Source organism: Rhopalosiphum padi, chromosome 2, assembly GCF_020882245.1.
Source record: "Rhopalosiphum padi isolate XX-2018 chromosome 2, ASM2088224v1, whole genome shotgun sequence".
Lineage (NCBI taxonomy): Eukaryota > Metazoa > Arthropoda > Insecta > Hemiptera > Aphididae > Rhopalosiphum > Rhopalosiphum padi.
Window position 1 is genome coordinate 14,065,211 of NC_083598.1, and position 72,089 is coordinate 14,137,299.

The 72,089-nt window shown below is 26.9% G+C and overlaps 2 protein-coding genes across 2 annotated transcripts in view; one reads left to right on the plus strand and one right to left on the minus strand.

Moving 5' to 3' along the window:
• The window catches only part of LOC132922908 (uncharacterized), a 12,091-nt gene extending 5,805 nt beyond the window's left edge, over positions 1–6,286 (minus strand). The window contains exons 1-2 of the mRNA XM_060986652.1: positions 6,155–6,286; positions 1–137 (exon numbers count right to left, since the gene is read on the minus strand). The exon at positions 1–137 is cut by the window's left edge and continues 479 nt beyond it. Of these exons, the coding sequence (XP_060842635.1) occupies positions 1–117 (117 nt within the window). The 5' untranslated portion in view covers positions 118–137; positions 6,155–6,286. The remainder of the gene's footprint in view (positions 138–6,154) is intronic.
• Positions 6,287–12,474: 6,188 nt separating this feature from the next.
• LOC132920395 (hexosaminidase D) lies at positions 12,475–42,766 on the plus strand. The gene is made up of 6 exons (XM_060982757.1): positions 12,475–12,808; positions 38,584–39,319; positions 39,408–39,656; positions 39,737–39,978; positions 40,097–40,342; positions 40,435–42,766. Exons 1-6 carry the CDS (start codon positions 12,801–12,803, stop codon positions 40,841–40,843), a joined length of 1,890 nt encoding a protein of 629 aa, XP_060838740.1. The 5' UTR covers positions 12,475–12,800; the 3' UTR covers positions 40,844–42,766.
• Positions 42,767–72,089: the final 29,323 nt, after the last annotated feature.

A 72,089-nucleotide genomic window follows, 5' to 3' on the forward strand; every position in this document is an offset into this window, starting at 1 on the left:
CGTCCCGTTCGGGTTGGCGTACACCACTTTGACGTCCATGTGACCGCCACCGTCGCTGCCGCCACTACCGCTGTCGCTGCCTCTGCCGTCGCCGCCACCTTTGACCACGTCGAACATGTCCGGCGTTGGCGGTCCGTCTGCGGGCACACGCGTAAATAAATATAAAAATAAATAAATTCATCAATATACCGAGTTCGACAAGTTTTAATAAAGTCGTAGGTGGTACGATCAACCTATTTTCAGGTGACTTCAGATTGCGGTTTATTTATTAACACGTTTATGTATTTATTTATATGAGCAACGAGCGCGGAACGTATGAAATCATGTATTGTGCGTGAGCGTGATTGAAAATTATTGTAATAAAACGACGTATATATTGTCTCGTAGTAATGTCAGATTTGATTTTATTTAATATTATTACATTATTATTCTAAAAAATTTAAAATTTGTATTTATAGTTTTTTTAATTTTTTAAGGTTATTACATTTCAGCATATTTAATGTACAAACGTCCAAAAAAATAGCTGTAGTGAATGGTGACTGGTGACAATAATAAATTATTATTGCTATTAAATCGAGACACTTAATAGTCTACTACGAATTCTTTTAATGTTTGAACTTTTTTTATTTATATTACCAAATTATGTTCTAATTTAACTTTTAAAATGATTTTTGTTTACACAAAAAATGCATATTATAAAAACTTTTTAAAATCCACATGTAAAATAAAATTTATAATTAATCGTGTAAGTCATTGGAATTTTAAAAAAACAAAATAAAATATTATTATTTATTTGAGATCATCAAATTAATTATTTATTGTGAGTAATTTTAATGGTTCATAAAATTGGAACAGCGAATTCTGTATAGACTGCACAACCGTTATCCAGTCTCGGTAATATACCGTACATAAAGGTTTGTATGGTAATATATTATAGTTTATGTATAGCGTTTTGAAAAGATTAAAGACAAAAGACGTGAAAAGCTTTTAATTTAAAAGTCAATACTATAATAATACTGTGCCAGTTAGCAGTGACCCTCTAATATACCTTTATTCTATAATGATGTAAAATATTTTTGATTTTTGATTTTGTCGTTATTAATTGCATGCTTTATACGAGTAGCACATTTTACCCTTATTACTCTAATTACGAAAATAAAAACTACAACATCATATTTTTACTGTTCAACATTCAGGCATATATAAATAATGACATGAGTATAATTTAATTGGTTCTATGCATTTAGAATTTAACAAAATATTGTAAATCCATACATTTCATCCTTTTAACCCTTAATACTTTACTAATAATTATACTGAATATCAACCATGAAATAATTACACATTTCTGAGATTTTGTCAATATCTGAATTACTAACATACTTATAAAAACAATTCTGATTTTATTTAAATTTGATATTCTTTAATTTCTGTATAAACAATTTACAACTTAAAAGAGGTAGTGTGTTATTAAGTCAACCGTCCAATTTTTTGACTTAAAAAAATAATTCTGTAAATATAAACGAAAAGAAGTCAAATATTTTAATTGCATATAACTTTAAAAGAGCACAAAGAAAATTTTGAAATTTATATACGCTTATTAAATTGTTATATAAATATTTAGTGAACATTTCAAATACTATTTCTATTTACAAATATTAATTTATGAGTTATAAATTATAAATAACTAACAAAATAACACGTATATGTATTATAGATACCTGTTATAATAATAATATAAATCTCCTTCCCTTCTAAAAAAAAAACAATATATTCTTACTAGCTACTTAGCACCGCAATTTAGTAAGGATCAACATTTGTATTCATAACGTCTGGTATTACACTTCGTATTATTCAGTTAAATAAATACGTATAAGGTACCTATAACGAATAACGACAACAGTTAACAAATGTATGGTAAAGGTCGAAGAACTTTTTTTATTCTTTTAGTTTTCATCAAACTTAGATTATACAAAATGTTGATACTCTTACAACTTTAAAAAGTCTTAAGAAAAAGAAGTTCTTCAAAGTTTACTTAAATAAATTCGGTTTTCTATGCACACACACCGACATACTTATGTTTGCTAACTAACATTTAAATATATGCAAACTAATGCTATTAGAAAGGACTTTGAAAAAAAAAATTGAATACCTACAAGTAGAACCAACATCTGTGGGGTTTGTACAATTATAATTTAAATACGCCAGCATGACACCATCACCGTTGCGGCATATATTTTAGCAATGACTAAAACTGTTTAAATATTGTATAAGAAACGCAAAAGTAAGTACCGAAATTATTTATTATTAATATGCATAAATGAATAGCGTTAACAGTAAAATATACATGGTCAGTACACTTTGTAGGTCATACCTATTTCGAATTCATATCATAATTGTATAGAATTCTTAGTTTTAGATTAAATGTATTTTACTCGTTTTCACCATACAGTAATTATATTGTAGTTGTTTAAATATTTTCGTTCTCATGAGCTAACTATATTGTTAGCTGTGCAATAATAATATTTTATCCGCATACATCCCAGCGTATATCGAAAAGTGGTTATTTCTCGAGTTTAATATTAATATAAACACAGTAGATACATCATGTACCAGGTATGCGACAAAACATTTTTAGGTCGCATTAAATATCGATTTATAATCTTTTTTTTAATAAGGATTAGGCCCGATGGAGTAGATAAATGGCATTTTTCGTATTCATTGAATTTCCTAACCCACCTACGTTATTTTTATCCTGTTATATTATATTTTACATTGAACTACATACATGTATGAAATGCACCATAAAAGCAGACCCTAACAACATTTATCAGACACAATTACAGGTATAGAATAAATATAATCCGTAGCCGTCGCCCGTCCCCATACATCCCAACTAGTTAAGATCGTTTACGTGCAAAATATTAAATATTGTTACCTTTCCGAACGTATACCTATAATACTACAGCAGGTGTAACACCGAGGTTATGGCTTGACCGAAAATAATTGAAAAATATCACAATGCCGTGATATAATATTTTGTTTATAATATTATAATAGAATGTGCCATAGTTATATTAAATAATATTTCAAAACCGTATAAAGATATTAAATATTTAGTATTAAAGAATTTCGGGTTTATCGTGTCGATTAAAGGATAACGTGGACTTAAATTCAACCAAAACTTTTTGGTAAAATTAGTATACCAACATGTTATTATTATTATGTATATATCTGTTGTTATTACTGACTATTGTCAAAAGTTTATAACTTATAAAGTTATAATTTCGTAAACGTGCTGAGACAATAGTGAGAATAAAAACCAAGAAAAATATTAAATGTTATACAGTTTTATATTGACGAAATAAACTATAAACACTTAAAGTAACACTAAAATACGATTTTCTTTTTAAAATAATTTATACATAATTATTAACTTTATTAAAACTTGTGTTTACAAATTCAAAACATTTTTTTTTTTTATTTGCAAACACATTTGCATGTAAGTCAATAATAATACAATTATAATATACGTTGATAGCTTAAGTTTTAAACTTTAATTTTTTTTTAAAGTCTTGTTATTTTATTCAATCGGAAAAATAAATATCGATTAAATAAATAACAAATATTTTATCTTCGCATAAAGTTTTCCCTTGTCAATATTATCGTACATATTTCTTAAGATAAAATATTTAAAATTTAAAATTTAAACAAATAACTTAGTAAAAAATTCCAAGTATTAAAAATATTTCTTAATGTAAAAGTCTGAATAATATTTTTAGGGCATTGTGTTAACATCCAGAGCATAATAATCTTTCGCATTCCTTTGGAGTATTGAACTATGTTATTTAAAAAAATATATATAATAAACTTTACACGAACAGTTTTAAAATAATATTTTACGTAATAGTTATTTAGTCTAATTTTTAATGGATAATAATAAAATTGTATAAAATATTTCAAAATTAATAACAATTCGCAATGAATATAAACAGTAAATTATTTATATAGTTTAGAATTTAATAATGTATAGATATGATATAATATTTGTGTGTCAAGCTTCAACACAATATTGAATTATGATTCATATTTTAAGTTTAATTAAAAATTTTAAGTCAATTTTAATATAATTTTGACTTTGGACTTTGGTATATATATAAACATATTATATACTATACATTTGTTTTTTAACGAGACAAGATTCATAAGATATCGCTTTGTTTCATTCATCTTACAAAATTGTGCCGTTATTTTGTGATAATCATTTTGAAAGCAATAATGAATCAAGTATTGCTCATAATTAAAACTGCGGTAAGAGATGCTTATTTGATTATTTTCTATGGTTATTGGTAGTGTATGTAACCACATTAAATTTTTAATTTTCTGTTTCTATAGACTAAAATGTGACTATGTGAGGAACCTTTAATGTGATAAATAACATAAATAGATTACTGACTAAGTCAGTCTGATTTGCGTCTTAAATTTGTTGGCGCTATTGTCTCATAATATTCTTGAAACGGACGCGTTACATCTAAAATATGTTGTCGCACTACACGACACTTAACGCATTCGATAACAGCAACGCAAAAATGGTTTGGTCGAAAGTCATTGAGAATCGGATGACGTGTGGAAACGTAGACTGACTAACAAAAAATACTATTACCGTGGTTATTTCCATGCGGGAATTGGGAAATATAAACCATAATATTATGGACAGTGGTATAGTATTAATAATATGAATATGGGTAAACGTAAATTTGGTACGGTCTTTATAAATGCAGAATACTGGTACGGTCTACAATAGTCAAGGTTTCCCAAACTTTTATCAAAAAAAAAAAAATAATATAATATCAACAATTATTTTTATTTTCATTTTACCGACGATCGATGGGAAACCACAACTTACGAGTGACTGCGAGTGAAAATAATACCTTTAAAAACCCGTTTTGAATCAAATATACACAATACCTTACCGCCTAAAAGTTCAACAAAAAAAAAAAAAATACTTTGCAAGACAAACTACACAACGAATGTGAGAGGTTCTTAAATAAAGAAATTCAAATAGGACAATTTCTAAATAATATAGCAAAGTATACAAAATAATTATTATTAATCATAAATTATATTATATTATATTTATTGTATCCATATTTTATATTTATTTTACCTGCTTGCTACTTTGTATGTACTTATTTGTGTTTTTTGTTAATTTTGACACCTAAATCTCCCCCATAATTACGTCACTGTAAACCTACTTGCAATTTCATCAATTCATCAATTTTGGCCCAATAAAACGATTTAGGTAGGTACCAAAGATTACGAACAAACTGAACCGAGGGCGGTGTATCAAGATATGACGTGCATATAATTTATATTCATCCTATTTAAGTTATTTTTTAGAGATATACAGTTATTCATACATGTCTACGATCATTATTGTGGGTATATTATTAAGAATTTATTGTATATTTTGTATATTATAATATGAATGATCTAGATAAGGTTTTGTAGATAAATTTATAAAATCCACGTGAAATATTGATAAAATATTCATGTAATACACTGTATGGTATTTTTTAGACGTTCGTTTTCTCAGAAGCTCCACCTAAAAATTCCCATTTTTTTCTATTGTATAATATATTAAATGTTTAAATTAATAATTTATGATATATATACGTTTTATTTTTAATACGCGTGATCTATACACATGCGAATATATTAAGAATAATATATCAAAAATAATGGAAGTATAATATAAAATACGAAAAAGTAAAATTTTGAAATATTTAATATCGTACATTTAAATGTTCAATTAACCTTAATCACGCTTAATTAAAAAAAAATAATTTATGGTTTTTTATAAATGAAGTTTAATTCAGACTAATTATTAAAAATATCATACTTTAAATTAAATAGTATTATTTTTATTATTCTCATTAATATTAATTGATATATATATATATAGTATACAATTTATTAGATTAAGGATTATCTATTTATATGATATACATTTTTAACTACTAATTTATCAAAATAAGGATAATATTAAACTATTCTTGGAGATCATAATATATAGTATACACTATGCAAATATGTATATTTATACTGCTTAAATCAATAAATTATTATTATTTAAAATTATTATTTGACTTACTTTACTTAATCAGAATTGTTCCCGTTGTAACTCAGTCCCATATGGTTGATTCGCGTGATAATGCACCAAAATGCATATTATATGTTGGAACATATTTATGAAAATGCTGAAAATATTCCTGGGGTACTGTTTAAGTTGTATGTTGCCAATAGAAACCATGTGGACAACTATAGTTCGTAACCTTCGTTGTATGAAATTTAATCGATAGTCTAATAACCCGGCCAAAGCTATGCCATAGACAAATTGAGCTAACCGGAGTTAACCGGACGATTTTTTGTACTTTAAAAACAATACAATTTTATTTATATTGCCTCAGTATTATACAAACAATGATATGCATTTTAAACGTTTATTCGATTATGCATATTATTAGGTAGAACGTTGGACGATCTTCAATTCGAAAAATTCAACATTCAAATAGTTAGTTTAATTAACTCTATTCAAGAATAATTTTAATGCTATGCCAAATAGCTATAATATAGAGTGAAAACATAGTATTACAATGTTTATAAAATACCTTAAATATTTAAGTTTAAATGTATGTTTTCTTGAAACACTTGAAATAAAGTGCGTATGCAGCACAAATTGACTAAAATATTCCTAAATAATTATTTGCGGGTCATAAAGGTTAAATCACTGTATATTGTATAATAAAAATGACTTAATAATAAACGTTAGAAAAAAATGAAGGCTGCATATACACCACCAATAAATAATAAATTGCATTTATAATTATAATATTATATAGGTACTATTATAGTCCATACAATTATGTAAACTACAGCCATTCGGTATAATTTATTAAATTCGATTGCGTGAATCAATCTATACATATTATATGATACTATATTGATTATATAATATTCATACTTTTTATTACTTATTTGTTTTGAAATATAATCATCTATCATCTTCTTATTGTTATTATAGATACGTAACTATTTTTGATACATTTTTTATAATAAAAAAGTATTTTTTAATTTCTGAACCGAATAACGGGAGCTGCATATATTATAGTATAATGTATTGTATACCGATTTCAATGAACGGTGCTGTGTGATTCAATACTTGAAAGTTGTAATTATTTTCATTCAAATAACAGCGAAGAACAATCACACATTAATATAAAAATGTGAATTGCACGTTTATATTTTATTTTATTGAAATTCCAATTATTTTTAAAAAAATATCACGAATTCATTTTTTTGATATTTTTTGTATTAAACTTGCGAAGGGTGAAAATTCAAAATTTAAATTCTACAATATAACGCTTTTATCATACTTATTGATTAGAACACTATTCAATTAAAGGTAAAAAAATCGATATTTATTTTGATGCTTTGGTTAATTTTTGAAATAAAGTTATTTAACTAATATATTGATATTGCTTATAGTTTTTGGTATTACATTCTAAATAATTGTACGTTATGGTATCAAAGAACCATCTACAAACAAATATAACTGTACCAGATCGATTGTCGAAGTATGTTAAAGTGGTATGTAATGTAAATGGATCTCAAAATATTTAAGAACTTTAAACAAGTAAAAAAATAAAATAATATAATAACTAACCCAGTCTAAGATTTTTTATTTTACTATTTCTTTAAATATTTATAACAATTAGCCTAAAATTAAGTACATTTAATAAAAATAATATTTTGAGTAATAAATCTATACATTATATAAAGCGAATAACGTGTATATGTGATATACTATGTCAGCATGTTATATCCATATAACGATATCGAACTTTTCACGATATAGATACCATTTTATGGACTTTGCCCATAGCGTGGTGGACACAAATTTTAACCGTTTCAGGGAATGAAAACATTTCACTGCGTATTTTTTTTTTAATTTACACTCTCCTACATAGTATTAGGTATTTTGTGAAATGATCATCGGAAACGGGAAAATAGTAAAAGTGTCTACAGGATAAAATCTTCACACCCGGGGATTTATTAACTTTTATCATTATATTTTATCGCTTAGCTTGGAAAAATATTTGTTCTATAGTAATATTTTATAAACTATATGGATATAATATATCCCATGTATGATATGTGTGTTGTTATAAAATATATACAATTTAAAAAATCACATTGTGGCAATGGCACTTTTTTCACTCCCCTTGGCACTTAGAGTGCTTTTGGAAAATAGTATTGAGTTATTATAACAAAATAATATACTAATATTATAAATATAAATTGAATGAATAAAACTGTATTACAGTCATGGCATAATTAAATAAACAATTAATAACAATTATAAAATATATATTGTGTTTAAATATTGCGCCGTTACTAATGAAGAATGTCTTTTCTCTCAATGGTTAGATACTATATTATAATTTATTGATATCCAACTAACCAAACAATAAAACTATAGGTTTTTAATTATTTTGTACATTAATATAAGTATACCTATTATTTAATATTTTTTCATAATTAGGTACTCAATGGTAGAATGATATTGCTAATTTTTGATGAATATTTTATGAAAACTAAAGGTTACCAAATAGTGTTATTATATGAAAAAAAAATTACATTAGAGATAAAAAGAGTGATTTTGATTTCATGAAATGTGCAAACCATGTGTCCATCAGATAAACTTAATAACGTTTTACATGTTATAATCTAATTCATAAAATGAATATTCATTACATGAAAAACTCGATTACATTATATGTGGTCATGAAGATGCGACATAAATATGTATATTGTATACATTATAGTACCTATACATAACAAGATCAAACTATAGCTAGCAGTTGTGCTTTTAAGTAGTTCGAGGTTGTCCATTGCAGATATTTTCTTTTTTTCATATTATTTTAATGCAATTTTTCTATTTAGTTTTTTTACAAATTGGAGAAATGAATGATTTTTTTTTGTATTTCTTAATTCTTTATAGAAACATTTAGGTATTTTTATTATTTATTGTTGTAAATTCATTCTGTTTTAATAATTCTCATTTTATTCATCAAGATAATATATATCATGTTACTATGATAAATTATTTTTAAATTAAAATCGATAATATATTAACCACGTGTGGCGTGTAGGTATATAACTTCTAGCTTATAGTTTATATTTGTATTAATAATTAAACTAATTGAAACATTTTTTCAGTTTTAAGTAACTCATATGTCGAGTATTTATTTATCTAAGAAACAATAATAAAACGTAAATCACATGTATTGATGTGTATAATATTATAAATAATTGTCATAAATATTATAGTATTATAGGGTCTAATAAGCTTTCAAATACTTTTAACGTGGACACAATGACGTTGTTTTAGAAACACAATAAACGAAATATATTGTCGTTATATATAATATATTCAATATAGAGTATCAACTACGGTTTAATTGTATAAAATATAATGTATTAATTAATTTATCAAATTTAATTTTATATAATATTGTCATATTACCATTTAGAGTTTGTGAAAATTGTGTTCATTAAAAAAATCGCTGTAACTAGTTTTCGCCCATTCAACATTTTTTATCTGAAAATCGACGACTCGCTCGCGCGGGTGATTGTAAACCGCCAGAATACCGGTTAAGATAAAAAAGTAATAAAGGTCTAATGTAAACTCCGCCAGATTTTTTAAACTACAAATGCGTGTAAATCCTTTCATAGTCATCTGAAAAATTCATTTTATTAAAGTCAACCGAATGTTCATATTTTTAGTAGTTCTTATTGAATTTCAAACCCAAACGCATATAAAACTAAATGGAATATCTCAAGTAAATAAGCTAAAAAATTCGAAATAAAAAAAAAAAAAAAGACAGTATTATAGGATGCTATAAATAGGTACACTAATGGAGTAATACCAGACTTAAAATATTTACAAAGTTTTATCATATCATTTTAGTTTACATATTGGATTATTAGGTATAACGATTATTTATTATGATTTAAATATTTAATTTGAACGAGATGATCATATTATAATTTTTTTTTAATAATATATCATATTAATTATATACTTGGCTGTTCCTTTCATTTAGGACAAAACTGATTCAGGCAAATTCAACAAAATAAAATATTATTATCTGAGTACTTAAAAGACTCGGAAATTGGAAATGGATGAAGTATTTTTATGGTTCAAGTTATTTGCCACCCTGCAATGAAGTTTCAGATGGCTTTATAGATCTTATGTCGATAGCACCTGATACGGTTAGTTTCATATATTCTCAGATTATATTTAGGAAAATTATATTGACTCTAACAGAAATTTTTCACTAATCGTATTGGCTTGTAAACTAAATGGTAATCCCAAGACGATAATGAATAGCGCAGAAAGAACCTATAAACATTATAATAGCTAATTTTATACACCACATCTATACATACATGTGCGCAAACGATTTGTAAAAAAGGTAAATATGCGCAAATGAGTTGTAGCCAAAAAAATATGTCTGATGTCGACTACGATTATTAGGTACCTATGTGACTAACGACAGTGTATATTACATATATTAATATATTATTATTTATTATAGTGTTCCGCCTAAATCTAAAGGATTAACGAATCGATTATTGCCAAACAACTATATATAATGCTATAATATCTAATGTATACGGCCTCGACTGGAAGTCTAGATTTCAATCAAAACAATAAGGTGGAACAGTGAGAGTATAACAATGTATTTTAATTCATGATAATACCATGTATTAATGTATTATGCAGTGCCTAACTATTAGTAGATTGTTTATATAATAGTATACAACGCCAGTAATACGGTCGACGAGGGATTTGGCGTCTTAATACGACACTACTTAGATAGATAAACGGGAAACGTAGCTCGTATACCTACACAACGCGAAGAACAACTTGTCGTAATTTTGACTGAAATGAAATTTTTCAGCGTAAGTATGGAGATTTGCAAATTGTTGAACGCCAAACGCTCAGACTGTTATGGTGTTACCACAGAATGTGTTCAAGGTGACTGACTGGGCAAATCTTAAACCGGTGCCGTCGCGAATAAAAGAGCGAAGGAAAAGGGTCGACTGCGATAAAATGAAATGACGGACGAAATGTAACAAATTAGGAAATAAACTTAGACGTATAATACGAGACGGAAGCCCGAAAATTGTTCGGTAGTCGGTAGAAAAAAACCGCGATGTGTGACATGAAGCGTTTATGCGGTCAAGTCACAAGTCTCCGCGTCTCACGTGCATGTCAAAAATATTAAAAACCCCTAGTGAAGAAATTGCGATTGATTTTCGTCCAAGTGGCACCCCCCCATATAGGTATTATTATTACAGTAGTAAGAGTTTGCGTACAAGTCTTAGTTTTTGAAAAATCAAATTAGCTATTAGGCGGCATCGGCTAGGTTGACACTGATTTATGATATTATATTATACGTCATAACAAGCCGTCTATAATGTCTATACGAGTAGTAAAACGTTAATAATAATCGTTAAGCCGGTCTATATTATATCGTTATATTAATATCTGTGACAAATTAATTAACAAAATATCGTACAATATATCCACGTCAGTACCGAACAAAAAATAAAAGAAAAAGAGTCCTTACGCGTTGTAAACGTTTAATTTTCCGAGAACCTTTTGTACTATACAGCACACTGGAATATTATGGCTTCGCCAAAAAAAAAAAAAAAAAAATGTCACGTTACACGATGTTGTACGTATTCGTGCAGACCGACTAAACCGGGCACGACGGCATTGCACGATATTTGGGATACGTTCATTTCCCGGGACGTCGCTGCCCGGACCCGGTTACCCGGTATGTGGTAGCGGCGGCACGCATAACGCACGCGCGCATTGCCGCATATTATAATGAGAGCGAGCGAACGGACAGCTGATAAGAGAACATCGAGAGAGCGCGCGTCGTCCGCAGCCGCCGCGCCGCGGGTCTCGTCCGAGTCGCGTCCCGGCGCGTTTTAGTTCGGCGCACAGACTACCAGATGGCCTCGCCGATACGCGTCCGCCGGTGAATCGATAGGAGAACCGCGATATTTACACGCGGAAAAGACCCACCCGCCGCGGCCGCGTAAAATCGTGCGATGCGATGAAATAACAATAATATTATATTGTTGTAATCGGCCCGCGGCCCACGTATAATACACGAACGGTCGTACATCATTCGTACAGAGCGGTCGCGTCGGCCCGTTTGGCGGGTGGTCAGTGGCCGCGCGTGGACAGGATACGTTTTTCGTCGGCTCGGGGTGGGGCGCGCGTGGTGGTATTCTACAGAGTACGTCGTCGTAGTCGTCGTCGTCGTCGTCGTCGTTGCCGCCGCCGCCGCCACCACCGCCCCACCGCCACCGCGCCGCCGTAGTAGTAGTAGTAGTAGACGACGCCGCCGCCGCCCGTCCGACAGTCGCCGTTCTACATAGCCGGACGTCTGTCGTCGGTCGTCCCATTCGCGTGTCGCGGTCAGTGCAGTGTGTTCAGTCTTGTTCGAGTGTGCTTGAGCGGTTGTTCTCTTCGCAATATTTTCGGCGTCGGGTCGGTCCAGGCCCACATCGCAGTTTCCGGCGGCCGACTCGCCCGCAACGAGCAGCGGACCGTCACCACCCGTCGTCGGGTTTTCAAAAATCGGTCCCATCGCGTCCCGGCGCGGATGGACTGACACGCTGTGCCGACATCGCAGCGTAGGCCATCTGAAGATATGGACAGGTAGCTAATGAGATATTTTTTATGCCGCACAGGTGTCTAGTGCGTAATAGCATTATAACATTGTACGGCCTACCGTTTAAATTATAATAGTATCATTGCCCGTCGCGAATCACCAGTCTTGCCCACCTGTTTACCCGACATAAAAATATATAGACAATAATAATACAATTTTTGTGAATAATTATATCGAATCGGACACGGCCGCGTTGTTATGCTGGTGCAGTGTGTATGTAGTGCGATAGGTATTCCATATCATTATTATATAGGTATATACGGTCGGTTATACCGCACTACGGCGGACAAGTGCCGGTTGCCACCCTCCGCCTTACATACCCCCTGATGAAATATTTGTTAACTCCGCGAATGGATGACGATGCCGAAATCGTGGCGCGGGGGTGGTAAAATATAAAAAAAAATGGTCGCTGATAATAACGATTCGTGATAAGCGGGGGGGGGGGGGGTTGTCGGGTTCGTCTGCACGACGAATAATGGTTTCCGCGAATTACACCGCCGAGTTTCGATGACATTCCACATTCTACCCTCTACCTGTTACGAATTGTGTATATATTATTAGGTACTGCAGGTGCCATCCAGTTTGGTGGAATCTGTTTTTATTCCACCCTCCAGTAATTCTATACCGGTCGGCGGTCCGCGCGACGGTACAGTGTCGTGTTTACGGACAATAATAATAATATCGTTATTTTCATATAGCAGTCCAAACGATGAATACAAACGTACACCTCCGATTAGATTTTTTTTTTTTTTGTAACCGTTGCCGCCGTGAAAGTAGCGCGCGGACCGGTGTCGTTATAGTTGTAGTATATAGTATACCTAGTCCTACTTGTTCATTCCACTTCGCGCGTTTTCTCGACGTCCGTCGTCCGACGAGAATGCGTTTAACTTGAAACACATTCGACCGGCTCACAGAGGATATGGTCTTTTCTGTTATACAAATTACAGATGATTAAATAAAATAATGAAAACAAATGTACCCGTCTTTGGCCTAATCTTATTATATCCGTGTGGGAATCCTGTTTAGTATTTATTATTATGTTTCTCACTATACTCCTACGATACCTATGAATGTACGCCACCTCCGCGTACAGGAGATATACACCCAGAGTGCTATGCGTATAATATATGTACATCTGTACAGGTGGTGCGTGGCGTAATAAATTGTCTTTTACCGTTCTAAACGTCGTAAACTGTGACTGTGGCGGGGCTTAAAATATCGTGCACGTTACGATAAATGTGTAGTGTGTTACATAGTTAGATCTTAGTTTGGATGCGCTTTTATTTTTTATTTTAATTTTCAATGTATATTCTGTACCTGAGGGTACATACGAGTACGAGATTATTTCAGATTAATGAGATAGGTACTTGAATAGATCGACCGAAAAGCCACTTAGTCATTGCCAATGCACTCTATTTGTTATTTAAACTTTTATTTGACGTACTATTATTATATACCTATCTAATTAAAGGTTTTTATTAATTTTTTTTTTTAACCCTAATCGATGAGACTCTAAAAATCACTGTTTTTTCTGATTTTATGGTTGTTTGTTATAAATCATAACTTATGAGTAATACGCTTGGAAATTCGTGCAATTTTTCTATATTAAACGTGTATCACCTGCACTACCGTTCACGAATAGTAGTGACCAATAGGCAATAAGTAATGATTAACTGTCTGGATCCGTATGAAAAACTGAAATAGATATTTAATACGAAAATATAACGGTCTACTGCGTACCAAATGTTCCGATTGTCAATCGGCTGTGCCTATGTCACTCGTGTATTTAATATTTCGATTCGGTAAATAAAAAACCCGTACCATTTTCGCAAAGAACAAAAGCGCGTCCCTTTTGAACTGGCATTGACGGTAATGCTTCGGTGTCGTCTTTATTTGATTTGGATTTTTGACAGTTAGCCAATAGCTGAAAAAAGTTGCCGAGGTTAATGCCCCTATAGTAAACGCCAACTATTGAACTATAGTTCGCGATTTGTACGATATTAATTTCTTTTAAATAATTTATAGATATAGTATACATCAGTACGTGATTGTTCTTTTTTTGTATTACTCAGAAGTCTAAAGACTTCGATTTTCTATATAGTCTAATTATAATGAATGTATTTTTTCTTGATTTTAAACATTTTATATTTTCTAGGTCATTAAAAGCGTAATCGTTTATATTTATGATTATTATGTTTTTTTTAATAATTTTTATTTAGAAAATTTAAATTCTCCATCCCAAAAAAAGTATATTATAATTACGGTAAAAATTATTGAAATGTATAACGTATACGAAAATAATGTTCCACTAACACAGAATTGTAAAATTTATAACGATATTATTGGCGTATAGGTATTCAGTCTATACGTCTAGAAATATCCCTATTCCCTATACATATTGAAAACGTGACGGATCAAAATTCGATTACAAAATACAAAGTGTGTGAAAGATATTATAAATAAATGGAGTTACAAAAACGTGCAAATGAATAATGATATATAATTTGTAGTTTTTAGTTATTTTGTTTACTATACGATGGTTCAAAAAAATCGTACAGAAATTGTGTAAACTAATTGGTATTATTAGAAAAATTACTAACTTTATAGTTATGTGTCATTAAATTGCACTTTTTCTCAATGGAATATGTATTATTGTAATTAATTATCTAAATATGTTAAATGCCAACAAGTCTTAAATCGAAGCTATTTATAAATAGTTTAAATATAGTTTGATTGCTCTAAATGATAAAACGCGTTCACTAGCGGTTAATAGGCGTTTAATATTTTAATTAATATTATGATTCATGATATTTTACAAAACCCATAATTATTCATGGTGTTATTTATTATTTACTAAAAATTAAAATAATTGATTTTTTTTTTTATTTCAGTGATGTATTAAATCTATATTTATAAATAATAGAGCTAATGTATATTGTTTTTTCACGTTTGAAATGAGATTGAAAATAGAATCATTAAGCCTGTGTATATATTTATATTTATATTTCTATAATGAAATATGTATTTAAATTAAATTTCAATATTTTTATTAATATTGTTACCTAGTAATCGGTAGATTACTGATTTTATTATGTCTATAGACTATAACACGTGTCATAATATTTATTTTATTTGAAACAGTACGAGAAAAGACAAATTATCTATGTGACTCTCCAATATAATATATAGATGCTTTAAACATTCTACTTGCTTTTATGAAATTGCAAAAGTAATTGATTACGTTTAACAAATTAGCAATTTTAGAAATGTGTGTAAAATCATAATTTTATTTTTAAAAGTAATAGTATTCTGAATTTTATACTTGGGATTCGGAAGTTGTAGGAGTTACATATTATTCTATATTCTCTCAATTTATAGCAGATGCTGAAAATCCAATTTATACATTTATGATTTTAAAAATTGAAAATTTACTATTTTGCATATTTCGTCAATTTTAGGGAAAAGTAAATATTTTATTGATTTTTACACATATATTATGCATATTTAATGTTGTCTAAAAAAATGATTATTTTCTTTCTTGACCTATGTATTTTAAATAATAATGAACGCATTCAATTTTATTTTTTTACCGTAAATATAATCGTATAATCGTTGCAGTCGAATATTACTTTGATGACAACGATTAGATGTATATGTATGATTATCATGCAGATATATCGAAATACTATTTAATAGTCGATAAATTATCGACTTACCTTATCGTAAATCTATTTCTTGTTATTCGTTAGTTATGTTTTTGTTTATGATTTACATATTTTTTTTCTAATTAATAAAATGTCAAAATAATAAATACATCAAATAATTTTCCGTTATATTTTAAATGATACCGGTAAATTATTTTTCTCTTTATTTTACATTTTTTTTTTGTACATATTATAAACAACATTACCTAGATGTTTTATTTTCTGAAATTTCGAATATTTGATATTTTTTATGCACATTTTACAATTCTGTCGTGTACCTATATTTTATCTTTTTCATATCCTATTACTTCTGAGCTCTAATTATTATTTTTTTTTTAATTGTGTTGAAGTAAATAAATAATATTAGTTAATACAATAATATATCAGCTATTTGACCTATAAGAAAGTTACATATAAAAAAAAAAAAAAAATTATAACAATATTTTCGAAGGAAATAATAAAACGATATAATATAATGTATTTGTATTATTATTTGAATTTTGATGTACACACAAAGTGCACAGTGAAATTATTGTTGCATGCGCAATACCTAATACGTAAAACGTCACTATATAGCATGGTAGGTATCATAAATTTACATGATTACCATTTCAATTATTTTCCCCTTGGGTTCTATTCGTAGATAATTAGCATTGTAAAATACTTCCTAATAAACATTAGTTCCTAATTGGTCAAAATGTAAAATTACAGTTATTCTATCAAATGTACGCTTAACCCACACCTTATAGCGTTTGTATATGACACATATATATTTGTGGATGTCATGCTGTAATTAACCATAAAACAATGGCAACAAGAACAAACTTGGTTCGGATAAAAAAGTATACAAATTGCGAATGAAAAAAATTGGGACGACCGTTCTTGATATACGTTATTTATTTTCCATGGGGATTAAAATATTTACATTTATTTTTCGTTCGTTTTATATTAGAATTTCCCATGAATTTCCCTATAGTATGTAATTATCTAATATGTATGTGACGTGTAGTATATAATATTTTTTCTATTAATACTTATGAAAATCTCGGTTAATAATTTTATTTATTTATTTATTGTAACCAAACATATATACATATGGTTAAACTCAATTTTTGTTTTTTCTTCTAATTTTACATAGAACACGTCATTACACAGTATTATGCATATTTATTTGTTATATATTATAGACACAATACATTTAAATTATATGGTTGTCATTGGTAATAGACAATAGCTAATATTGGGTAGGTTACTCAGGTTACTAAGTAATTTGTATTTTAAATGAAGTTAAGTTATTTGTAAAATTTGAAATCTTTTTAACGATAAAACGTTAGTATTAAACTTATCAAAATGTTACATTTATATGCAATTAACATGCAATGTTCTTATAAGTGTAATATTAGATATAATATTTTATGATTCGTTTTCGTCATTTTCAGTAATATATGTCATGCTTTTCTATTATATGTCTATTGTCTATGCAAGAGTCTATTTGCTAGCTTTCGGTTTATTTAATATTATACTTTAACAATTTTCGCTATTGGTAATACTTCTATATATTATTTATATTTTTACAATGTAAATATGTTTAATTCTAGCTTCGGAGAAACAAAACAATAATAATCCTATATAATCACATCTACTTTCTCTTATGGGGATATCATAATACGAGTACTTATCTAAAATACTACCATAATATGTTACCTATATTTTAGGTTTTACATATCGGTATACAATAATTGTTATTTGTAGCTACATTAAAATATAATACAATTAGGGCCCGAATTTAAATGCCCTTAAAACTTTTTACTTATATTTATTACTAATAATAAATATTGATGTTTACTGGTGCTTAGTAAAATGGTTAACTATTAAATTAAATAACAATTAATAATTAAACTTCGAATCAAATTTATTTTAAAAAATAAAACATGACCAATTAATAATTATTAACATTTTCTAATTTAATTATTTAGTCCAGTGTTTCCCAACCTTGGGGGAGTGTACAAATTGCCAGAAAGGCGCAAGAATGCAAGATGTCATAACGAAGTAAAATTTGTATTTATTTAATTATTTTTATTTTATAATGCAAGGAAAAAATGAAATATTAATAATGACCGTGGATTATCGGTTATCGATAAAGATGTTTAACCGTTAAACGACTAAACACTCATAATCTTCGCCAGGGTACTTAATACTAAAAAAAAAAAAAAAATATCCAAAGAAAACTGCCTTTACATTAATTTTTAATTTCATTAAAATATATTATATTCTATTACTAACTATTAATTATATTTTATAGTAATTTATTACTTTAATTATTTACATTTATTCACATTGATTATTCAATTATATTATTTATATTTTATAATTATTATATAATCAATAAAAAGATAAAAAGTACTAATTACGAGTATTGTGTAGTTTATTCGTTAAGTATACAAAAAAACGTGATCAATTTTTTCAAATTATAGGAGAGGCGCTAGATTTGAAAATCTTCAAAGTAGGCGTAGAATCGAAGGGGTTAGGAACTACTAGATTTTAATCAGATATTTACAAAGTAGTCGGTAGGTGACTTTTATTGATTATTATACTAAAAACGTTAAAATTGAAGCAAAAAAAATTAAAACATAATAGATTGCGTTTTTAGTTTTGTAATTGAATGGAATAATATTTTATTGTTATTTGTGAAAGGAGATTATCAGATTTAAACATTTATTATTTAAGTAATAAGTATTTATCTATAGAGTTATTTTACATAAAAAAATAGCTATGTAATATAAATAATTCAATAACACTGTGTTAATTTGTATTAATTATTAGTATCATTGGGCTGGATAACTAAAAAATGTAAGTACTAAATCGTTTTAAAATTATAATATACTATTTTTAGTATTACTATATTTTATAACTGTAAAATTAATAATATTATTCGTAGGTAAAGTTGAAATGATTAGCACTTGCCTAAGTGGTACACGATAATTATTATTAGGTATTATTGTTAATTGAAATATGAGTCTATAAGATCACGAGTCTGTATTGTAATTATTGTAAAATAAAAGCAAAAATAATTTTTGAATTTTTAAAATATACTATTTTTTCTGCTTTATGGTTGCTTTAATATAGCATTTCCATACTAAAATTCATCTATGTATATTATTATTTATGATGTCTAAATGTAATGATAATTATCGTAAAGAATTGACTGGTTGACGACATAAGTACAATGGTACATGGTACATATGATATTATTATGAAAATTATGACCATAACAATGTGTTTTACTTACGTGTCAAGGTAACTTAATTTTATTTCAGTGAAAAAATTGTGAATCGGTATGTAAGCAGTAAGCATCATAATGGAAAAAAAATTAAAAGGTAAACTGTGTATTATATTACACTTTGGCTTAATAAAAAGCTTTTGTCTTACCCTATATAAACCTGTCTTATATAATACAGTTCTTAATTAGATTTATAATCTAGATCAGTAACCCGATACCTAGTCAAAATAATACTAATATACGTATGTCAAAATACCTTTAAGGTTAAGGTACCTTCACATTTTATCGTATCGTATCTCATTATACTATTCGCTCAATAATGTATATTGTATTAGTAAAATGTTTTACCTTTAAATTGAATACATTTCGACTTGATCGAGCGTATATTGTGGAGGCATTTTTAGCATTAAGTATTCATGGTATGTGTGTCAAACATCACTAGTATACCTACAAACGATATGTGGTCTATTTTTAATTTGATGTTAATAAAATATGTATATTGCGATATTCTTGATATATATATATATATATATATATATATATTGTTATATTGTTGATTTTTACTAACAGTTGAATTACAACCTATATTTGATATCAAATCAAATGTATATTATATATATATATGCACCTATCTAGTTATTCTACTGAAGTACGAAAAATAGTATACGTACTATTGTGTATAGACTACAATAATTAAATTTTAATATAAGTCTACAAATTATTTTTGCAAGACGTTAAATGTACCGTTACAGTATACTCAACTATTTTATATAAGTATATATTATTAGTTATTACAGAGTAAATCACGTATATAATACCTATACATAGCAATCAGTACACCTTACGTGTTGTAGCAACAAAGAAAGCCGTTTTCAAGTTGCATATTTTGAAAACTGTTGAAATTCGATTAGGCGAAACAAGCAAAAACTATTATCATTATATTAAGAGGTATAAGTAAAATGATAACGAACGTATAATATTATGGTAGCATTGAAAAAAAATCATACTCAATAAACTTTCATACGTAACATTAACATAAAATAACACGCAACCTTATATACAATCGATATACTATGTAGCTATACATTTAAAGTATAGTGAGTATATATAATTGAAATTATAAACATGTTATACTATAAACATTATAAATACAATTCCCCATTTGTTTTTAAATATAAAAGTATTAAGTATAAAAACATTATCTCCGATTTCATAGGATTTTTAATATTTGAAAGTAAATTAATATTTATATATTATGTATAAAAATAAAATTAGGGGCAAGTAGGTAACCGTTTTTTTGATAAACAATAGCTGTAAAGTAAAAAAAAAATAATAAGAAAATCATTGTGTGAGGTTATTAAAAAAAAAAATTATAAATTTTAAAAATGTTCATATTTTTTTTCTTGAATATTTTAAAAATTACTAAGAATTTTCAATTTCTACTTTCCAAAATTACAAATAAAATCCAATTTTCTACCAGAAATCTCTACTAAAGTTGATGATCAGAGCATTCTTTCTACTAAAAAAAATGCCTTCGGGCATAAAAATAAATAAAAAAAACATTTCATTGTTAAATCATTACATTCATCGTTCCGCTAAGAATCTGAAATATAAGAAACATTATACAAATTGATAAAATTCATACAATGCTTAATAATTTAGTAGGAGTTTATACTCGTAATAATAAAAATAACAAAGCTATATCTATTATGGACGTTATTTTATCAAGTTGTGCGTAAGTAATTATATGATATTCGCAGTAGATATGATAATACTATACAACTTTCTATAATTGTATATGGCCTTCTCTATGAAATAAAATTCAGTTGGTACGAAATAAAATCAATCTGTATTTATTTTTAAATCATGGATTGTATTAAATATATTGGTTAGAGAGACACAAGCAAGATATAGAGATTATTGAATGTATTGGAATATAGTACTTATCTGTTCGCTCATAAAGTTTAATTAGTAATAATTATAAATCATTACATTTTTGTTTTAATTTAAATATAAAACAATGTGTATCGTTATTTTGTGCACTATAAATAATTAGAATACAAAATATAACACGAATTAGCATGATTGAGTGAGTCACCCTTTAGTAACACCCTCCAAACACTATCCACATAAATTTACGATGATAAATCACGATTCTAATTACGTTTAAACCTGCGAGAAGGTTTATTAGGTATAAGCTCTAACCATGTTCTTACAAGGGGATATATATTTGAGTTGAGTTTTGTATGGAAACGAATGAAGGAATAGGTTTTAGTTAATTTTCAAGTCATTAGGTATTGAGTTTGAGTAACTAGTTAGTTATACATACTGAATGAATTGAATGATTTTGGGTTTGTTAAGCTCCATAATTTGATACCTACCATAGCTACCGTAATACTATATGACTAGGGTAAATAATTAAATTTTATATTAGCACTAAAAAATCGACCTTTATTGTCCCAATAGTGTACATAGGATTATTTTTCGAAAGGGGTTGTGCTAATATTAATTTTTGTGAAATTACATAGGTACTATTGTTACTGGAGAGGGTATATGTCATAGAAATATATTTTCATAAAGGAAGACATTTCGGGGAGAGTGGGTTTGTGACCCCCTTACCTCACCCCCACCATTGTGTGCATTATTGATTGTGCCATACTTTACTAAACGCTTGATTGATATCAATAAACAGTCTTGTGCAGTATTGTTTGTTTTCGAGCTCAGAGGCTATCACATTGATTAATCAATGGATTTGATGAATTGTAGAATGATTGCTCGAATTTATGAATCTGAATTGTGAATTAAATCAGATTCTGTACTCAGTAAGAAAATGTCTTATTCGATTGAGAAGACATTTTTCAAAAAATTTACTTAATGTTGTTTTTGTTATTTTAAAAATAATTAATACATTTAAAAACGACACTTTGTAGGGAGATCGATCTACAGATATGTTCAAGTATTATTTAGGACATTTCGGTATATCTTGTTATGTTTAAGAATAATATGCTATGATTATAATTATATTCATGAAAACTGACTGTGATAATAATTTCCTATTTAATTTTGTTTTTGAATTTTAATTAAAAAAAACTATATAATTTTAAAACGTTAATAATATGTTAATATTTTTCATCCACAAAGATTAGAGGAGTCAAAAGCAACTTCGAAAAACTACTATATTATACATTCTTAAAATAATTATAAGAAAATAAATACCGATAAATTTTACTCACCGTTCATCAGAATTAAAAAAAAAAACCATCGGCATACGTCAACAGTATCAACGAAATCGACCGAAAGACGAGTGCCAAAATAGCGTGGAACTTTTAACAGTTACAATTACGTTAAAATATTTTGAAGCTCTGGCAAGTAGTATAACGGCGGTGTTGAGTGGCGTTTATAAGCAAACGAAGAAAAAAATAACGTTTTCCGTTTAGCCTGAATGCGCTAGTTGTGTCTACAATATACAGCGGTGCAGGTGCTGTATCAAAGACAGCTATTCTCTACCGCATCACCGCGTACAAACGATCTCGTTAAAAAAAAAAAAAAAATACATATAGGATTTCGTTCGATGTCGATAAACATCCAATTTACTGTTCGGCGTATTTCCCAGACGTTCAGTGTTTGAAAGAAAAAGTCGGTCGGTCGACACTGCAAAACCTCGATTCCAGCGTATAGATTGGAAATTTACACGGTTTTTTATGTATGTGTGTGTGTGTCTGTATTTTTATGACGTTTTCGATGTATTATTCTATTTGGACTAAAAAAGAAAATTTCTAACACAATGTAATACAACACGCGCATGCGTGTCGCATGTATAATATAATATCATTAAGCATAATATTATTATTATATCGTACACAAACACAAACAGTCGGGTCGCGCGCGCACTGACTGCAGTTTAACCGACTGACACTGACCGGTATGCCAGGCACACCGGAACGAAATTTTGCGCAGCTAAATCTCGACGACAACAAAGAGTAGAGCACAATAGCCCGTGACTGATGTGTTTCGTTTCGATCTTTACAGCGGACGATTTCGACCGCCGACCTTATATAATACAGTGTGTGAGCAAGAAGACGAACTCCACTGCGGAAACTAAAATTATATTATATTATTATTTCGTATTTTGCTTATTCTTTCGTCTGCCGCCCCGTGCACACGTGTTTGGTATAATATAATATATATATGCGATGCATATGTAAATACTATATTATATGTGCGATATACTTATATATCACATAATATAAAAAAAATATTTATCACACGATTTAATTTCCCTATTAACGACGAACACGACGCCATCATGTTTTAAGGTTTTAACTGCGGTTAGTGCGGACGTACGAGAAGAACGTGCATGATGCTGTGTGGTGGACGTGTATTACATAATGTGAACCTACTCTAGAACTCGACATTAACACCGGAAACATTTTAACATCTATTTGATTAGTATTATTATCGTTTCAATATTGTACCCAATGGCAAATTTTGAAACAAAATAATAACCGCACGCGATTCAAACGTATACGTTACCTTATATTTTATAATATACGCTCAGCGACTGAGACAAACTGGTTTTTAGCGCGGAATGCATTCGATCGGTTACTTACCTATCATCTTCTCTGCTGCATGCAATTATTAGGGTGCACTGTGCGTGTATACAGCCGTGTGCTTACTATGGTCGTCACTCGGCACATATTGTTAGAAATAAGTTAATTTTAACTATGCAATAATTGTGGCCGCGGCGATTGGTGTAATTGTTCTGGACGAGATATGTGTCACCTATTTGGCTCTATGATAATATCATAAACTGTACAACTGATGAATGTGAACTGTCTACCGCACGACACACACAGATATACAACGTAATGATATTGCTACAATTATTCACATTTACTATGATACATTTTTCGGTGCGGTTGAAAACCAGTGAAAATGGTTCCGAGTAAATCATGCATACTGCTTACACCATATACATACCATAACTATATTTTACGGTCGTGTTGTAATAATGTTTTTGGCTGGTATTAAGTATACTGGCTGGTTGTTGCCGAACCGATGAAAATAAATTTCGTCTTTATCGCGTGATGAATCTGCTATTTTTAAGACTTATAAACATATTCACGGTCCATAAATTTCTAGAAAAGCGTTTTGTTATTTATACGACGTTTCCATACAGCTAGCTCGAGCTTCAGACGGTTGTTGAAAGTTTCTTGGAGAAAAAAAATATGATAAAAAACGCATATATTATCCTACGCGGCTTTTATACAAAAAAATGTCGATTAGGTTCAAATGTTGTTAATACCGATATATGGAGTCGGACTATAGTCCATACTATAGTCTTTTGTGTAGTAATTACAGTCGGACCGAGGTGCATCGTAGTGGTATGATAAATTGTTTTATAATCGTATAGTCATTAGTACACCGTAAACGCAAAGATTTATGAATGCTGAACACTATTATTCCTGCTAGATTGTTCCAACGCCGGCGGCTTAAACATAGGAACGATATATTATGTACAATTACAAAAAGCTTATTTATTACCCGAATTATTTTACCATATTGCTGTTTTTATTTCAACGTATTGCCGTCTCCTGTCTAGTGTGGGTGTTTAACGAAAATCGGATACTCGTCTCGTTTAAAGCACCGACTGAATGGCTCCGAAATCGATTTCAATAAATATAGCTTGCTCCGTTTGGATCGCTATTGTTAGTGCGGGGTGCTTTATATAATAAATTCAGTCGAACGGTTGTTCGCGTTAAACACACTCGGCCGAGTCGATCATTGTCCATTGATAATTAATAATTTATTGTACAACAACAATATTGAATAAGACAATGCGTTCGTTAAGTATACACCTGTGTTATATAGAAAGTACGCGCCTATACCTAATATAATAATATAAGAGTATTATTAATAGTAAAGAGAAAGATGCGATATCGTTGATGTTGTCTGGTCGTTTACATTTTACAATAGATAATATTATAATATTCGCGCGTTGTACTAATAATACAATAATAATATCGCATGTACCGAAAGCTCTGTCGGACGATTTCCTCGCAGCGTGCTGATGTGTTACGAGCGACGCGGCGTCACTTGATGAAATTTATAGCACTCGGAAACGGTATAGATTTTGAGAGTGGGTTTTTGCGGGGACAATGAAAAACGGCGTTCGGACCTTTATGTGTGTCGTCCCCCCCCCCTTCACCTCGCATCGTGCACCGCCACGGCAGCCCACGCCGATCGCCGATTCCGGAGGTCATAAAACCAGGATTTTGTCTCGTGTGTCGTCGAGTGTAAACCAGCGCAACGGCGGCGGTACACACACACACACACACATATATAATATTATACGTTATAAAATACATGTGTGTTATTGTTATTATATATACATTATGGTGCTCAGGCACGCAGCCCCGACACGTGTCCGCGTGGAACATAATATTATATATGTATATACACATATATAGGTATATACATCGATGTGCCAGCCGGAATCCAACTTTGTTGTCGGCAAAATATTTTTATGTATAGGCTTGAAAATACCTCTTCTCGGTATTGTTGTGAGTGAAAAATAATAAAACGTCATCCTGAAAAACTGCGTAGCTATGTAATCCGACGTCCTTGTCACCGCCCGCCGTCGCCAATTGTCGGGTCGGCTAATTACGCGCGTGTGTATACATGCAACTAGGTACCTATATATAATGACAAAAAAAAAAGTACGTGCGAGTGAAATGAAGTAAAAAAAAACGACAATAAGAACGACAATCGTCACAGAAAATGAGAGAAAACAGCACATTGTATTATGCCAAATTGAAACGGTTGACCATCGTGAGTTATAAACTATTTTGTGTTATAATCAGGATTTGCAACCTTTATGATTATTTCAGTACCGGTATCGGTTCCTGTTTTTAAAATATCAGAATTAAGGTTTCGGTTCCGGAAACGATATTTTTTGTTTGGTTCCAAGCCCTGGTAATGATTGTCTCGGCAACAACCAATAGCAACTACGTACTTATTTAAATCAACTCGTGAACAGTGTCTTAAACTCTTAACCGATGAGATATACTACGCAGAACAGACGTCGAAGGATAAATATTAAATATTAATTAAATACTGTTGTATCTGATCTTTTTCTCATTGTGATCCGATCAACTCCCACAACCGGTCCTAAATCTGGTTTCGACATTGTTCAACGCCATTCAATATTTTATAATAATAATATTATAATATTCAGTCAAATAAACACGGTACACACATAATATTATGTTGTGTTCCGGTGATCATTGTGCGCGTGCGCCGGACTGTACAGCGGTAAAGGCCCGTATCTGCGGTCTAACGGAAGCGCTATTTGTCTAGCACTAATCTTCTAGCTATTAGTGCTATTACACATTATTAAGTATATTGCGGTCCCGGGTATGTATTTGACACCTTACTGCATTGCTGCGTCCATTGGCCAAAATTAATAATTTTTACGACTTGTCAAGTTGTATATGTTCTTGATATAACTGAGTTGAGTTGTTAATAAATTGATTAGGATGTCATCATAAATAATAAACGCTTGTCATTTATCTATTTATGAAGTTAATTTGTGTATCATTAAGTTAATTTAGTATATAGTGTGGTTTATTATTACTATAACTTATCAATTCGATGGCTGAAGGCCTGAAAGAGCGTTAACTGTACCTATTACATTGATTTTTAGTTGCAAACAAAATAACAATTATTAATAATTTTCAAATTTCAAATTGCCGGTTATTATAGAATGCGAAAGATGTTAGTCGTTGTTTCTATACTTAAAAAAAATAAAAAGCCATACCGTTAGGTTACGCATAATAATAATTGTTGTTGGTTTAATAGTATGACTAATAATTTTTAATATCGTCGTCGTACGGCATTTTTTTAGCGAGTTAGAGAACGCTTTTACTTTTTACGCACTTTTACATCATACATTTTCGTAAAATAATGTTCTCGTGTAAAGTGTGTCCGGTCACCGTTTTCCAGGACGGAATCACAATAATAATAATCGTAATAATAATAATAATAACAACAATAATAATAATAAAAATGATAATAATAATAACAATTGTTTTCAGACTGTGCAGTATATAAAATATATATAAATGTAGTAATGGTTACTACGTATAACGCGTAGTACTACGTCTATAACAGTCGTAGAAAACAAGTCTCACCAGTTGTGCGAAATTTATATTCTCTCATAATAACCGGCCGTGTACACGGTACATGTATTATGAACTTTAACGTACGACATATAACTATAGTAAAATAATATAATATACATTATTACAATGTACGAGATCGTAACGGTATAAATGTATAATAATAATATAACCTGTGCGTTGGTAAAAAATAAACCGCGCGTGTGTTCTCGTCGCATTTGGCGTGTCTTCGTGGGCAGTGGTCGTTATCGCGTTTTTCGGACAGTAATAATGTATTATAAATCATAGTAAGAATATTGTACCATACTATCGTATTATGCGTCGTCGTGATTCGATCTCGGACATCCTGCTGAGCGCGGTGGCGGTATAATATTACTGGTGCAGCGTTGTTCTGCCGAGTCCGTGTGCATTTTTTCTTTTGCAATTATTTTTGCTGCAGCGCGCTTTACACAATGAACACGCATCGCCCGCGTGGTTGTATCGAATACATTATTTTTACATTTTTATTTTTCAAAAACCCAATCCTTGCCGTGTAATTTGTGCATAATAATAATAATAATAATAATTATGTGAACATATTATTAAAAATTATTATCTGCTGCAGCGACCGCCGCATTGACATTGAAACCTTACTGCGGGCTTAATTGAGGCAGAGTCTCGAGTATTATGCGTCATTCTTTCGAGTAACCATCAAGCGTTAAAAAATCTAGGCTGAGTGGTTTTTTTTTTTTAACAAAAGAAACGTGACGTTTTCAAAATCCGGTCGTGTGTTCAACTTTTGCACTCTTTCGAGTACATTAATTATAATATATATATATTATTATATATTGTTCGTTTGCTCCGTCTACAGTGTTCTGTCGGTTTTCATTTTAAATCACGTTTTATTCAACGTAATCTACACAAAAAAGCACCGGAAATACGTATAATATACAATTTCACATTATACCTAAATACTGCAAAAACCCCACCACGTACATTGCGTTTTCTTTGATAGGTTGGTTTTAAATGTTTTAATATTTATAATGTAATATCCTGATAGTAGGTATAGATAAGTACAGAATATTGAAAAAATATTTGTTTTTTTTTCTTAACGATTTGCAATAAATCGAATATATATGTTCCTAATATCAAACCTGTATTGTAACCAATCTCTGGACGATCGAAAAACTGCGTAGAATATGTAATTCGTATTTTAATAGATTTAGAAACAAGCTAGTATAAATTACGAGTATGTGATATTGACTTCCTGATATTATATTATACAATACCTATACGTATAATAATAAATTACGCGTGTTTAAATATTAAATGTAAATATTCTGTTGGATGAGATAATATTTTATCTTATAAAGTATTGTAACGATAACTATGTTTTTTTATTTAATTTTGTAGATGGTTTAATTAATTAAATGTTAATGCAATTTTAGCTGGACATAAAAATGGGTTTTGGTATACTTGTTTCTCTTCGTTCGCCTGGGTAAAGGATAATATAGTGTTTGTTGCTGTGAAGTTAACTTTTAATACAGTAATAATAATTAGTCACAATCAAGAAACGATTTTGAGTAGTTTTACACGGTTAAAACGTAGTTGAACAATGGTTGACATTTCACAATCAAATTTTGATCGCAATTGCCGTTGATTTTTCTTTGGCTTATATAGACTAACTATTGAAAAAGTCGAAAAAAATACTTCTTTATACCACTTATGTAGTTATATGTTTCCTAGATTTTATTTCTAATACATGGATAGATTGTTTTCTTATTAATCTCAGTTCTTACCCTAAAATATGTTTAAAGAAATATGTAATTAAAAAACATCACTATGTATATAACCAATACATATAGTATTATAGTGTTTCACTATAGCTATCTAAAATATAAAGTCTTAAGTGTATATATTCATTTTTCATGTTGTGACGAAATTATTAATAGTTAATTATCATTAGTATAATATTTTATGTTTAGGTTTGGTTACTTTTATAAAATTAATAATTTATATAGTTTTTAGATTTAAAATATCTTGATGGATTTTATAAGAACTTAAAATAATTAACTCTCATTTTTTATAATCTTAAAAATTTGCCAAAATTTCCTATTCAAATTGTAAAAACCTAGGATCGTTTATTAATAACTGTTGAGTTTTAAAATAAAAACGTATAATAATAATTATTATAGTTATGATACTGGTCTGGGCTGGGGTGAGTAGTGGAGCAAAACTCACGTAGTAATATACCCTATGTATCTGTATTCTTTATTTCTGTCTGTACATACACACTTTTTTTTAGGCTTATGTCACGATTATTTTTCCAGTTTAGATTCGTGACCAGTCGTTATTTAATATTACCATAATACTTCGTCTCAAGGCTGTATGACTTGTTAGTTGTTAATAACAATAATTTTAAATCATAATACTGTCTTTCTTTTTGTGTCTAATGCGACAGCAACATATAGTATGATACCGTACATTTAATTTATAGCTATATACACAATATTGTATATTTTCATATCTCTCTGGTTAACATTTTACAGACACAATTAATTTAAGTAGCTACTATAGTAATAAACACAAACTTAAACGACTATATCTAAATATAACTAGTTATTTTGACATTTTAAGTGCGTAGGTGCATTTTTAGAAATACAGTTAAATATGTAAGTGCAATACTTCCAATAACTTCAATTACAGCGATTATAATTTAAAAAAAAATCGATATAAGTAAATGATAAAATTATATATATAATAAATTACATCAAATATATAATTATTATTAGAAATAAATTTTCAAAATAAATAATATTTTAAATTAAATTATATATGTTTATTTGTATAGCAGTACAATGAAGTTTAAATTACTATTGTGAAAATGAAATCATAAATAAGATATATGAATTGAATATGAACTAACATTTTATACTTTAAGACAATTTAAAATCTACTTAAATGTAACCAGAAATTGTACATTGTGAAAGGGTTTGGACCTTGTCGCAAACTTTTATGCACACATATAATTAAGGTTTAATGTATGCTAGCAGGAAATACAGTTTTGAATACCTATGCTTAATAAAAACAAGTCAATGGCATATCTCCTCCCACGGACTGTATAGCCCTTTTTAGTCCCCCTGAATATGCCACTGGAATATACTATTCATTATATTATCTAATATCAATTATGCCTTAATTATCTCAGTGAGGGCAGCTGTCCCGGTAGCTCCCGTGGTTATGATGCTTTTGGTTTACATGTATAATCAAATTCGTCTTTTATCATATGAATTATGAGGAAACGCCTATTGAATTAATTATGATTCAGCTTTTGACACGATGACATACAGTAAAATAAACCATGTACAAGAAATTTAATCTAAAACGCAGTTGCTACTTTCCTTAAACTTGGAGCAAGTCAAGAAAATATAATATAAGTTTGAGTAGGTATTCTGTTTAGGAATTCACTCAGACATACACAAGTTTGCTTATTGTATGGAAATAATATGACAAGTTGTGTTATGAAATTAATTTTTGCAATAACAATCGAAACTTTTGAAGAAGTCTGCTTTCGTGATTTATGTATTATTATTTATTATTAACTATTTTAATGAAATCGTGAAACGAATATAACAATATTCCCCGTTATATTCATTATATTCTATAGAATAATCATTAAACTAATGAATTAGATAAAAAACCAAACAATTTAAGTACCTAATAATTAAAATAAAAAATGTTTATATTAACTCATATTCAAAAAATTCATATAGTATTATATATATAGTAATGTTAAAATAGAGTGTGTGAGTAATATATATATATGTATTTACCGTTTTTAATCAAATATAATTCATTATTTATACACTTTTATATTATTTATTGTTTATATATATATATTACGTGCACACTTTAGCTTACTACCTTCTTACGTGTATATAGAAATGAGGATCTAAGTATATGATAAAATTAACTTAACCGAATTCAACTACAGGTTTACCATGTATTAGATGAACAAAGAAAGAAAAAATAGATTTGATATTGATAAATTTATAATTTAATATTAATTAAGAACACAATTGATGCATTGAAAATACTTGAAAGAATATTTTTATTGTTTAAGATTACAAAATAATACTCTGAATTCATATATTACGTAACTCATTACGCATGACCACAACCGGACGCAAAGAGAATGCTGTTGTTGAGGTCCGGCCGATGGTCGATGGGTATGGTCTGAGTCGAGTTGATGGAATAGCTTGTTTACATAAAGGCATAACAAAATATATTTACAGATGTCTATATTATAATATAATCATTTATGTGACTATATATACAATAAGATATGTATAGTAAGATTCTGATGACACTCTTTTTAGCAATTTATTACAAAGAGTAGTCACATTACAGTATAACATACTATATAGTATAATGTGCCATATATAGTATAGTTTACAAAGATTAATTATAATCAACGACTCAAAAAAATAATGGAAAAAATGTATGAACATTTCTCGATCTATAAAATGGTGTACTTTAAAATAAAATTGAATTGGAATTATATGCACATTTATTTAAATTTATTGTGTATAGGTAATAGTATTTATTTAACTATTGAAATACGCATTAGGTATACGACCTGATTCGTAGTTGTAATAAGTATAATTTTTCGTTTGTAGTGAAACCGATGATTTCCATAAACAGTTATAATAATGATGTGTTTATTTGGCCGAAAATAATAATGATATACATATAAATCAAACCACAAGTAAATTGTAATAGTACTGTTATAATATCGGTAGTGCGTATTAAGTGGTTCTATACAGTTATATTCAGTAATGCAAAAAACCAAATTGCGCTAAATTGTCTATTTCATAAATTGAACTATTTTCGTGAAATGTGTATATATTGCGTACAATACATGAAATATTTTTTGCATATAAATTATTATGTTTAATCATTTTGGCTAGCTATGTATGACGTATGTATAATAACCGGAGTAGTATCGTGTTCACTATGCGAATAACTTTTCTCGGAATGCTTAAATACTTTTCATTTCTGACAAACTGAAATCGTTTTTTTTTTTTTTTTTTCATAAGTTTGGACATATTCTCGCAGTCTGTACTGTATTATTTTGTATTATTATGGCATAAACCGATGTAATAGTTACGTACCTTACAACAACGTGGAAACTAAACACATCATGTTATTATTGTGGTTATTAAACTACATCATTTTAAATTATAATAATATACTTAATTTATCATTGCGAGTTCTAACTTCATATACGGGGTTATTCATGTGTCTATAAGCATCATTGAAATAGAGGCGTTTAATTTTATTTAACAAGTTCTAAAAACTATAATAATTAAATATGGGCGATAATAAACCTTGAGTAGGTTAGTTGTAGGCAGTGCGTATACACATTTTGTAATAAATATTAAACACAGTTGAGAAATCCTGATAAAAACGATATAATATAATATTCACGGTACGAAAACTCTTCGTGAAATAATAGACGTCTATTTAATGAATGATTTTAGTAAATGGTTGTAATTTATTATATAATATTATTTAAAAGGTAAGATTATATCTTATTGCGATGTAATGGAAATCTACTAACAGTAATTTGGGGTCAAAGTTTGACAATATTTTTTTATAAACGGCATTATCACAACCATGACTTGTTCCTACAACAAACACCAACAACAATAGATTTTAGTATTTTAGCATAGTCATCTATAGGGGATTAATGTATAAAAAAAAAACCATATAAATCACCTGATGTCTATAGTAAATTAAATGTTTTACGAAAATGTGTACATCGTATATGCACTACAGAAGATTTAATTTTAAGGACAAAATTTAAATAAAATAAAACGTAGATGTATATAAAAAAAGAATACCATGATTTATTCAAACGATCAAAAATCAAAATAATATTATATCCTATAAATAATTTTAATAATTATATACACGTTTTATATTTACTTCAAAAACGTCATAGTTCTAAGATAGTTATTAGTGCAGTGTTGTTACTTATTAGTTATTACTCATTGGCCGTTCGAGTAAAATTACTGTAATTACTTAAACACAATATAAAATTAATACATTCATTAATTTTAATTTTATTTCCTTATTATTTGAGTCAATTAAAAATATAACTAACAAAGATTGAGCAATGGTTGATTTGTCTTAATAGACGATTACTGCGCGTTCACGTGCCGTTTCGGGATTCATCGCGCAATAAAGTGTAAAGGGTTCATGTGGCTAAAATGCACTGTACCATGAATTCTGATAAAAACAATACCTTAGCAAAGTTTTTTTTTTAACAATTAATCGAGCAATTCCCATTATTGTTTAAAAATAATGTCTTATAAAATTCAAAAGTTTTATTTTCTTTATTTTTATTGAAGCATGATGATAGAATATTCAATAATTTTGTATTATTTTACTGAACAAGAATTAAATTTTTTTCTTTTTAATAAAAACACGTTCCATGTATCGAACATTACTTATAAATGTTGTTTACGAAATATTTGTAAATAGTTTTTTTTAACATTATGATAGTCCATTACGTTTATCGTCAGCTGTGTTCCGCTTGTCATTTTATATTTTTTTCGATGCCAGAATATGTGTCTGTTAATGGTCGTGGTGAAAAATGTATCGTTGGATTTTTTCGATTTAGAAACATCGTAAACGTACTGTAAATATCATACTGAGAAAAACTCATTTTGAAATATCCGAAATCAGATATTCACATCATACGAGTAGTAATAGCGTTTTATTTTACGATGATTTCCATCGTAGCGCCATTGCGTCATAGTTTTCGTAGGCTATCGTTAAAAACAGGCCCATTATCGCGTCTACACTTTTTTTTTATGAACATGTCCAACGCTATTTTTGTATATACAATTACACCGACTTGTTTTACAGATGTGTTAGAATTTTTCCGTCTTTAGGCAACGATAGTTTTTTCCTTCTGCTTAAACATATTTGAACATTTCCCATAAAAAATTATACGCTTAATAGAACGCCACACCCACATGTGATATCTCCGTCTTACATACATACAATATAAAACATTTACCATTTAGTTTAATAGAATCCATTTTATGTTGTTAGTTTAATATTAGATACAATTTACCTACTATCACACATAAAGCTATAAGAATGTTATCCGTATAGATTTTTATTTATATTATCGTTGTAAAGTGAATTATAGCTAAGTAAAATATTATAACTTTAAAATGCTCATAATTCACTTTAAGATTATAATATTAATAAAAGCCCCTTAGATAGCCTAGATTATATTTTTACCTTATTAAGTTTGATAATAGGTAAATTTATTCTAACATCAAAACTAATTACATAAAATTGATTCTGTCGAATGAAAATTTGCTATGTTTTATGTATGTAAGACAGAGACAACACATATGCGGGTTTGGCGTCCTCTTCAATGCCAAACTAAAACCATTTCTTTATCTTCCTTGAATTGGAATTTTCAAAATTAAGTGAACTATTAAAAAAAAAACATTAATTGATTTTTAATCTAAAGTTGACATTTTTTTAATTACCACTCCCTTTTAGTCGGCTAATCAGCGTGTACGATATAGGTAGACACCTCACTGAAGTATGTACCTATTGTACTTACATTTTATGAAATATTTGTATCGGCACACTGGTATTGGTATAGCTATATATTATTATAGTAGGCATTGTCATTTATAGTGGTTGCCATCAAACTAAGCTACGGACACCGGAAAGAATTAAAACTTTTTTTCCGAACCAACCGATCTTGAGACAGTGTAATTTTTCGTGACAAATTGTTATTGGATTCAAACGACGCGGGGTACTCATCAATATTATAGCAGTTTTTGGAGCGTGGTAAAATCGAAAAGTGTCATCGATTTGACTCTACAGATTACCAACGGGCCTGTCACAATGTTCAATACGTTTTTGTGTTTGTGATTGAATGTGTGTGTGTGTGTATGTGTGTAAATGTGGGTTAGTTGTTTGCAGTGACTTTGCTTCCTTTCCATTTGATGGCATCAATTTTTTTCCCATTATAACTCTTACGATTTATCATAGTTATAAATTATAGGTAGGTACTTATCTACCCGTAATAGCGTTGGCCGCCCGGGGAATAGGTTTGTTTATTTATTCCAATTCCGTTGTTATCCCTTTATCGCGTCGTTGAATTACACGGTCAATTAAACACATGATAATAATATGATATTATATACATTATAACAACAATACGTCCACTATTATGGGACGGCAGTTAGGACGGTAGTGTTTGTCGTTGTATAATAATATATTTATTCAGGACATTATTGCATGAACTGTTTTTTTATTTATTTATTTAATTCATTAATCGCTGTACTTTTGTGTCTGCAAACAGAATAATAATAAGATAAAAAAAATCCATTATAACGATATTATTGTATTCCTCGCGAATGGACCATATTATACACACAATGAAGACCACCCGGTGGCTTTGCTTTTGGCTGGATGATACACCACTAGTTGTTTATATTATTAATATTAATTGTTGTACATTATTTTTCATTTTATTTGATCTGCAATATACATAAGTATGACACACACACACACACACACACACACACACACACACACATTAATCGTAATTATTTTCTAAAGAACGTTGGATATATTGTTTAAATCTGGCAGTCGATGATCAATTATGACAAGGATTTTGATGCCTGAAAAATCGGAAATAATAAGTTCAAAATCTAAAAAGAACTTTAATTTTAAGTAAAAATGCAATAATTATTTGTTTAAATATAAGAATGCCCGCAGTCAAAAAATTTAAATATCAAAATTATCAAAGAATGAAAAAAAAATATTATTTTTAAATTTAATTTTCATCAGTCTCGCCTAAAACAATTAAAACACATTTCTTACGTATTATAGAACTTATATTAAAAAAAAAATCACTGTTTCAAAGTCTCAGCCTTAATCATTATTGTCTTCTAGCCATCTATGAGTGTAGATAATTATAATATAATAATAATAATATTAATATAATGGTAGGTGGTAATGCTTGACTAGAAATCGCGCGCGTAAGTACCAATTATCCGCATTGCATGGCGGACTCGCAGGATCGTCCGCAAAAGGATGAACCCAAAGTTTGCTAATGGATATTGAAATGGTAGAACGTTTCACGAATACATTACTGCAGCTGTAGTTCCGATGTAATGTATTCAGTTATCACTTATTTGGCGAACTCCTATTAACATAGCGGTTAACGCGGTAAACGGGGGCGTTGATAATATTATAACTATGCATAATGTACATAGATCATCCCAACAACTTCAAGGTGGCGGTAAATTTGATTTCGGTATGTTTAATCCCTTCATCCTTCAAGACGCATTAGGCATCATTTCTATAGACAACTTTAAAACAATTTTTAAATTTTTAAAATTATCAAAATTGTACAACCTAATGTAATGATATTTTACCAGGACGTTAAATAATATATTATATATACCAATATACTATAGGTATATTTTCTATCCCTTTTCTTTTTTATTTTGTTCATAATGCAAAATATAACACTATACATACATTCTCCGTGTATATTATTATCTTTAATTTTCAAAAGCTAATAATGACTGTTACTATAATAAAAGAAATCCTTTCTTCCATATAAAATAGACGTATGAAGTGTGCATGCATGGCATAATGTATTTGTGTTAACGAGTTCATGTTTATACACTAGCCCAGGCAATACTACACTAGAGTTGTCCGGTTTTCATCTAACCGTTACCGAGTCGATGGCGTTATGAAACCAGTAAAAGAAGTCGGCGTGTGAAAATTTCGGGTGCAAGCCACCGTGGCTTAAGTTGAATTTTATCTACTTGTGTTAGTGTATGAATATGCTAAATTAATAATATCAGCGTACATAATATAATAATACAATTTGTTTTCTTTCCTTTTAGGAGTACCTACCATGGTAATAAGAAATTTTTGTGTATCGCTATCGATATATGCACAAATATATTAATATATAGTACCTATATCGTAAAACAATTGGACCTACATTGTTTTTTTGGCTAATGATGGACCCCATAATGTGACTTATTACTCTCCATTTTCACTATACACCATATAATATCACTACCACGGATATGATTCAGCCAATTTATTGTATAGTGATGAGAAAAAAAATTAAAATTTACCACACTGAAATGTACGTTGTGAAAAATAACGAATGTTTCATATATTTTTTCTCGGTATTTGTTAGAACATTAGAGTCCGTAAACTTAACCCATCCATTAAACATAATGATAAATATTTTTTCATTAAAATAAGCAATACAATTAATCTATTAATAGTAATAAAGAATTGGTGATTTTAGAATTTTACATAAATAATTTAGGTCAAACTCAAAAAATATCACTCTATCTAGTATATTATTATTAATAATTAAATGTATTAATTATAAATAATTTACCATTTACCACTTAAATTTTTTATTCTGAATTATGTCTTCGTTTGTTGAATTTTATTATTTAGTATAATACATATTGGTCTATTAACTTTAAAAAATATTTTAAAAACTTCAATGTTTAATTATTTAATTAATGTTTCAGAACATTATGGAAGAATACAATAACTTCATATGCCGGGTGGTTTACTAACTCATTACGTCGACGAAGATCTATATTATTTGGACTCATACTCAGCATACTTCTTTTCGTAGTATGTGTACAATACAATGCGTCTAATGATATAGGTATCCAAAACATCCAAAACACTTTAGTGATGTCTGAGTTTGATGCTGACGAACAAGCTTTGAATAAACACCAATCACCTGCGCCAATTTCGGGAACAGTTAGAAAAATGAAAAATGAAGAAGACATTAATTTCATTGAAGAACTGCAGCAGCCAGCTCGTAAAAGCCGACGAATTCAGATCAATCCCGAACCACAACAATCACTACCGTACGTGCCTCCCCAACGTCTAGTACACATCGATTTCAAAGGAGCACCGCCCAAGCTGCTTTACCTTCAAAAACTTTTCCCGTTAATAAAAAGATTCGGTGGAACAGGTCTTTTACTTGAATGGGAAGACATGTTTCCTTGGAGTGGAAATCTGTCTCCAATAGCTGCCGGCAATGCGTATTCCAAAGCAGAAATTAGAGAAATATTGAAAATGGCCGCGATTAACGGATTGGAAGTAATCCCCCTAATACAAACGTTCGGTCACGTAGAGTTTGCATTGAAATTACCTGATTTTGCCCATCTGAGAGAAGTCCAAGAGTCGCCACAAGCACTCTGTCCATCGTTTAACGCCTCTATGAAGTTTGTCGAACAAATGGTCGACCAAGTAAATATTTATAATAACAATTATTACATTCATCCCAGAGTATTTTGTAGTAAATATAACTTAAAAACATATTTATTCGAATTTTTAGATTCTCGAGATTCACGGGAATGTGAACTACTTACATATTGGCTGTGACGAAGTGTTCCACATGGGAGAATGTTTCAGGTGCAGATCGAAAGCCAGAGAAGAGTTGTTCTTATCTCATGTTAAGCAAGTGGCTACGTATGTGCGCACAAAATCTCCAAACACAATTCCTATTATATGGGATGACATGTTGAGACATTTACCAGTGGCCACAATGCAGTCATACGACATTGGGAAATTAGTGGAGCCGATGGTAAACAGTTTTGGATATTTTTTTAAAAACTACATCAATTTAACTTTACTTTATATATTTTAATTGAATCTAATATTCAGGTGTGGGTATACGCCGAGGACGTGTATAGATTTGTTATGCAGAATGTTTGGGAAAAATATCAAATTGTTTTCCCGAATGTGTGGACAGCTAGCGCTTTCAAAGGGGCATTTGGTGAAACTTTATACATTCCAAACGTTAAGAGACATTTGGAAAACAATTTGAATTGGTTACAATTGATGTCCAACGAAAATAGTCGGTTTACAGGTGGTTTCAAAGGAATTGTCATAACTGGCTGGCAAAGGTATATTGTTTGTAATATAATTGTATTCATAAATCGCAAGATAAATTTATTTTTTTTATAAGTGATCTAAAATGTTATGCATTATCAAACTTTATCTTATTATTATTTATCTTAATAGGTATGATCATTTTGCTGTTCTATGCGAGGTATTACCGTCATCCATACCATCGATGGTCGTTAATCTTTTGGCTACTACAAATGGTTACATGAATCAGTCGCTGCAAACCGATTTGAACGAAGGACTCAACTGTGGTATTTTTGGCCACAACAATGAATACGACGGAGATTTTTTAAACTTAAATAATGATCCCCACCTCTGGGACCAGTTCTCGAGATGCACATTTCCCGGAAATACATTTTTTAGGTAATGATTAATATCACTTGTTTAGTTCATAATAATCTGGAAAATCTCTTTTATAACTAATGCTAACCAGCTTTTTTTAATTTAATTTCCAGGTTGTTATATAGATTACATACCATTGAAATAGACTACAATGATTTTATATTAGTGACCAAAAAGAATCGTGGATGGATGACTAGTTACAACGTAGAACATGAATTTTCATCTCCGCTTCGTGTTGATGAACTGATGAATGATCATTCTCGAATATATCGGTCGCTTTTATCTATGGTTAGACCTTTTCAGGAATCGATGACTGGGATATTTGATAAATATACCATATCCGAATGGATAGAACAAAGAATTTATCCAATGGTTAGAGAACTGGAAAAAATACACAGTGAGGCACGTGAGCTAAAGTCAAAAAAGACGTGGCCTAAAAGACCACTACCTATGTTGAAAGAATTATTAAGGATTGGAGTTACTGAACGTGAACTTTCTACACCATCCAATGACGGAACGTAAACATTTGATTTTTATTTGACTGTGTTTGTTATGAACTAGGCGTCAAAAATATATCTTGTAGATAAAATTAATTAATTCTACAAGTTTATTTGAGACCTTAAGACATGGTATAAGTTGACAAAGTTTCAGGGTTATGTGTAAACTGCATTTCAAAAGGGTATTATCATAATATAAGTGATTCTTAGTAAAATGATTGATTAAGTCTGTACCACCAAGTGTTGGGTTTTGGGCTCTATAGGATATGTGCAATTTAGTAAAACAATAAATTATATTAATAAAAAAAAACCTAATATGTAAATATTTACTGACCAAAATGTATAAACTTAAAATATAAAACATGACACAAAACCAGACCAGTTTGTAGTTGGTCCTTGGTCAGGGTGCGCAAAGCTAGAGAGAATAGACAGTTTAGGAAAATGCTTCAGAAATTAAATGAAGCAATAATACTCGGTTGGGGATTCAAATCCATGAGATTTTACATAGTAGCACTCAAAACCACAGAGCCACAGGTCACAGTGGTCCAATAAATCTAATCACAATTCACTACTTTAGTATGATATGTGAGTTGTGCATATGGCTTTTGAAAAATGTGTCTGTCAAACATAACTTTATTGATATAAGAACTTACATAATAATCTTGTGCCATGCAACAGTTTTAATTTATCTTCTAAATACTTATTCAATCATCAAGGCTATAAAAAATGTAATTTTTATTTTTATTACATTAAACACTTGTTGAATATTTTGTTCATTTAAAATTAACTTGAATAACTTTTTTTGTGTTACTGTATTAAAAATTTTAATATTATAAATACTTATTGATTTTTCAAATTTTACATTTAAATAATAATTAATAGCATTACTTAAATTTTTATTTCTTATTAAAGTACCTATTGTCTAATTTTTTTTTAAAGTTTTCTGGTTGATTTATTAATTATTTTTATATTTTGTTACCTAAATATAATGTATGAAGAAATAATTAATCTAAATATTATGGTTTTTTTTTTTTATTCAAAGATTTGTACATAATCATAGGCTGTGTTTTATTTATTTTATACTGTTGTTTCTTTTAAAACAAATGGGTTGTGCAGAAAATATAACATTATGACTGAATATAACTAGCTAATTTGTACTTAGAAAAAAATCAGTCAAATTACAATTTTTTAGATGAATAGAAAAAACTTATTTTTAACGTTAAAATAGTAAAACAAAAATTATTAAATTAAAATATCACGCCAAAAAAATTTGTATTCAGCACTCCCTTAGTTTTTGTTTTAAAACACCAAAAATCTCTATTTCTGTCTGTTTTACATTTTTAAGTATATATATATATATATTTGTCCATTGTAAAATATTTATTGCTATTGAAATTAAAAATATTTATGAAATAGTTAATAACTGAAATATTGTATTTAATGTGATAATAATAATTATTATTTGTTTTTAAGAATATTTCTAATAAAAAAAAATATAGGTAATTAATATGTGATGTATATACACTTTCTGTTGTTTCCACAAAAATACTTTTAAATTATTTATGTTTTAGATGATAAGGTTGATTATAATATGTAGCTATAATTATATAGTGTACAATTGTATTACAGAAAATGTTCTATTCAAATTTTGTAATATTCATCAATTTATTTATTTATATACCTATCCACTTATTTAATATTCATAACATTTTATTACAAGTATGTTAATTTAAAGTTTAAACAATATTATGTGACTTAATAAAATTATTTTATACCACCTATATAGTATTACATATTTACTTTTAATAATTATATTAAAATAAACTTTAATTATGTTGAACTATTTGTTATACATAATTATAACTATAGAAACTTGCTAATTTAAGTCTTAATGAGATATTCAAATTATGAAGTTGTATTAATTTTGTAATATTAAAATAATATATATGTATTAATTTTGAGTAATTTGTTGTAGAATTTTAATGGTGAATTTATATTTCCTGAGTTGAAAATAATAATTATGTAGGAACTTAAGCCTCTAGAAAATAGTGAGTTTAATTTTGGAAATTAAATTAAATCATGTATTTAATTTATAACACCTATTTAAACCTCAAATGCTTCTAAAATTCAAACGGTGTTTAATACATTTTAACATTACTAACTTATTTTATTAATAAGTACCAATTAAATAATGGTATTATATTTTCTAGCAGAAGGTAGTTGGTACCTATTCCATCATATTATTTTATTCATTAATTTTATCATAAGTTAATACTATCAGTATTTTTTACTTGTAAAAATATGACTATTTATTAATTATTTTATTACCTAATTAGTTAATATTCTGAGACAACATGTAATTTTTGTTTTAAATGCATAATATAATATCATATTGAATTATTGACTTTTTATTATGCTAGTATTGGATACTCTTATAGTATACATATTTCTATAAACACACAATAGTCAATAATATTAATATATTTAAAATAACAATATATTTTTATTGAAAACACTGTGTAATTGTTGTTATTGATAACAAATTGTCAATACTCCTTTGTATTTTCGAACAAATGCATCAATTATATTAATTATTTAACGATTTCATAAAACTAAAATATAGAAATCAATAGTTAAACTCTTAAACAGTATGTAAGTTTATTAATAGGTATATTTAATTTAAAACTTATTGTCTGTTTACAGTTTAAATGTTTGATTCATTATTTTGGTGTAATTATACTTAAGTACAACTATTACCCAAATAATGTTCTATTATAATATTATTATATGGATTTTTTTTTAAATCTAAAATTTATAAATGTTTATCAATACGTATACCAGTATACTCAATTATTTGTTTATCAAATTATTTTTGGTAGATTTGGTACAAAATATAAGTACAATAAGTTTATGTACAAATTTAAAAAGTTTATACAATTGAGTAGCACATTTGAAGCAACTCATAATCTATTTTTATATATTTAGGTATTCACTAATCAGTTTTTTTTTTTTTTGAGAAATGATCGGTATGGTATTATTATGATCCATGATAACAATTTATGTTAACATTAAAAACATATTTTATGTAGGTTTAATGCTACATTTAGTTTTATATTTTTTACTTGAACATATATTTTATACGTTTCATACATCCTCTGTTTATTAGTTCATTTTGACTTTAAACTTGTGTTAAAACTTAAAGCACTATGTCTAAACGGCTTATTTTCCCTTTTGTTAGAATATATTTAAGCAATAAAGACAAATACGCACAATACAATTAAAAATAATAATATATCAACATAATATAGACATATACGTATAGTGTTGTTATTGAAATTTAAGAGAACAAATAAACAATAATACCTACAACGTAGGTCAAACAATTTAATTCAATTTAAATTTATTTTTTTTAACATTAACACACTAAAAAAAATGTATAGGAATACAACGAACTATACTAAATATTAACTTTTATATTCGTCACTTCGTCAGAAATCTATATTTTTAATATTATCTTTACCTAGAATTTAAAGAAAAATGTATAAATATTAATTACGGTTTGTTTATAATACTATAATAAGAATATAAAACAAACAAATAATATTATGAAAGATAAAATGCTCAATCACTCCTTCGATAAAAAAATTATACATTTTTGTATTCTTTAAGTAATATTAAGTTCAACATTTAGAAAATGTGACCTTCCTCTGAATTATCTTGACCATTTAAAACTGTTTTAAAGAATGATAGCTTTGTGCTTTTGGGCTATGCATCTCGGGACATTTGGTTGTCTGCCTTTTTGTGGTCCTAAGTCCACTTTTCTTAAATTCCGTTTGCCTGTCTAAATCACCCCAACACGATTACGCTTGTTTTATGTTTTTAGTTTTTACCCAAAAGAAACATAAGACGATTGTGCTCTACGAAATAAAGGTTTGCCCTTTTAACAATTTTCCTTTCCAATTTTACAGGCTTAGAACTGACATTAAAAATAAATTTTTCGACTTGTTAAAAATTGTTTCATATTAAGACATTATAACACACAATTCTGCGTTTTTTCCACATAAAAGTTAAAACGAGCGTAATTATGCTACGACCATCTAAATAATCATATTGAAATACTTAGCAATGAACTCCATTTCCTGTCTTTAATATTGCGTAGATTTTGCATATTGACATATTATTATTATTATTATTTAGTAACAACATAAATTCTTTTCTCTTTAGATTTGATGTATTTTAGACAAAGGTTAAACGAACTATACATATTATATACATCTACTTGTTATAAACTATTGAAGTCAAAATATAATCAGAAGAATTAAAATTAAAACATTTGCAAAGAATAAATGAGCGTATGTAATTTGCGCCAAAAACAATCTAAAAAAAATAATATTTATGTAATTCGCGCCACATCTGAAAATTATTTTTGGTAATTTGCGCCAATTTTTTTAGGTTGTGATTTACGCCACATAAAACTAAATAAAAGGACTTTATGTAATCAGTACCATCGTGTGCTTTTTTTTTTTACAGAATAACATTAATCAAGTTTATTTTAATAGTTATACATTTCTAGAAAATTATTGAAAGTAATTAAAAATAAAAGTAAAATTCTAAAGTATAATGTTAATGTTTTTTTTTGTAAAAAATTTATATTACAATTATAAATAAATGTATATAAGTCTACTTATTTCCTACCATTGAAGTTAAATTGCAGATTACATATTCCATTTCGTTTTCTGTCGTGTCACAAATTACCAAAATTAATTTTTAGTCGTGGGGCAAAATACATGTAATATTTTTATATTTTGGCGCAAATTACAGGTAATAAAATTTACACAAAATACCATCTCCCAAATAACTTATTCGACACCCTCGGGAGCCCATAAGTATATTCCAAAATTATTTATAATATATTTTTAGTCAATACAAACAATAATTATTATACATACACCATTCCTTTGTGCCCGCTGGTAATTTGTCTACCACTAAAAAGTAAAAAAAATTAATTTATACATATTTTGGAATTGATTATCTCTTAATGAATAATGATTATACCTTATACTCAAATTATGTTTTTCTTTGTCACAAATTAGTTGTATTAAAATGTTTAACCTATATTTAAAAATACAAGGAAACAGCCCACTTTTATAATAAATGTGAACATGTAAGCCTAGATTTGAAATTAGAAAGTCACTTCTACTTCCATAAAATTAAAATCACAAAAAGTGACCAGAAATAAGTATTTCCAGCCATATGCTAGTGATCATTAAATTTTAGTAAAATAATGTATAGTTTTTAAATTCGTGCGACAATCTTTCCCTGGTAGATGATGTATCTACTAATATCATAAGACATAGACCATTGATGAAAATTGAGATATTCTACATTTTCATGTCCAGAATTTTGATTATAATGGACTGTATCGTATCTACTCTGAATGTTTGATCCAGTCTACATGTCTTTAAAATAATATAAAATTTTGTTGTTGATGCGGGGATACACATAGTGATAACTGACTTTCTAGTTCTACAATCTACATGAAATATATTAGCTCTTTGTCAGTGCTCATAAAAATAGTGAGCGAACTTCATGATAAAGAAGATATTTTATTCTATATGTAAGCATAATAACGTTTCTATAATACAAAAACATACCAAATTTAATGTTCTCCGAAAGATAATTTTTATAGTTTGGTACATAATCTAAAAAAAGATTTGTATACACAATATAATATTTCCAGACTCAGTCTAACTATAAATATTAGAGATAATAACTAAAAATATTTATTATACAATAATACAACCATTTTAACATTATTATATTTATAATTTTAATTTTAATTGATACAAGATGATTAGAATATTTATATTTTATTTTAATATTATTGTTGACACACGAATTGTTTACGTGGTTTATTAGCCTCTTAAAAATGTACAAATTGATATAAACACTGTAAATAATATATATTAATTTGAATTGTGTACAGCATTATTTTTTCAAAATTAACACCAATTAGTCACTGTCTTTTTGGGAATGTTTAGATGATTGTAATTTGTAAGATTCCGGTTTCGGTATTTAATAAGTAATGAATCATCATACTTACAGAGTTTTTTGTTTGCGGTGTTATAATTGTCAGATCCTAATTCCTCTGAAAAAAAATAATTATATACAACTGTCAATGCCTGAAATTGAATTAATATCTCAATGTATATGAAAGGAGGTTGAAAACATATTGACTATCTACCAAGTATATTGGATATATATATTTAAAGATTTTTGGTAATCGTAACAGCTATTTATTATTCAACTGGAGAGGTATAACCATAGCCGGTAGTACGTTGGGTTATAAACATGAAATTACATTTGAATAGTGATACATACTATTAAATCCATTTATGTATAGCACAGCTGTTCAGTTTAAAAAAAAATATATATATATAATATAAATTTATATTATTTCAATACTATATGAGTGAATAAAAAATCAATTTTGAACAAAATTTATCCTGTAGGTAATATATGGTAGATGGGAATATATTTAAATACGGTTTAATATACTACAGTAGGTCATGAAATTCCAATTAAATTGTAAACAATTCTTATAGATTACTTTACAAAAATGCGTATTAAAATAATATGTTGATATGCTATGCAGATAATTATTATTAGGGTGTTATGCTTACCAATACAAACTAAAATTTAAAAATAAGTGTTTATGAAACAAAATATTATCATTAAATTAATATTTTAAATCATTATAATAAGTCTGTTTTAATGACATTTAATCTATTTACACTAAGTGCAATTGAAAGATTATATATGATTACTATGTTATTTTTAAATCAATTATTTTCTAGTTCAATTTATGCACTCAGATTGTTGTCCCGAGTAGGATTTAAAATTTTGGAAATAACCCGATCACAAGAACAAGTCTTACTACATAGTTAATGTGTAATTATTTAAAATAGTCTATAAAGGAGTAATGAGCCTTAGTTATATTTTTTTTGTATATATTATGATAATTAGAAAACTATATTATTATTCTATAATTTTTATTGTGAATAAGTGTTAGTCATGTTTATTGTTTATTATATTGTTTAAATTTAAAAGGTCAATGGTGTTTTTATCTACAAACAAAACAAAATAGGCATGATACATTTTTGTACACACCATTATGAATTCAGGACCACAGTATACTGTAGATGAAGTCGATATTCTATCAGTTTTAAATTTGGAAGCCGCTCATAATAAATTTAGCTCGCTCATTTAAATTTAAGGTGGATTAAATTCCATTGTTTTAAGCATACGAAAAAAATGACACCTTCAGTGCAACAATTTACAATTTTTTGAAATGTACTTATGTTATTTTTGTCAATAGATATATGAAGATTTGTAAAACATTATATTTTTTAACTAATATAATAATATATAATATGAACAATAATTATTTATTATTTATTATTTTATTATTTATTTTTTTATTTATTATTATTATTATTATTATTTATTATTTAACAATATTTATTTTCAAATGTATAAACAAAATAAAATCTATTATACTGACTTTTAATAAATCTAGTTTCAGTTGTAGTTTTATCTGAATTTACTAAATCTGGATAAGAATTTATGACAGTTATTAATAATTTATTAAATTAAAACATTAATAGATAGATATATAAGGTATCGATACTAACTCGTAAATGTCTACATTTATTATTTATGATAATAAAGCATATTTTAATATTTTATACATTTTACTATACATTTTCAATTAATATGGTACATGTAAATTTAAAAAAATATATTAATTATAATAATATAATTTTCAAAATGCTTTGACTTTTTTGAGCCATTTGTAGACATTTTACTTTTGTATTTATATTTTGAAATGTTGATAAAAATATATTTGCTGAATAAAAATATTTAAAAATGTATAACAAGGTTCTTCAAAGGTTGTTCATTTATAAATTCAAAAATATTGAAAACAATGTACAATGTTATATTTTTTAGGTCAAATTTAACACAATTATCATAGCGACCCATTCGGTAACTATTGTACAGCAGAGTGCGGACTAGTATCCACTTGCCCACCTTTTTAAACATTTAATGGTGTATTTCAATAAAAGGTAGCAAAATAATAATAGGAATATCAGATACATAGATAATATGTATGTAGGTATAAAACATTTAGTTAATTCGTTAATTTATTACTTACCTTCGAAATGAGTTTTGCATAGTTTTATAAAAGTAGTATCTTTCACTAAAAATATATTTGTACAAAGTTAATATTATGTAATTTTTTGTTTCTAATCACATATCTATTTAATTTAATATATCAATATATTTCTGGTTTAATACATTATTTATAAACTAAAAAATTATTAGATGAACATTAGACGAACTCTGCTATTTTACTGTATCTTACTTGCGTTAGATTTACACCAATTTTCTGTATTTTGTATTTTCTTTATTTCTATATAAATTAACAAACATTATTCGAAGATTATTCGTGTGAATGACACGAATCCATAAATTATATTCCCCTTAAGTTGGTTATTTTAATAACTACATTTGGCCACCTGAACAGTTAATTGCAATTATTTGAATGATATTGAAAATACATATTATTAAATAAAGTTTGGAATTGGGATAATTTAAATTGTTAAAATTAATGAATAAATCTAATCGATTTGCTTATTAAATATATACGTAAGTTGGTGTTTTAAATTTAAAATGTATTATTGATATTATTTATCATTATTGAAAAATAAATACATATTGTAGCTGACTCTCAATAGACCTAAATGAAAAATGACTAGCTAATGGAAAGATTGACAAACTATTATCCTATATATACGACATATATTAAACTAAATGAAATAATATATTTTGTAGTGAGAAAGTTGCATTTGACTTAATACGAGTATATTTGTTAAAATTGAATATAAAATGCATCCCATAGTGGGCACAATATAATTGTAATTATGTAATAGTATACGTAATTAAACTTATATATATAGGCTACTGAGTAGTAGAACTTCCAATAAAACCACTCATAAAAAAAAAACTTGGTGGGATAGTTTTTACAGCTTAGTCACATAAAATAGTTTTCTAGAAAAAAAATGTGCAGATTTAGTATTGTCTGATCGATATAATCGTGATCTACCGGACAAAGATCAACAAAATATTTAATTATATTGACGATGATTTTAATGTTTTGTTTATATTATAATATGGTTAAAGAATATAAGGAATATTTTTCCATAATAAATATAATACATATCTATGATTGATATAGTGACAGTAAAACTAAAATATGTTTGAGATCAAATTTTCCACAAAAACGATTTAATAGGAGAAATATCTCCTAATATTTTATTTTATTATTACCTTCAGAACAGATATAATAAATCATATATGCATACATATTGTATATGATCTTTGACACACACAAATGATGAAGAGATTAATATCTTTGAAAAAAAAAATAGATTTAATAATTTTGGTGACCGTCATCTTATACAATGTTGAAAAGTGAAAATGTTCTGTTATAATAAAATAGGGCCATACATTGATAATGATTAGTTGAGTGTCTAAGAATTAATATAAATTATAATACAAACCGTTTGAATCTTTTGAATCATAATTCTTTAGGTATTTTCTATACAATTTGTTGTAATCTAAAAACAAAATCTTGAATTATTATTATTAGACGTGTATAATAACTATTTATAACTTGAGATGTTAAAATTATGAATAGTATAAACATTAAACGATGTTTAAATGTAATATAATATATTTTCTATATATATTTTTTTTTTATTGATCTCAAAATACATTTTCGGCTTGGCCATTAGTATATAATATGTATACTTGTGTTATTTATATTGGGTTTTTTTTTATTAAATAAATAAACCATTTTATAGTATTAAATTGTACTAATCTGATTTTTTTGATCATGTTCTTAAATTTAGTAACTATATATCTTACAGTTATGTATTATAGATTCTGAGCAAAGCGATAAATATGTGATTATTTCACAATGATATATGTTTTTCTACTTAGATTTTCAAAAGTAAAATCTTTAAATTGTCTGGCTAAGCTTTGAAAACATAATAGTTAATACTAAATTCCTCATAAGTGAATCAAAAATTTATTAACGGGTACTTAAAACTTTTACGTTTAATATTATAAACTTTGCTTTACATGTAAAATATTTTTAAATATATAGACTCATTTTATTATTTAAAGATATTACTTATTTATACCACGAATATTTCGCACACAGGTTTTTGGTAATTTTTTATTAACTCAAAAGTGAATAATAATAATATAACATGACATGAATCCACAATATAAATATAAATTTATAATAATTAAATACTAATTGACAAGGCCAGGTAATTTTGACCACTCATTATTTAATGTTTTTAAAAATATTTATTTATTTATCATATTTATTATTTCATGATTTTAAGTAGTTAAAAAATTATATTTCATGCTGTTCGTTATAATTTTCATTTATTAATTACTACGGATTATCAAAAGATAAATATATTAAAAACATCCTTTAGCACAGATATATTTGAAGTTTAGTTCAACATTATAATTTATAAATGTCACTACTAGTATAATAGTAATTATTGTAACTAAAAAAATGTATTACAATTTTTTAGTCTAATAAATACTTACTGTGTTCTGTATATATGAAAATGTAATTGGTTATACCATGATCAACTATGAAATAATAATTTAAAATGTTCAATATTTTAATCTACTTGATAATATACAGAATAGATACATTATGCATCAATTATTTATCACAAATCGAGTCATACATCAGTAATATAATTTTACTGTATAAATATATTTATGAATATTTGATTATAGTATAAATAATAATTACTTACAAATAAACCCATTAGCTTTTAACTCAACTGAAAATAAATCGTAATTTTAAAATTACTTTTACTAAAACTTTACCTAAGTTATATATTTTTCTAATAATTAATAAAATATAACTGCAGCCTTTTTAACAAAGAATATAAAGTAATATTAAGAAACATTTAGATTTTTAAAAAATTTAAGTACTATGTTCGAAGAAATATCACAGTTTGAGAGTAATTAAAAATCTTTTAACATAATCAATACATTTTTCTTATAGAATCTAACATGAAATACATTTTACTGTATTATTGTAAACTGCCAACTGATGATGAAATTATAAAAATAAAAAATTTAATGTGCCCATTATTTTTTATATAAGACAATAAATATAAAGAAAAATCGATTCGTAATGTTATTATACACAAGTTATTTTGATTTTAACGTTACCTTCACAATCTAGAATATAAATAAACTAATATATTATTTAAGACAAGTAATTATGTAAGCAATCATAAAATGAATAAAAAAAAAAAATCGTTCGTTGTACATTAAAATATTATACAATGAAGTTTTATACTTATATTGTAACTAAGATAAATGCAAAACTTAAGTACATAATTATAATACTATAATGTATAAATATTTAATAGTTTGGAAATTATTTAATACACAAATCAATACAAAATAAATCAATTTTATAACAAATAAATACTAAATACATGACCCAAGATATTATTTTATTTGTATATATTTTATTTCATTTGTAAGTTTTGTTAAAATAAATTGAAATATTTAATAGTTAAAAATTTGAATAATATTTGGTTTTTAAAGCTATACCTAAAGTTTTTCCTAACTATTAGGTTATCTTTTAGTTTTTTATATTATATAAAGAAAATAATTACATTCTGCACTTACTTGATATAATTTTTGTATTGAGTTCTTCGTTCGTAAGATTTTCGTTGTTTGTTTCACCTATCAATCAATGTTTGTTGCGTATAAAATATAAATTAATAATCCCATTGTGTATTTTAAAATTGTAACAAGATTTCTTAATTAGATTATATGAAACTTATTTTAGAGCAAAAACACATAGTATAAAAATTATTAAATTCAAACTTCTTAAATTAGTTTAGTATAGGTATCTAAAAATTCTAGTAAACGACTAAATGTCCAACATAACTTATACTTATACTTTAACATCTTTATTTTTATACTCTTAACATATTAATAAGCAATTTTTTTTTATAAGTTTTTTACGTATATTGAAACTAATAAATAATAATTATTATATTTTATATCGTAGATATATTCAGATTATTTTTTATAATTTTTTTGCGATTTACATCAGTCAGTTCAACTACATAAAACATAATATATAAAAGTTATTAAAACATTATATATACCAATAATTTAGCTTAAACCATGTAATTTGCTGTTTTTATGTATTAATCTTAATTGTTAGGTATAATTTAATTAAGATGCATGATCAACGGCATTATATTAGAAAAATAATAATATATTATGTTATTGTTATAACTTATAACTTATAAGTTATAAGCTATAACCCTGTAGAGATTACTATTTCGTTAGTTGAGTTATTTTATAAAAACATTACCTATTTAAATTATATATCATAGAATATTAGTGTGACTAACTTGTGTGGAAGATTATCAATTCGAATAAGTAGTAATTTTACTAAGTACACAATACTTACTTCCTTAGTCCCTATTATTTCACTAATTAATAGTAAAAATAACAAAATTTATCCATTACCTAAATGGATATTTACACTTAGAGCTTATGTATTTTAATTTTAGTTCACAATATGGTACATAATTTACTTCAGTCTTAAATTATTACTAATATTATTTTTATGAAATTTATCGTTCTAAAATAGTTTCTGGATCTAATTATACCTACTATAAATTTTATAGTGCCGATAGTATCTATAGATTTAATATTTTATGTTGAAATAATGATAATCTGTTTTATATTTTTATGTACCTGCTTGTTCAGTACACCATTTTTGTGCATTCCATATACTGTCTGGAATTGAAGACAGATGCATTCAAATATCATAAATAGTTATAATTACCAGTACCTAGTCAATGGCATTCAACATGCAAATAACAATATTGTGCAGTTTAAAATACCAAATAGGTTTTTTAGTAGTATCTATTATCATTTTTATTATTATAAATATAATAATATTTCAATTGTAGTCTCTATCCATCCCATCCAGTTGCAGAATAAAATAAATGGTCTATCTTCATTGATGAATTTTCGTATAAGATGTATAAATAAACTAGCTGACCTGGTAAACATTATTTTGTCATATAAATTAATAGTTAGATTTAAAATGGATTTATGAAAATATATAAAAAATATAATAGACTATATTTTATATCAGTAAACTACAATATATACTTATATATACTTCTCCGTGATATACTCTTTTGTTTAAAAAATAAATCAAGAAGATCTAATCAGTAGTTCCAGGTTTTACAGATTATTAAATTATATTATTTGTTAAAACTAGTTTTACTATTTGATACTAATTGTTTCGTATTATTATATTTTTATTTATTTTTATATTATTGCAGTTGGTTATTTTACTTTTTTTTATTAAACAGTTTAATACTTACGACCATATATATTGTTTAATATGCAACATTCGAAATGGATCCATATATCTAAAACGAATCGATGAATAATATTATGGTCTTGTACCGAATGAATTGATAGTTAAATTGTTTTTGAGTGTGTTTATGTATATGCGTGACCTAGTTAATTCCTTAAATTTATATGTTGTACAGGCGATGTAATTTTTAAAATATGCGTGGAATACCATGAGTAACTGGTACTCTAAAGGCATTTTTGGTATTTTATATCTTACAAATCGATATAATAATATCGAGTTTTTGGAGAATTCAACATAGTTGAATTAGTACCATACTATTTTTGCAATTTTTTTTTAATTTTATTTTAATCTACTACTTATCTTATTAATATGATCATAAAAATCTTACCATCATTTTTTTTTAATATTACACCATTTTGTTCTATAAGATGAGGTAAACATTATGAAGTGAAGAATAATTATAACTGATATTGATTATTTTACAAACATTAAAAAACAATTATTCAATTTTAAATTAGATTTTAGTAAACTAACAATATTTAAAATATTTAAAAAAGTCAGTATATTGAGAAGTATTTAAGTAATTTACATAATACACTTATTTTTACTACTTATTACTTATTTTGTTGTGAATAAAAAAAAAAATTGTATTTAATTTTGAATCCTAAAATATTTCACTATATCCTATTAAATTCAAATTATCCATACATACACAATTACATATTCTGATTATTAAGATTAATTTAATTTACTTATACATCAAGTTTCAATCTATTTACATTATCATACATTAAGTGGTATGGTACTGATTTATATAATAATTATAGAAAAAAAAAATTATTTGGGATAAATTGTACAAAACCTAGGTACATAATTAATAATACAACTTAATCGTTTTTTGCAAAAGTAAGTTCAACCTACTGTATTATTAATAACAAATATACACAAAGTTCTATCATCTGATTGAGTTTGTAAACTTTTTATAAACTAGAAAATATGGGAAAAATTATCACTGTCATTGATTACATTATATGTTTTTGATATATAAAAAAATTATCAAATTTTATTCCAATTTAATTAAGTGAACTAATAACTTTCTAAATTTAACGTAATTAAAACAAATTCAGCATAATATGTAGTTAATATACTAAACCTAACCTAAAATAATACATAAATCCATTTATTATTTATTTATTTATAATTTAAAAAACATATTTATCTTAAAGAATTTAAATATTTCACTATTTTTCTACTTTTTTATTATTATTATTAGATTTAAGTATACAATTTTCATAGCTCAATAATTAAAGTACCTAATACAACGTATATGTAGATATATAGAATACATTATTACAATAGTGTTTAAATATTTAATACAAAATAATATTCATATCAAAATGAACATGTGTCGTAATAAGTCAATAATGCATATGCGTACGATATTATAATGTCTAAGTGGTACTGGTTTGTTATAGCTCCGCCGCGGTGAGTGAAAACTTTATAGCCCCGCCACTCAGGTTTGTTATCGCCCCGCTATTCATATATAACAATAAATACATCGTATATAAATATAAAATAATGAGACGGAAAATACGTACCATAACTATTAGGTGCCTATCATAGGTGTACATCACAAATAATCAATAATATAAAGCAATGTTTCATAGTTAGTGTGCCAAATAGATCAGAAATTACATTGATACCTATTATTAACCGATATATTAGACATGGTTCTATAATTTTTTCTGACAGTTGGAAAGCTTATGCTAATTTGCAGCAACATGGATTTCAACGTAATCAAGTGAATCATAAATATAATTTCGTGGACCCTAACTCAGGAACCCACACACAAAATGTTGAAAGAATGTGGGGTTCGGCCAAATGGAGCAACAAAAAACGTAGAGGGACGGATAGAAATTTTTTAGACTCGTACTTGGCAGAATTTATGTGGCGATCAAAACTGAATAATAGTGATCTGTTTGAAACTATTTTAAAAGATATATTGGGAATCACATAAAGCATAAACGTTTTTAATTATATCACTGTTTTATATTTATTATTATTCAACTTTTTAATATATTTATATACGATGTATTTATTGTTATATGAATGGCGGGGCGATAACAAACATGAGTGGCGGGGCTATAAAGTTTTCACTCGCCGCGGCGGGGCTATAACAAACCAGTACCGTCTAAGGTTAGGCCAGTGGTAGGTTTAGGTATTTTCAAGTAGGACCATGGCCCTACCTTGCCCGTCCCTGGGCCGCCACAGTTGATACCATCAGATATATCTAAGATTAGGGTCAAATGGTGCAGATTCCTTATAATAATCTTGCAAGGTCGAAATGTTGGTTGCATGAAAGTGTGAAAAGAGGCCATTAGGTGTTACGTAATTATATTATAATTTAGATGTCTATAAGAGTGAACAATCAAATAATAAGATGATGAATTACACAAGAACACGTTAGAGCTGCAGTTGACGGTGCGTTGAATGAATTTGTGAATTGAATTGATAAAATATATGGAATGGACTTTTTGTTTTTTAACTTAAATCATTTATCACACGTTAATGAATGAAAATCGTTAAATAGTATAATAATGCATCTAATATACAATGTTTTGATCCCATAATTTGAATATTTAATCGAAAACACGGGTAAATTTTCGACGTACCGTACAAATTTGCGTAACGAATAACGTACAGTTTCGCTTGGTGACTGAGACTAGTCTCCCGGACTTGGTATAAAAACCACTGTCGTGGCGATTCTCCGCTCCTTAAACTTTGTTTTTACCTCCTCCGATAAAAATTGACACGGTGATTCAGTCGTTTCATCAATTTTTTCGACCAAATCGAGCACTATATTATCATGATTCATAGTAATTAGTATTACTATCGCGTCGTCCGTCATTATTGCCAAATTAAAAAATAGCTCAGAACGTATGTTGAGTGTTGATATGTTGTATAATTATGTACATTTATTCGTGTGTACAATATTATTTAAACGTATATGTATAGAGAATACAGTTGACGATTTATTATAGCTGAAAATAATTTTTATTTTTCTATGTTATGAATTTTGGGAAAACGCTTTCTCTCCAAAATTTCCCCTGACGCTCCGCCTCTGGTGATGTCATGATGAATGAAAATAATATATTCGTCGATTTCATTGGAAACGTCACGGGTGTCGAGTTCAATATTTTGTTTTCTCTTCTGACACCAAAACCACGAAATAGGTGATTTGGATTTTTTCCCCTTATGAATAAGTGAATTTAATAACCGTTTGGATTTGATGGTTTGCGAAGAGGTTTTATTATTATTAATATTAACATTAAAATTAAAGGCAAGTTCGTCAGAAAAAAATCCATGGACAATTTATTATTTACATCATTAAAAATAGCGATAACGAAACGGACATTTCACCATCGCACAGGCATGTGACTGTGTTACAGGTTAACACCGGCCTGAAATTATTATCTACTTAATTGCTTATAAATTGTCATTTTCATTACGCATAATCACTTGCAAAATAATTTGATTAATGTTAAACTGTTTAATATTTACACCTCGAACCAACTCACATTATTCCACAATGGGGTTCGCTATTATAGAATTATAAGATAACAACAAACAATCATATCATATGAATATTACCTATATGACATAAATCATATGATATTTTAATAATTTATACATAATACAGTTTATGCAATTTTATGGTAATAGTAAGTTCAACTTACTGAATTATTAATAGAAAAATAAAAACACTTACTGTCAGCTGGTTGAATTTCTGAACATTTTTGTCCTGAAAAAGTGATAAAAATTACGAGGTGGATTATAATTATAATGTTTTCGATTTTGCTATATGAATTAAAAATGGTTGTCAAATTTTAAATCAGATTTTAGTGAACTAATAGTTTTTTAAATGTGTCTCACTAAGTTTAAAAAAACTTCATAGCGTATATTTTATATACTTATATAGTTATATGTGTATTATTCACTGACTTCTTTATTTATATCGTTTACTAGATGCGCAATAATAAATATGTAATTATTGATTGTATTTTAAGAATAGTTTACTTACGTGAAACATCAACGAATTTCTCAAATCTTGTAAAGCCACTATCAATATAAATCACTAAACAAAAATAATATAAAATAATATTTTGATATACCAATTTCTATTAATTACTGTGATTTTGAAAAATCTATTTTTGTATATCTAATTAGTCATTTAGAAAATTGACGGGTACTTTTTTAATTTGTACCACGCTTTGGAGCAATAAAATGACTTCTCAAATTTTAAATATATTAATATAATTATACTATAATTAATATTCATGCATTTAGGATAATAAAAATATGAATATAATTTATTTAAAATATGGATTTTATGTGTAGTAAATACTGTATTAAACTCAATATAAAATATGGATAATGGACATTGTTATCAATGATTGTATCAAATTATCGTAATTGTTTCAAAATTCAAGCTTTTTCATGATCTGAAGAATTGCTTGAGAGGGAAAAATTGGGAGTTTGTGCCCCTTGGGCATGTTCTTTCTGCATCAAAACGCTGAGGCTTATTCATTTTAAGATTTGGAAATAATGAATTTTTGAACTTGTATGAAACTTTTCAGCGATTATTGAATATTCCACAATGAAATTATTTTTATCTAACATATCTTTGTTGTTATTATATAATACAATATGTCTGTAATATTATATATATTAACATCATATTACATTGAATTTAGCCTTAAATCTTAAAATGTGTTTCTCTTAACATTTTATTCGTATATATATTTTTTTAAATCGCTCTATTTAACGAGATATTTAGTCGATAATAATGGTTTTTTATAGTATTTTCTTGACGTAGCTAGTAGCAATGGTCTTGTTTGGATTTGGTACTTTTTTTTATTTTATTAAAGCCGCAACAACTAAGGTTATTGGCATAGTATACAATGTGAACATTAAGTTAGATGCTGACTAGCATTATGAATATTAAATACAATGTAGATAGTTTATGTAGGTATAACGTTAAAAAATATGAGTACAACATAGGTAGTGAGAAAAATAAGGATTTGGTACTATATCGATATAAAATATCTGAATTTAAATCACGTTAAACAATATTATCTATCTCTATTTACCTTGTAAACTAAATTAAAATAATTATTGTATAGAAATTTTTATAATATTGTTTTATAATTCGTAACTATTAACAGTAAATACGCACGGTTGGACACGACGTGCAACAAGGATTTAAGGTATTTAGTTTTACAAACATAAAACGTATTTACGTAATATTATACTGAATACAAAATCTATAAGGTATTGAAAATTAAATTGAATATAAAGCAATATAATCAAAAGTGTTCGGAGACGAAGGCAAACAATGTAAGCAGTCCTATAAATAACTCTATAATAATAGCGGTTCTCAAACTGTGGTAAATTATATATTTACCATAAATACATTTTCGTGAAAATTAAAATGAAATACCTACTTGTTTTTGAGTAGCTGACAAAGGAGGACACTTATTTATATCACACTCATTATTGATATACACTCAGTGATTACATTTAAAACTTACTATATAGCGGAAGTAAGTTACCAAGTTTTTCTAATGTTTTTAATTTATCATTATTTGTAAAATAAAAGTATCTTCGAGATCATAAGCATTAACCAACATTATATAATATCTTAAATATCCCGTAAACAGTATTTTCGTTTTCATTTTTAAGTATTTATATTATGAAACTTACAGTAATTGCTTAAAAATATGTAATAATTTGGTAAGCCTAAAATGTCATCTAAAATAGGTAAACATATATCAAGATTATATTGTCACTTATTTTTAAAATAAAATAATTGGTTAAATAATAAATATTTATTTTCAATAAAAGTTGCATTTTCTAAAAAAGTCTACAGTTTTGTTTCAACTGTAAGTTGTGTTAATATTGAGGATATTATCAAATTACTTACGTCTGTATCCCTTTTCTTTTAGAACTCCTGTGAACACATTTTCTTTGAATAATTTTTGTTTCAAAAAATTATAACAATAATTTAAAAATATGAACGTAGTCAATAATTTAATACCAAGAACATCTACCGGTATGCTTGGATAATAAAAAGAATAAGTAGTCACAAAATAACTAGAAGAAAGCTCATTTCTGTAGTATTAAGTATATGGGTTCTTATGGGAAATATTTCTGATATACCTGTCGGTTTATCAATGTAAAGATCTATGGTGTTTCTTATTGATAAATAAATATCGCACATAAATGTATTGTATAATAATATTAATAATCAACGAATCAGGAGTTGAACATTATGTTCGAATTCTGACTGCACTGATCTATATGCTCATTATAAGTAAGTTATTTTGTGACATACCTAGTAATTAAAAAAAGTTTAAACAATTAAATTACACATATATAAATAATCAAAAATATTAAAATAATCTTTACCAAGACAATCTAAAATAAAAAAAAAATATATAATATATATATATATAATTCTTGTTGAAAAATATTAATACTTTGAATGTAAATTGGTGTGGTAATTTTTTTTTTTATTATTCATAAACTATTTGTGTTAATTAAGTAAAGTTCTTCCTAAAAAAGTAGGATCTCACGACTCCAGTGATTATTTCGATTTACTCTTTTACTTTTGCTTTTATAAAATTTAAATATAAATATTTACATTTAAACCATTAAATAACCAATTTAATACTTACGTTCCATTTTTACTATACTCAAAAATGTTGAGATTAATATTAAATATTCAAATTTGTTTATTAATTATAAAATGTATATACAATATTTACCATAGTCTTCGTCGATAGTTGATATACTATTCCACGTATAATTAACGATTTCTAAAATAAAATTGTTTCAAAAAAGTTAAATAAATTATATAATTATTATAAATACTGTTTATGAATGTTACAAAAATTTAGAATTATATAATGTGGGCGAGTATATTCACCAGCATGAGTTATTATAATAATAACAATTAATAGATATTTATTAAATAAAAACAATAAATAAACATACAACAATCCCAAGGGTTACAATGTATAAGTCAAAAACAATATTATTGTTAAATTGTTATAAAATGTTAATACATTTAAAAAGAATGACGGTGTTCCTACATATTAACAATTTAAATTATAAATACAATATTACAAAATATAATAAAAACAATTTAAAGTTATAGATTCAATTGCACAATATTTCCGGGCAATACTTCGGACTATTATTAGTGAAATAATTATTTTTTTATAGAGTTATAGAAAAATGTGCATTATGGGATCCCGAGTGAGTCCCGTTTTTAATTTTTACCTTTTTAAAGCGTCCGCAGTTTTATCGGAAAATTATATTATTGAATAGCCTTTTAATACATCAGCTGACAGAATAATATCTAGATTCCGCGTATGATAGAGTGGAAAGATACTCTGATAATAAAATACTGAGAATTGATATGAGATTTAGAAGGGTTAAATGCAATTTGAACATATTTAGAGATATTTAGAGACATATAATTTAATGAGCTTCACATAGAAGTCATGTTATAGAGAAATTATATCATTGGTGGGATTTATATTGGATAGGCTTGAATATTTCCATATTATTTTCAAATAATAAAAATTTAAAAGTATTAAAACATTTATTTAAGTTATTTATAAATAAAGTAAAAATTAATGGAGAAAAATGACCACCTTGTGGAATATTTGACGTGACCTTGTTTGTATTGGAAAATTATTTATTGATTTTTACTAGTTAAAAAAGTTCACCTAAATATCAAGAAAATCATGATGATAATAATGGATCCCTTTTACCTGATTTATTTAATATAGTTTAAAAAAGACTATGGTCTACTTTATCAAAAGCTTTACCTAAATGGTAATTAGAAATTATGATATCAACATTTTATGAGATTTATTTATTTAATTCCAAAAATGTTTAGGGTTACTGATATCTGATAAGTGATTTACTGGTAAAAATAGGATGATCCGAATAAAATTTATATTTCGTAATTTACACAGATTTTGAAAATTAGAGGAAATTACGTAGTTAGAATTCATATTGGAGACTTTGTTTTTTTTTTAAGTGACCGATTATTTTTTTAGAGATAAACGAATAATAGCAGTTGAGTTATATTGATCTAATTATAATATATTTAGGTACATATTATATATTTAATATATATAATTTAAGATTTTAGTAATTAATTTATATTTTGCCTTCTTAAAATTATAGTTATGACTAGGATCATAATTCAAATAAAACTACAATCAAAATTAATATCAAGAACAGGGTGAATAACAACTATAAGTACTAAATTCTTAAGGACATCTAGATTATTAAATTGTATTACGATATTACATGATTTTTATGAAATTATACCAAAAAAATCCAAGATTAACTTTTAATAATAAATGTTCAATACATGAAATAGGAGGAATTAACCGTAATGCAGAGAATTTGTTATGTATATGTTACAGTATCTATTCGTATTATCTGACCATCTCATTTATACTTACTTGTGCGATTATTACGATGAAAACGAAAAATATTATAATTGTTAAAATGAAGTTCAATTTTATGAATTGAACCACATAAACGATAAGCATATTTCAGTTAATTCAAAGAAGTTGTAAATCTAACAAGAAATATTAGTACCTACAAAGTAAATTAAGTTTAGTGTTCAATCCCTTTAGATTTTGATAAAATCCCAAAAATGTGTTTGCGTTATTAACATTTTTTAGATTATGACAAGTTACCATCCTTGAACTAGCAAATAAATATTTTTTTAAGTTGATGTATAAATAGTTTAATATTTACCTTGTTTTTTTCCTGAAAAAAAATATTTTTATAATATATAAAAGGTAAAAAAAATAATTATGACACAACTATAATTAATAGTTTTGAAGAAATTTATAAAAAATAAGAAACAATTATATATTTTAAGTAAGTATTTATACTAGAATATGTCATGTTTGTCTTTAAAATAAGTCTTTTAAATAAGATAGTTTCTTGTTATATACCTATTACCTAGTCGTAGTACATAAATTGATAAACATTTAAATATGACAAATGCATAAACAGTCTGATGTAACATTAGTAACATTTACTTTTTGAATTTCTTGTGATGAATTATTTTTAACGTATTAATAAGATAAAAGAAAAATATTAATGACACAATCATTATTAATAGTTTTGATAAATGTTATAACTTAAATTACTAAATTAATGTGCGCATATTTACCAGCAAAGCTATCATCTAAATGTATTAAAACAACTATAGCTATTAACATTAATTTCGTTTTATACGAATCCATATCGATATTTCAATGTAAGATAGGTGATTTAATTTTAACAAAAGTACGTTAGATAATACTCTAAGACGGCTATAAGTATAAAAAGTAACTGGTTGTTACTACTATATGATATAGTCTATATCCATTGAAAATACCAACTAATCAAACTTGTTATTAAGACATAAAATGTTTACTCAGTTGTTAAATGAATGTATGTATTGTTTCTAAATATAACTACCATACATGAATAAATGTGTTAGATATAACTGAACCAACTTTACAGTGTATAGTGAATTGTAAACATTAACGCGCGTTAAACCGAAAAACTTGTCACCAGTGGTGTATACAAGGGGATGTTCGGGAGTTATGACATCCCCTTGAGCCGTTTCATATATTATATATATATATTAAAATATACAATATACAATATACATCATTATAATACTACATACTTAAAACACTATCCTACTAATATTATCGTAGCCTGACAAACCATCTCCATTCAGAATCGTTTTTCGTATACAATGATAACTGTCAAAACATTCAAATTTAATACATCATCCATTATAGTAATCTATACTCATCTCTACTATACAGCAGAGCGTTATCAACTTTTTTACTAGAATGTATATTTTGTACGTTTCATACATCCTCTGTTTATTAGTTCATTTTTACTTTTGACTTGTATTAAAACTTAAATCACTATGTCTAAACGGCTTATTTGCCATTTTATTAGAATATATTTAAGCAATAGAGACAAATATACGCACAATACAATTAAAAATAATAATATATTAATATAATATAGACATATAGTGTTGTTATTGAAATTTAAGAGAACAAATAAACAATAATATCTACGACTTATGTAGTTATGTCAAACAATTTAATTCAATTTAAATTTATTTTTTAACATTAACTCCCTAAAAAAAAATGTATAGGAATACAACGTATAATATTAACTTAATATTATTATATTTATATTCGTCACTTCGTCAGCTCAACCTATATTATCAATATTATCTTTACCTAGAATTTAAAGAAAAATGTATAAATATTAATTACGGTTTGTTTATAATACTATAATAAGAATATAAAACAAACAAATAATATTATGAAAAATAAAATGCTCAATCACTCCTTTCGGTAAAAAAATTATACATTTTTGTATTCTTTAAGTAATGTTAAGTTGAATATTTAGAAAATTGAATTTATCTTGACCATTTAAAACTGTCTTAAAGAGTGATAGCTTTGTGCCTGTGGGCCATGCATCTCGGGACCTTTGATTGTCTGCCTGTTTGTGGTCCTGAGTCCACTTTTCTTAAAATGCGTTTACCTTTCAAAATCATTCTAACACGACTACGCTTGTTTTACCTTTTTATCCGAAAGAAACATAAGACGAAGATGCTTGCTAAAAATTTAGATAAACGCCAACGTCGTTCATTCTCAATCGTTTGAATATAAAGAATAAAAGATTATTTCTTTGATTTTCCAACAATCGTTCACAATCGTGTTATTAAAAAAAATAAAACATTTTCATTTGTAGAACACCGATCACGAAATAAAGGTTTGGCCCTTTAAATAATTTTTCTTTCCAATTTTACAGGCTTAGGACTGATAATAAAAATAAATTTTTCGACTTGTTAAAAATTGTTTCGTATTAAGACATTGTAACACACAATTCTGCGTTTTTTCCACGTAAAAGTTAAAACGAGCGTAATTATGCTACGACCATCTAAATAATCATATTGAAATACTTAGCAATGAACTCCATTTCCTGTCTTTAATATTGCGTAGATTTTGCATATTAACATATTATTATTATTTAGCAACAACGTAAATTCTTTTCTCTTTAGATTTGATGTATTTTAGACAAAGGTTAAACGAACTATACATATTATATACATCTACTTGTTATAAACTATTGAAGTCAAAATATAATCAGAAGAATTTAAATTAAAACATTTGCAAAGAATAAATGAGCGTATGTAATTTGCGCCAAAAACAATCTAAAAAAAATAATATTTATGTAATTCGCGCCACATCTGAAAATTATTTTTGGTAATTTGCGCCAATTTTTTTTAGGTTGTGATTTGCGCCACATAAAACTAAATAAAAGGACATTATGTAATCAGTGCCATCGTGTGCTTTTTTTTTTTACAGAATAACATTAATCAAGTTTATTTTAATAGTTATACATTTCTAGAAAATTATTGAAAGTAATTAAAAATAAAAGTATAATTCTAAAGTATAATGTTTATGTTTTCTTTTTCATAAAAATTTATTTTTAGACGTGGCGCAAAATACATTTAATATTTTTATATTTTGGCGCAAATTACAGGTAATAAAATTTACACAAAATACCATCTCCCAAATAACTTATTCGACACCCTCGGGAGCCCATAAGTATATTCCAAAATTATTTATAATATATTTTTAGTCAATACAAACAATAATTATTATACATACACCATTCCTTTGTGCCCGCTGGTAACTTGTCTACCACTAAAAAGTAAAAAAAATTAATTTATACATATTTTGGAATTGATTATCTCTTAATGAATAATAATTATACGTTATACTCAAATTATGTTTTTCTTTGTTACAAATTAGTTGTATTAAAATGTTTAACCTATTTTTAAAAATACAAGGAAACAGCCCAATTCTATAATAAATGTGAACATGTAAGCCTAGATTTGAAACTAGAAAGTCACTTCTACCTCCATAAAATTAAAATAACAAAAAGTGACCAGTAATAAGTATTTCCAGCCATATGCTAGTGAATATTAAGATTTTAGAAAAATAATGTATAGTATTTAAATTTTGATAGCCATGTCAGTAAATACACTAAGTTGGTTTTTAAATTCGTGTGACAATTTTTCCCTGATAGATGACGTATCTACTAATATCATAAGACATAGACCGTTGATGAAAATTGAGATATTCTACATGTTCATGTCCAGAATTTTGATTATTATGGACTGTATCGTATCTACTCTGAATGTTTGATCCAGTCTACATGTCTTTAAAATAATATAAAATTTTGTTGTTGATGCGGGGATACACATAGTGATAACTGACTTTCTAGTTCTACAATCTGCATGAAATATATTAGCTCTTCGTCAGTGCTCATAAAAATAGTGAGCTAACTTCATGATAAAGAAGATATTTTATTCTATATGTAAGCGTAATAACGTTTCTATAATACAAAAACATACCAAATTTAATGTTCTCCGAAAGATAATTTTTATAGTTTGGTACATAATCTAAAAAAAGATTTGTATACACAATATAATAGTTCCAGACTCAGTCTAACTATAAATATTAGAGATAATAACTAAAAATATTTATTATACAATAATACAACCATTTTAACATTATTATATTTATAATTTTAATTTTAATTGATACAAGATGATTAGAATATTTATATTTTATTTTAATATTATTGTTGACACACGAATTGTTTACGTGGTTTATTAGCCTCTTAAAAATGTACAAATTGATATAAACACTGTAAATAATATATATTAATTTGAATTGTGTACAGCATTATTTTTTCAAAATTAACACCAATTAGTCACTGTCTTTTTGGGAATGTTTAGATGATTGTAATTTGTAAGATTCCGGTTTCGGTATTTAATAAGTAATGAATCATCATACTTACAGAGTTTTTTGTTTGCGGTGTTATAATTGTCAGATCCTAATTCCTCTGAAAAAAAATAATTATATACAACTGTCAATGCCTGAAATTGAATTAATATCTCAATGTATATGAAAGGAGGTTGAAAACATATTGACTATCTACCAAGTATATTGGATATATATAACTAATGATTTTTGGTAAACTTAAAAGTTTTTTCTTATTCAAGTAGAATAGTGGAAAGTTATAACCGGCAGTACGTTGGTTTATAAGCATAAAAAAAATTTAAAAAGTGATACATACTATTGAATCCATTTAAGTACAGCACAGCTGTTCAGTATAAAATAAACATATATAATTATAATTATAAGCATATAATAATTAATAGGTAGGTCGTACATCCCCAAGTATTTTGTTGTAATCGTGGCATACATATTGATAGATGGGAATATATTTAAATGCGGTTCATATTACAGTAGACCATGAAAAATTCCAATTTAATTGTAGAAAAATACGTAAAGATTACGTTAGATAAAAATCATATTTGAACAAAATGTACTTTGTACGTAATATATGGTAGATGGGAATATATTTAAATACGGTTTAATATACTACAGTAGATCTAGAAATTCCAATTAAATTGTAAAAAATTCTTATAGATTACTTTACAAAAAAGCGTATTAAAATAATATGTTGATATGATATGTAGATAACAATTATTAGGGTGTTATGCTTACCAATACAAACTAAAATTTAAAAATAAGTGTTTATGAAATAAAATATTATAATTAAATTAATATTTTTTTTATTTTTTTAAATATTCAATCTGTTTACAAAATAAAACAATAAGTTATAGAGATAACGTAGAATAACGTATTTTTGTAAATACAAAAATAAAACAAATTTTAACCACACCAACTACGTTGAAATTGTCAGTCCTAAGTCTGAATAAAGTGGTAAGGAAGTTTGTGTTTGGTAAGGCTGAACATTAATGAATTAAAAATTAAAATTATAAACATTATTATGTGTCTGAAATTTTATTTTAAAAATTAGAAAATTTTAACTTTAAATTAAGTTAAGTTACTTTTTTTGCCCAACCTTGGTGTTTGGTATAATTTTTTTTCATGTGGGAACTTACGTATGCATATATAGGGGTAATTTTTACCTGCTATATCTCTTATGGCCCTTTTTTTTTGTTTATAATTTTAATTGTTTGTATTTATTAGCATTAACATTATGGTCAGTATCTAATCTGTTAGGACAAAGTTCGTTTATATATTTATTTTTCAGTGGTTTTGTTCAATAACGTGTTATTACGGGAGATATTGGAAGGCATTATAGAATAATGACATTTTACTCAGGATATACTTGGTTTCCCTATTAAGAGGAAGTCCCTAGAGAGGCGAGTGAGTGCGTAGTTATCATTAAACGAACAATATTTTTTTTTTTTTTTGTAGTCTACACGTTTAAAATGTAACTTAAACTTCACTGTTTTAAAGTAGATCAATGTAATAGTAAACGGAGCAAAAATAACGCGTGCGTACATTACGAGTGCGGTATACCGAATAAATTAATATTTAAAAACATTATAATAAGTCTATTTTAATGACATTTAATCTATTTACACTAAGTGCAATCGAAAGACAATATATGATTAGTATGACATTTTTAAATTAATTGTTTTCTAGTTAAATTTATGCACCCAGTTTGTTGTCTAGAATAGGATTTAAAATTTTGGGAATAACCCGATCACAAAAACAAGTCCTACTACATGGTTAATGTGTATTTAGTTAAAATAGTCTATTAAGGAGTAATAAGCCTTAGTTACATTTTGTTTGTATGAAATAAAGTAATTATAAACTTATATTATAATTTTATAATTTATATTGTAAATAAGTGTTGATCATGTCTATTGCTTATTATATTGTTTAAATTTAAAAGGTCAATGGTGTTTTTATCTACAAACAAAACAAAATAGGCATGATACATTTTTGTACACAATATTATGAATTCAGGACCACAGTATACTGTGGGTGAAGTCGATATTCTACTGTTTTAAACTTGGTATCCACTCATAATAAATTTAACTAGCTCATTTAAATTTAAGGTGGGTTAAAATGGTAAAATTCCACCGTCTTCAGTATACGAAAAAAATGACACCTACGGTGCAAAAAATTTACAATTTTTTGAAATGTACTTATGTTCTATTTGTCAATAGATACATGAAGATTTGTAAAAAATTATATTTTTTAACTGATATAATAAAATATATCATGAACAATAATAAAATGTTTATTTGTTTTTAAATGTATAAACAAAATAAAATCTATCATACTTACCGTCAATAAATCTAGATTTAGTTTTCTTTTTAACTGACATTTTTAAATCTAGATAAGAATTTATGATATTTATTAAATTATAACATTATAATATAGATATAAGTCGTAAAGTAAATATATTAATTCGTAAATGTCTACATTTATTACTTATAATTTAAATAAAGTATGTTTTAATATTTTATAGATTCTATACATTTTTTAATTAATATAGTACAATTAAATTTTTTTAAATGAATTCCAAATCCAATAGTTAATATAATTTTCAAAATATTTTGACTTTTTTGTGCCACTTATAAACATTTTCCATTTTTATTTATTATAATATGAAATGTCGATAAAAATGTATTTACTGAGTAAAAATATTTAAAAATATATTACAAGGTTCTTCAAAAGTTGTTCATATTCAAATTCAAAAATATTGAAAATATATTGTCTTAATATCTTTGAATAAGCGCTTAGAATTCAAAATGTTGAAAAAATTCATAAATCACGAATATCGTGTACAGTGATATATTTTTGAAGTCAAATTTAACACAATATTCAACATGGTGATCCATTCGGTAACTACTACTGTACAGCAGAATAGTATCCACTTGCCCGCCATTTTAAATATTTAATGGTGTATTTCAATAAAAGATAGCAAAATAATTATAATCAGATATATAGATAATAAATAGGTATAAAACATTTAGTTATTTCGTTAATAATAACGAATTATTAAAGTAATAAACTTACCTTCGAAATGAGTTTTGCATAGTTTTATAAAAGTAGTATCTTTCACTAAAAATATATTTATAGCAAAGTTAGTATTATATTATTTTATATTCCTAATCATATATATATATATATTCTATTTAATATATCAATACATTTCTGGTATAATAAATTATTTATAAACTAAAAAATTATGAGATACACTTTAGAATTTTAGACCAACTCTGTTATTTTACTGTTTCTTACTTGCGTTCAATTTACACCAATCCTCTGTATTTTGTATTTTTTTTTTTTCTATATAAATTAACAAAAAATATTCAATGATTATTCTTGTGGATGACACGAATATATAAATTATATACCCCTTAAATTGGTTATTTTAATGACTACATTTGGCCTCCTGAACAGTTAATTGAATATTATTTGAATGATATTGAAAAAACAAATTATTAAATAAAGTTTGGAATTGGGATAATTTAAATTGTTAAAATTAATGAATAAATCTAATCGATTTGCTTATTAAATATATACGTAAGTTGGTGTTTTAAATTTAAAATTTATTATTGATAATATTTATCATTATTGAAAAATAAATACACATTGTATTATAGCTGATTCTCAATGGACCTAAATGAAAAATGGCTAGCAAATGAATAAATTAACAAACTATATAATACTATACATACATATATTAAACTAAATGAAACAATATATTTTGTAGTGAGAAAGGTACATTTTACATAGTATATTTGTTAAAATTGAAAAACAAAATGCAGCCAATAGTCATAGTAGGCACAATATAATTGTAAATATGTAAAAGTTTACGTAATTCAACTTATATGTATAGGATACTGAGTAGTAGAACGGAAGATTTTTAATAAATTTCGGCGTAAAAGTTTTTACAGCTTAATCACACAAAATAGTTTTTTAGAGAATAAAAAGGTGTAGATATAGTATTGACTGATCGATAAAGTCGTGATCTACCGGACATAGATCAACAAAATATTTAATTATACTGACGATGATTTTAATGTTTTGTATATTTTATAATATGGTTAAAGAATATAAGTGATATTTTTCCATGATAAATATAATACATATCTATGATTGATATAATTACAGGACAACTAAAACATTTTCGAGATCAACTTTTCCACAAACAATTTAATAGGAGAAATATCTTTATTTTATTTTATTATTACCTTCAAAGCAGATATGATAAATCATACATTCATACACATTGTATATGATCTTTGACTCAAACAAATAATAAAGAGATTAATATCTTTGGAAAAAAATAGATTTAATAATTTTGGTGAACGTCATCTTATATAATGTTGAAAAGTGAAAATGCTCTATTATAATATAATAGGGCCATCAATTGATAATGATTAATTGAGTGTCTAAGTATTTAATATAAATTATAATACAAACCGTTTGTATCTTTTGAATCATAATCCTTTAAGTAGTTTCTATATAATTTGTTGTAATCTAAAAAAAAAATCTTGAATTATTATTATTAGACGTGTATTATTATAACTATTTATAACTTGAGACGTACAAACTGAATGTTAAAATTATGAATAGTATAAACATTAAACGATATTTAAATGTAATATAATATATTTTTTTTTATTGATCTCAAAATATATCTGCGGCTTGGCCATTAGTATATAATATGTATACTTATGTTATTTATATTGGGTAAGGTTTGGTAAATATTT

Bases quoted from the DNA above. Each gene is read 5' to 3' on its own strand.
- LOC132920395 (XM_060982757.1), top strand. The intron at 39,657-39,736 runs GTAAACAGTTTT...TCTAATATTCAG, and splicing joins GGAAATTAGTGGAGCCGATG to GTGTGGGTATACGCCGAGGA. The intron at 40,343-40,434 runs GTAATGATTAAT...TTTAATTTCCAG, and splicing joins CCCGGAAATACATTTTTTAG to GTTGTTATATAGATTACATA.